At 44.0% G+C, this 58,613-nt stretch overlaps 1 protein-coding gene and 1 pseudogene across 2 annotated transcripts; one reads left to right on the forward strand and one right to left on the reverse strand.

Annotated features, from left to right (window-relative positions):
- Positions 1-34,764: 34,764 nt before the first annotated feature.
- Positions 34,765-35,069, forward strand: LOC308337201 (ribosomal biogenesis factor-like; annotated as a pseudogene). Its single transcript has 2 exons — positions 34,765-34,889; positions 35,007-35,069. The product of its transcript is annotated as a ribosomal biogenesis factor-like (transcript).
- A 7,132-nt stretch (positions 35,070-42,201) lies between these two features.
- On the reverse strand, positions 42,202-44,043 carry LOC308337240 (melanoma-associated antigen 8-like). The gene is made up of 2 exons (XM_080795366.1): positions 43,980-44,043; positions 42,202-43,808 (listed from the first exon to the last, which is right to left on the reverse strand). The coding sequence occupies exon 2, from the start codon at positions 43,785-43,787 to the stop codon at positions 42,786-42,788; it is 1,002 nt and encodes a 333-aa protein (XP_080651492.1). The 5' UTR covers positions 43,788-43,808; positions 43,980-44,043; the 3' UTR covers positions 42,202-42,785.
- Between the last annotated feature and the right edge of the window lie 14,570 nt (positions 44,044-58,613).

Below are 58,613 nucleotides of genomic sequence, written 5' to 3' on the forward strand. Positions count from 1 at the left end.
ATGGTGGCCATGTCAAACTTGTAAATCCTGTTACACTTCCCTACAATGACTTTGTAGAGGCGGAGCTGGTAAAACGTTGTTCTGTGTTGCTTCTCTGGGATTTGGGAATACAATTTCTTTTTTTTTAAGATTTATTAATTTATTTGAGAGAGGGAGAGAGAGCATGAGCAGGGGAAGGGGCAGAGGGAGAAGGGAGAGGGGAGAAAGAATCCCAAGCAGGCTCCATGCCAAGAGCAAACAGGCTCCACACCCAGCGTGGGAGCCTAATGCAGGGCTTGATCTCTTGACCCCAAGATCATGACCTAAGCCAAAACCCAAGAGTTAGACATTCAATCAACTGAGCCACCCAATCACTCCAGTAATGCAATTTCTTGCAGCATCACTGTTAAATCTTTAAACGTATGATTTACAAATGTTTCCTCTTGGGTAACTTTGAAACTTCAGTCAGTAAGTCATGGGATCTTAGCTCCAAACTTCTTCCCCCATCTCAAACCATCTTTTCATCCTACCTGCCTATCTCAAAGAAGGGGCTGCCCCTACCCTGTTGAGGCTAATCCTGGCCCTGTGGCCTAGTTCAAAGTTCTTCCAACCTCTCTAGAAACCTCCATGACAAATTTTTTTGATCTTGTATCTTGCATCTTCTTCAATTTCCACCCACCTTTCTGCCCAATCACATATTTTCCCCTCTACTCCATGCATATTTTATTTCTATCTTCTGCTTGTTCAGAGCTTCTGCTGCATCATTGTGCCTCAGTCCATTTAAAATTTAAAATTTCCACCACTCATATATAATATATGTAAATAACCTGAAAAAAATAGATAATAGTAAACTATAGTAAAAGAATAAGGAAGTGGTGAGTTTTGTGTATTCATTACCTTTGTTTTTGGTATATTTTATTTCATTATGACTGTCTCCACCAATTATCATGGGGTTTTGGTCCAATTACTGTTGGAGGAGGTCATCAAGAGTGCATGACTGCCAGCTGACTCATGAGCTTGAGCCAAGCAAGGAGGTTCCTCGCCTCCTTCCCTGTCCTTGGTCTGTGCATTCTGCTTACCTTCCCTGCTCCCAGAAACTGCCAAAGAATGTAGCCTTGAGATAGTATGTGGTGTTGAGACCATCTGGATGGTAGACATGACTGAACCCTGTTAAGGCCTCTATATAAATTCTTAGGATTCTGGTGGGTGGGTGTAGAGATCTACTTACCTTGCAGCCACCCAAGACAAACCTCATATGTAAGTTCCCTTGCTTATTAAACCTGCTACCTACCAATCTACAGTGGTTTGCCTCTTTCTTTGATCTTTCCCTACCTCCACATATGGAAGCCAATTTCAGATTATTACCCAGGAATCTCCTGGAAAGGTTACAAACCAACAATTACCTAAACTCATGATTCCTTAGTTGACTCATTTCTTAGATGGGTCTAGTGATATTCCCAGCCTCTTGGGTTTTCTGTGAGGATGCCTGCTTTTCAGCTCCTGTTGCCAAACTTGCTTCCCCCAAAGGCTGCTTTCTGGTCCATTGTGATTCCTGGTTTCCAGGCCCTTTCCCAGGGCTAACTACTATTTTCCTATCCTTTGGCTTCTCACCCCATCCTTCTGTCCTTTTATGTCCTAGTTCTTTGGATTCAGATCAGCGCTCTCAACACTGCCATGCCCCAGCCTCTTGTAATAATAGACAACACAAATATCTTTTGCCTCTAATCTTTTGCCTCTTTTGCCTCTAATCTTGTCACCCCATTAATTTTTTCAGCCATTTAGTCAACAGACGTTTCATAATTATAGCTAATACAAACCAAGCAGTCACTGTGTGCCAGGCACTGTTCTAAGTTATTTATATGTTATTCCTCACAGCATTCCCAAGAGGAGTTTTAAAAGTTTAAAAAGCAGAATTCACTTGTGAAGCCATCTGATCCTGATTTTTTTTTTTTGTAGGAAGGTTTTTTAAATTAGTAACTCAATTTCCTTCTTGTTATAGGTCTATTCTGACTTTCTATCTTCTTGAGTCAGTGTTGGTTCTTTGTGTCTTCTAGAAATCTCTACACTTTATTCATGTTACCTATTTTCTCAGCATACAGTTATTCCTAGTACTCCCGCATAATCCTTTTTTTCTAAGATTCTATGTATTTATTTGATGGAAAGAGACACAGCGAGAGAGGGAACATAAGCAGGGGGAATGGGAGAGGGAGAAGCAGGCTCCCCGCTGAGCAGGGAGCCCTATGTGGGACTCGATCCCAGGACCCTGGAATCGTGACCTGAGCCGAAGTCAGATGCTTAATGACTGAGCCACCCAGGCGCCCCCCTTTTTTATTAACATGTAATGTATTATTTGTTTCAGGGGTACAGGTCTGTGATTCATCAGTCTTACACAATTCACAGCACTCACCATAGGACATACCCTCACTAATATCCATCACCCAACCACTCCATCACTCCCACCCCCCTCTCCTCCAGTAACCCTCAGTTTGTTTCCTGAGATTGAGAGTTTCTTATGGTTTCTCTTCCTCTCTGGTTTCTTCTTGTTTCATTTTTTCACCTCTCTTCCCCTATGATCCTCTGCCTTGCTTCTCATATTCCACATATCACTGAGATCATATGATAATTGTCTTCCTCTGATTGGCTTGTTTTGCTTAGCATTAATACCATCTAGTTCCATCCATGTCGTTGCAAAGGGTAAGATTTCATTTTTTGATGGCTGCATAATATTGTCTCTTTCTCTCTCTCTTTCTCTCTCTCTCTATATATTTATCATATGTGTGTGTATGTGTGTATATATATATATATATATATGCCACATCTTCTTTATCCATTCATCTGTCAATGGACACCTGGACTCTTTCCATAGTTTGGCTATTGTGGACATTGCTGCTATAAACATTGGGGTGCAGGTGACCCTTTGGATTATTACATTTGTATCTTTGGGATAAATACCATACAAACCTTTTTATTTATATTTTTTCTCCTCTTTTGTTCTTGATTAAGGTAATTTGAAACTTTTTTTTCTTGAGTGATTCTAACTATAGGGTTGTCAGTTTCATACCCCTAGATTGTTCAGTCACTAGCTGGTGTCCTCTTTGAGAAGTGTGTGGCCCTGGCTATAACTGCATTGCTTAGTCATTGACCAATGGCTGTCCCCAGAAGATCATGACTTTGACTATACAGTAAAGGCATATCCCAAAGAAGCTAACAGAGGCTGTCAGCTAATCACAATATTTGAAGCAGGTCAGCAGGTCTTTTCTTGAAGGGGCAATCTTACAGTCAATGATTGGATTACCACGATGCCTTGGAGACCATGGCATATGTGGTATAGGATCTACTTTCTATGTCTACTTTCTATGTCTTTCTATGTCTGTGGATTTGCCTGTTTTGGATACTTTAACTTAGCACAATGTTTGAAAGGTTGATCCATGTTGAAGCAAGTATCAGTACTTCCTTCTTTTTTTTTCTAAGTGTTTAGTTCATTACTTTTTAATGCATGAATATGTCATTGTGTAGATTATACAACATTTTATCTATCCATCAATTGATGTACATTTAAGTTTTTCCACGTTTAAGGTATTATGAATAATACTGCTGTGAATATTCATACACACAATTTTGTGTGTATATGTGTTTCAATTCTCTTGAGTATATATGTAGGAATGGAATTGCTAGGTCACATGATAACTTTCTGAGGATCATCCTAAGTGTTTTCCAAAGTAGCTGCATCATTTTACACTCCCATCAGCAATGTACGTGGGTTCCAATTTCTTCATATCCTTCTAACAGTTGTCCTTTTAATTATATCCGTCCTATAGGTGTTGTATCAGTAAGAGTTCAACCAGAGAAAGAAAAAGAGTAGTATATAAATATATATATCAAGAATGAGCAGCAGAATAATCAAAGATCAGGTCAGAAAATTCATGGAGGGGCACCATAACTTAACCTTTCCTGGCTGATGTAGTCTCTAAGGCTCCTTCCAGGTCTAACATCATACACATCTAAAAGCCAAGGAGGCAGAGAGGGTGAAAGAAGCAGTTTACATTGTGTTATAAGTGATACAGAACGTAAGTTGTGGACAAATCTACCAGCATGTGTTTTGTTTTCTTTAGTTGTTCCATGAGCTGCCATCTCCCAGGACCTTGGGTCACAGTGTACTGGCCACACCTCCAATGTGTCAGGCAGTGTGGGAGCACTTGACTCAATTTAGGAATTAAACCTCATGGCAGGACCTGCAAGGTTTCTTAAGATGCTGGGCAATTTTGAGTAATAAGCAGTTTTAATTTATTCACAAATAATTTAAAAACAACTGGTTTGGGATCCCTAGATCAGAATTGGCATCACTTGCAACAGCTGTTTCTCTGGAAACCTCGCAGAAAGTTGCCTGTCTGGCTCCTCTCACTGGTACTTCTTCCCTGCAGGGAACTGCCTTTTCAGGTGCTGAGTTCTTTTGTCTCTCCTGGGCTACTAAGAGCCAATGCCAGAAAGCAGCGTGCATCCTTATGTACTAGAGTAGCAGATGTATGGGAAAACCCAGGGATGGGTTTAGAAGAGCAGGGAAGTGATGGGACTATTTAGAGAATGATGGCAAATATGAGCCCCTGTTGGCATTAATTTTCCAATTGGGCCAAGGCTCCCGATTACCTTTCAAGGAACAACAGAATGTGTTTGATGGTCAGCAAAACACATGCCTTGTCCTGACTGAATCATAACTCATGATAGGGTGGTGGAAAGATGTGAATGAATATTTGGGGGTGAGAAGCAAATATCAGGATATGGATCTATTTATTTACCTAAATGAGAAGAGGCTACAGAGTAGCCAGCATCCAGTTCTGGATTATTACTTGCAACCACTGTATTCTGGAATGGCAGCAGAAGTGAAGGGCAGGATGAAGTGCAAGTTAGACCCTGAGACTTAGCTACTAGGAGCCTAAGTCATGGATAAAGGGGACATCCGTGTATTTTGTCAGAAACTTTAGAAATAGAGCTCCCTGGGTGTTTGGCTTGGTCTCAATCAAAAGCCAGAATCTAAGCCTATTGTGTCTTGTTGCTTGTTTAAGCAAATGAAATAATTTCCATGACCTGTCATATAAATTGAAAACTTCTAGTAAGAGGTTGTTATTTTGATCATGACAGTAATATACGTAACCCACAGTAAGTCAGTGTAGTCATGGACAAGCACTGCATGCTGCTATCAAAATGCCTGGGTTACCTTGGGGCTCCAGTGGGAAAATGACTGTGACCCACACACAATGAACAGCACTGTATGATGATGACAGAAGCCATTCAAGATATTAAGCAATTTTATTAGAACTGCCCACTGGATGGTTGCAAATGAGAAAATTTGACAATTCATCACAGCTCTATGAAGAACAAGTTTTACCCTTGCTTTATGAAACTTCTGTGAGTTGACTGACCTAATCCTGTGATTACAGACGAGTGCGCAGTGAGGTCAGGATTTGCTGCTTTAATAAATACTCACTTGGCATTTACTATGTGCCAGGACTGTTGTATGTGCATTACATGTATTACTTGGCTTTGCCCTTTTGACCACCCTATTAGGTAGGTACTATTGCTATCCATGATTTACAGGTGAGGGAACTGATGCACAATGAGGTAGGAGTTTACTCAAGATCACACACCTAGGAAGTAGCAGTCAGTACAAATACAGGCTGGCTGGGTCCAGAGCCCCTGCTCTCAACCACATACTTTGCTGCCTCCTTTACATCGGAGTCTGACTACATAAACTATTCTCACTCAGAAACAAACACATTTGTAACCATAAATTGTTGTCCATGTGCTATAGCAATTCTGGACCCAGAGAGAAAGAACTTTATGTGCCCATACCACCCTATTAGAGTGTGAGCTACTCAAGGCAATGGTCACGTGTCATGGTCCACACTCCTTGCACCTACTGTGGGTTTTGTCACCCAATAGAAGATCAGGAAATAACATCTTATTCAAAATGCACACAATCTTGTTGGATCAACTTTATTTGGCCTCCAATACATATAACATGTCAACATGACCATAGACACAAACAAGGTAAGTATCACAAGGGACATATCTCAAAACATCTGTAGGAGAAGTGCCTAACTAATACACACTCAATGGGAAACAGAACCATCTTAGTCTATGTATAACTTTAAAAAACCACATTTTTCATGGAAATCAGTACAATCCTGTGAAAGAACAAAATGATGGTAAGAGAGAGCTCCTTACAAAGTGAGCAAGCTGAATCAGTGTCCTCCAAGTGCTGGAGGGACAGCTCTACCATTTAGGAAGAAATGACCAACCAAGTGCAATAGAAGCAAATTAAGCTTGGGGGGCAGGGGCAGAGTGTGCTACAGTATTCTGATGGCTCCAGAAGTGTGAAACCAAGACCTTTCCTAAAATATCCTCAAACAAACTCAAAATTTTACACATCCAATTGCTTTACATGTATTCCAAATAAGCGGATTTTTAGCCATTTAGAGCCTGCTTGCTTTACATACCTTAGAAAACCATACCCATCATCTGCTAGGCATAGATAAGTTAATTCTAGGGCTTTAAGACCCCAAGCCATGGCTGCCTTTCTGAGTTCTCTGACCCAGAGACTTTACATTGTGCTGATGGGTGATATCGCGCTGATTTCCCTACCCTTTGAGAGTTCCCTTGCCTTCTTGCCCTTCTAGGTGGTGAGCTTTTGTCAATCTCTATCCAACGTCTCCTGGTGTAAGGGACTTCCCATCACTTGCCATTCTGTCAAAGTACTGCCCAAATAGAGCTTTTTCCCTAATCAACCCCAAATCCTCAAACTCACAAACATTTGTGTATGAAAGAGACTAGAATAAGCTTTAAAATGATACACACCAGATTGTTAATTGTGGTTATTTCTGAAGATGGGACTGCATTTTGGAGAAACTTTGTAAAGGGAGAACTATGATTTGTCTGAATTTTTAGAATTTTTTGCAAGAAGAATATGTGCGCTATTACCATTGTAATTAAAATAATAACATAGTTCTAACAACAGAAATAATAGCTGTGGATTTGTCAGCTAAAGAAAATTCTAGTTGATGCAACAGACAAAACCTGAAATTTGAATGGCTTAACACAGCAGATGTTTGTTTTTTGGACACATAAATTTTGATTCTGTTTGTCAGGGTCTCACTGTTCTCAAGGGACCCAAGTTTCCAGGCTGTTTTGAAGCGCCACCATCTCAGCATAAGATTGCTCTGTTTGGGGTCACCTGGGGGGGTCATTTAGGTGGCTCACTTGGTTAGTCATCTGACTCTTGATTTTGGCTCAGGTCATGTTAGGGTTGTGAGATTGAGCTCCTGGTCAGGCTCTGTGCTCAGTGTGGAGTCTACTTCAGATTCTCTCTTTCTCTCCCTCTGTCCCCACCCCCTGCTCTCTCATGCTCTCATTCTCCCTCTTGAGATAAGTGGATAAAATCTTTTATTTATTTATCTGAGAGAGAGAGAGAGAGAGAGAGAGAGAGAGAGAGAGAGACGGTGTGAGAGAGCATGAGCAGGGATAGTGGGCAGAGGGAGAGGAACCAGCAGACTCTGTGCTGAGTAGGGAGCCCATGTAGGGTTTGATCCCAGACCCTGGGATTATGACCTGAGCCAAAGGCAGTTGCTTAACTGACTGAGACACCCAGGTGCCCCAATAGATAAAATCTTTTAAAAAATGCCATGTTAGCTGCTGAGTGAAAAAGAAAGCACAGAAATGGCATACTGGCTCCAGATGTGACAAGCAATGTTTCTGCTCAATGACAAGAGCTAGTCACATGACTCTTCCTAACTACAAGTGAACTGGAAATGTAGTGTCTCTGTGTCCAGGAGGGAGTGGAAAACAAGATATGGATGAGTACTTGTAGTCTATCCCACATACTATTACATAGTAGGTGCTGCTCAATTAAGAGTGACCATTGTAATTTGTTATGACCGAAAGCTTCTTCATTTCTTGGAAGAGTTTCTTAGAAGGCCAGATTTGCCTCGATACTCTCCAAAATTTCAGGCACCTACTATATGACAGATGCTTTCAAACACAATATCACATCTAATTTTAAGAGGATCGTGTAAATGTCAGCAGGGTGGATTTGTCCTTCTTTACTCAATAGCACCTTTTTACACTGCCCTTTGCAATGTCAACTAATGTCAGTAAGCTGAGAATTTTCTCCTTCCTTTTGATACATGAGTAAAATCTTAACCCCTGAGTCTCTGCTACCCTCCACATGACTGAACTTGCCTGAACACCAGCACAAGTGCCATTAGGCACACTGAAAACCAGGACTTTCCTATGGGGCTGGTATACAGACAAGAGACCATAGAAGGATGATCATTTTTTCCCTTTTAATCTGAGCTAGCATGTCCACTATGGAACCATTTTTCACCCACTAGGAGGGTTTTTAAGAATTCAACCTAGTAGATGTTTGTTCCACGTTGACTTCCATGATCTTTCCTCACTACAACTTACGAGGGAAACTTTGGGTTTTGATCTCCTAGGTAAGTTCATTCATCTGTGTATGTGTTTAGTGGCCGGTTCCAAATAGGACATCCCATTAAAATTTTACTGCAAATATCAGGGAGGTTCAAAAACCCTTTCTTTAACTTCAGGTTTGTATCCAAAGAATCAGCCAATTATGTGACAAATCAGACTACTCACAAACCCAGTTGGAAAGCATTTTGAGGAGGTGTTGAAGTTGCCCAGAAGGATCACCAGGTGTCTAATTGTCACTATCCAAAGTCAGAGACTATGGCTATCAGGGATATTCCAAGGTGAAGACAGATTTGCGAGGGTACTTTTGCTGCAGGTAGGCATACTCTGTGTCAGGGGAGGGCAGAAGACCCTGCTAAGCCTGTAGATGAGGTAGCAGTGTTAAATTGGCCAGCATGCCAGGTACCAGAAGTGGACAGGAGGGCACATGGGGGAAGACTGGGGAAGGATGTTGTCATGGGAGAAAGACAGAAATGGTGCTACCTGGCAGAGTGTGCTCTGAACAAAACTCAGACAATCCCCAAATTGTATTTGATTCTCATTGTCACCTTCCTTCCTTGGGACTGCTCTTACTACCTGGGCCTCAGGTTTCTATTTTTTGTCACCTGAGAAACATCATGCCATAGAAGAGAAATAAAGTATGAATTTGAAGGTTGGCCATAGGCTGGGGTGGGTGGGAACAGCATGGACCCTAGATGAATTCAAACCAGGGTTCTAGTCTCTGCCGTGCCACTCACTAGTCATGTGATTCTGGGAAAATGACAAAGCCCTGTGAGCCTCACGTTCTTTTTGAAGTGAGTGGGTTTGATAAGCCCTGTCTTATAGGGCTGCAAGAAGGTATGCAATTTATGGGAAGCAGCTTACACAGTGCCTGGCATATACTGGGACTTTGATGAATGGCAGTGATTTCGAATGCTGTTTTGATCCAGAGCCTTCCACTCTCTCCTCTGTGATTTTGTTGTTGTTATTCAGTTTGACACAATCTTCAGTCTACCTCAGAGTTTTCTCATGTTTCATTATTGAGTTTTTATTGTTGATATTGTGTTTTTTATTAGTTTCATTTTCCCTTCTCTAGTTTTCCAGGTTTGCTTTTGGAAGCAGAAGACAGCAACCTGCACTTCACTGCCATCTTGGCTGCTACAAGTAAGGGACTTAATCTTTAAAAAGAAAAATTAAGCAGAATTGACGTCTTTACAACATTTTGCTCCCCATCAATGGATATGGCATACTGCTCCATTTATTCAGGACTTTTTTTTTTAACCTGAATCTATCAGTAAAATTGTATAGTATCCCCCATAAAGATCTTATATATTTTTCTTAGGTTTCTTCTGTTGTGAATGGGATATTCTCTATAACATCTTGTAAATAATTATTAATTTTGTGTGTGTGTGACAACGCTCTTGATCTTGCTATAGTGATCTACCATACACTATTTTTCTGGTCTCTTATTAATTCAGATATCACAGGTACCTATTTCTCTGAATTCTCTACATAGATGATCCTATTGTTACACAACATTATCTTCCTTTTCAATAGTCATTTATTTTGATATGCATAGTTTGACTCTGTTCTAATGTACTTTTGAATGGTAGAGATGAAAGCATACATTTGTGTCTTGTCCCTGTCTTTGAAGGGAATGCACTTAACATTTCACATTTAAGTATGTGTGGGGTAGCTATTAAGAAAATTTGCTTAATTTTTTACCTTGTACTCATGTTGAATTTTTTCAAAGGCTTTTATCTTGCCATTAACATGATACAATGTTTCCCTTTAATTTGTCATTGTGGGAAATTGCAAGTGAAAGTATTTTCTAATTTAAACAATATTTTCATTTCTTAACCACATCCTGTTTGTTCACTCAATTCACTGCTGTATTGAATATGCTATTAGAGAGGAGTCAAGATGGCGGAGAAGTAGCAGGCTGAGACGACATCGGGTAGCAGGAGATCAGCTAGACAGCTTATCTAACCATTGTGAACACCTACAAATCCAACGGGAAATCGAAGAGAAGAAGAGCAACAATTCCAGAAACAGAAAATCGACCACTCTCTGAAAGGTAGGACCTGTGGAGAAGTGAATCCAAAGCAACGGGAAGACAGACCGCAGGGGGAGGGGCCGGCTCCCGGCAAGCGGTGGAGCACTGGAGCACAAAATCGGGACTTTTAAAAGTCTGCTCCACGGAGGGACATCACTCCAGAGGCTAAACCGGGGGGGAAGCCCACGCAGGGTCAGTGTAACCCCAGGTCCCGTGGGGTCACAGAAGGACCGGAGGTGTCTGAGTGCCGCAGAGCTCGCAGGTATTAGAGCGGGGAAGTCGGCTACAGCGACAAAGCCAAGGAGTGAGCTCTCAGCCCGGAGTTACCTTGTGCCGGTCACAGGCTGGGTGGGCTCGGAGCGCGGCCGGAGGCCACGGAGATGGAAGCAACCAGGCACTTTTCTCCAAGTGCCAGCAATTGCTTTCCTCCAGGGGCGACCGCAGGCCAGGGAGGCAGGGCGGTTGGGTGCTTTTCTCTGAGGGCACGCTGAGGAGCGGGACCCCAAGCTCTCTGCTCCTCCGGGCCGGAGACTGGGCGGCCGCCATCTTCATTCCCGTCCTCCGGACTCTATGGAAAGCACTCAGGGAACAAAAGCTCCCGAAAGCAAACCCCAGCGGATTACTTAGCCCAGCCCCTGGCAAGTGCGGTGCAATTCCGCCTGCGGCAAAGACACTTGAGAATCACTACAACAGGCCCCTCCCCCAGAAGATCAACAAGAAACCCAGCCAAGACCAACTTCACTCACCAAGAACAGCAGAATTCTATAGAAGGAGAAAGCAAATCTTATCTGGACAAAATGACAAGGCGGAAAAACTCACCACAGAAAAAAGAACAAGAGGCAGTACCAAAGGCTGGGGACCTAATCAATACGGACATTGGTAATATGACAGATCTAGAGTTCAGAATGACGATTCTCAAGGTTCTAGCCGGGCTCGAAAAAGGCATAGAAGATATTAGAGAAACCCTCTCCGGAGAGATAAAAGCCCTTTCTGGAGAAATAAAAGAACTAAAATCTAACCAAGTTGAAATCAATAAAGCTATTAATGAGGTGCAATCAAAAATGGAAGCTCTTACTGCTAAGATAAATGAGGCAGAAGAAAGAATTAGTGACATAGAAGACCAAATGACAGAGAATAAAGAAGCTGAGCGAAAGAGAGACAAACAAATACTGGACCACGAGGAGAGAATTCGAGAGATAAGTGACACCATAAGACGACACAACATTAGAATAATTGGGATTCCAGAAGAAGAAGAAAGAGAGAGGGGAGCAGAAGGTATATTGGAGACAATTATTGGAGAGAATTTCCCTAATATGGCAAAGGGAACAAACATCAAAATCCAGGCAATGCTAAGAACGCCCCTCAAAATCAATAAAAATAGGTCCACACCTCGTCACCTGATAGTAAAATTTACAAGTCTTAGCGACAAAGAGAAAATCCTGAAAGCAGCCCGGGAAAAGAAGTCTGTAACATACAAGGGTAAAAACATTAGATTGGCAGCAGACCTATCCACAGAGACCTGGCAGGCCAGAAAGAACTGGCATGATATATTCAGAGCACTAAACGAGAAAAACATGCAGCCAAGAATACTATATCCGGCTAGGCTATCATTGAAAATAGAAGGAGAGATAAAGAGCTTCCAGGACGAACAAAAGCTGAAAGAATTTGCAAACACCAAACCAGCTCTACAGGAAATATTGAAAGGGGTCCTCTAAGCAAATAGAGACCCTAAAAGTAGTAGATCAGAAAGAAACAGAGACAATATACAGTAACAGTCACCTTATAGGCAATACAATGGCACTAAATTCATATCTCTCAATAGTTACCCTGAATGTTAATGGGCTAAATGCCCCAATCAAAAGACACATGGTATCAGAAAGGATAAAAAAACAAAACCCATCAATATGCTGCCTACAAGAAACTCATTTTAGACCCGAAGACACCTCCAGATTTAAAGTGAGGGGATGGAAAACAATGTACCACGCTAATGGACATCAGAAGAAAGCTGGGGTGGCAATCCTTATATCAGATCAATTAGATTTTAAGCCAAAGACTATACTAAGAGATGAGGAAGGACACTATATCATACTCAAAGGGTCTGTCCAACAAGAAGATCTAACAGTTTTAAATATCTATGCCCCTAACGTGGGAGCAGCCAACTATATAAACCAATTAATAACAAAACCAAAGAAATACATCGACAGTAATACAATAATAGCAGGGGACTTTAACACTCCCCTCACTGAAATGGACAGATCATCTAAGCAAAAGATCAACAAGGAAATAAAGGCCTTAAATGACACACTGGACCAGGTGGACATCACAGATATATTCAGAACATTCCATCCCAAAGCAACAGAATATACATTCTTCTCTAGTGCACATGGAACATTCTCCAGAATAGACCACATCCTGGGTCATAAATCAGGTCTCAACCGGTATCAAAAGATTGAGATCATTCCCTGCATATTTACAGACCACAATGCTCTGAAGCTAGAACTCAATCACAAAAGGAAATTTGGAAAGAACGCAAATACATGGACACTAAACAGCATCTTTCTAAAGAATGAATGGGTCAACCAGGAAATTAAAGAAGAATTGAAAAAATTCATGGAAACAAATGATAATGAAAACACAACGGTTCAAAATCTGTGGGACACAACAAAGGCAGTCCTGAGAGGAAAATATATAGCGGTACAAGCCTTTCTCAAGAAACAAGAAAGGTCTCAAATACACAACCTAACCCTACACCTAAAGGAGCTGGAGAAAGAACAACAAAGAAAACCTAAACCCAGCAGGAGAAGAGAAACCATAAAGATCAGAGCAGAAACCAATGAAATAGAAACTAAAAAAAACAATAGAACAAATCAACGAAACTAGGAGCTGGTTCTTTGAAAGAATTAATAAGATTGACAAACCCCTGGCCAGACTTATCAAAAAGAAAAGAGAAAGGATGCAAATAAATAAAATCATAAATGAAAGAGGAGAGATCACAACCAACACCAAAGAAATACAAACAATTATAAGAACATACTACGAGCAACTCTACGCCAACAAATTTGACAACCTGGAAGAAATGGATGCATTCTTAGAGACATATAAACTACCACAACTGAATCAGGAAGAAATAGAAAACCTGAACAGACCTATAACCAGTAAGGAGATTGAAACAGTCATCAAAAATCTCCAAACAAACAAAACTCCAGGACCAGACGGCTTCCCAGGGGAATTCTACCAAACGTTTAAAGAAGAATTAATTCCTATTCTCCTGAAACTGTTCCAAAAAAATAGAAATGGAAGGAAAACTTCCAAACTCATTTTATGAGGCCAGCATCACCTTGATCCCAAAACCAGACAAGGATCCCACCAAAAAAGAGAATTACAGACCAATATCCTTGATGAACACAAATGTGAAAATTCTCACCAAAATACTGGCCAATAGGATCCAACAGTACATTAAAAGGATTATTCACCACGACCAAGTGGGATTTATTCCAGGGCTGCAAGGTTGGTTCAACATCCGCAAATCCATCAATGTGATACCATACATTAATAAGAGAAAGAATAAGAACCATATGATATTCTCAATAGATGCTGAAAAAGCATTTGACAAAGTGCAGCATCCCTTCCTGATTAAAACTCTTCAAAGTGTAGGGATAGAGGGCACATACCTCAATATTATCAAAGCCATCTATGAAAAACCCACTGCAAATATCATTCTCAATGGAGAAAAACTGAAAGCTTTTCCGCTAAGGTCAGGAACACGGCAAGGATGTCTGTTATCACGACTGCTGTTCATCATAGTACTAGAAGTCCTAGCCTCAGCAATCAGACAACAAAAAGAAATTAAAGGCATCCAAATTGGCAAAGAAGAAGTCAAACTATCACTCTTTGCAGATGATATGATACTATATGTGGAAAACCCAGAAGGCTCCACTCCAAAACTGCTAGAACTTGTACAGGAATTCAGTAAAGTGTCAGGATATAAAATCAATGCACAGAAATCAGTCGCACTTCTTTACACTAACAACAAGACAGAATAAAGAGAAATTGAGGAGTCAGTCCCATTTACAATCGCACCCAAAACCATAAGATACCTAGGAATAAATCTAACCAAAGAGGCAAAGAATCTGTACTCAGAAAACTATAAAGTACTCATGAAAGAAATTGAGGAAGACACAAAGAAATGGAAAAATATTCCATGCTCATGGATTGGAAGAACAAATACTGTGAAAATGTCGATTCTACCTAAAGCAATCTACACATTTAATGCAATCCCTATCAAAATCCCATCCATTTTTTTAAGAAATAGAACAAATAATCCTAAAATTTATATGGAACCAGGAAAGACCTCGAGTAGCCAAAGGAATATTGAAAAAGAAAGCCAAAGTCGGTGGCATCACAATTCCAGACTTCAAGCTCTATTACAAAGCTGTCATCATCAAGACAGCATGGTACTGGCACAAAAACAGACATATAGATCAATGGAACAGAATAGAGAGCCCAGAAATGGACCCTCAACTCTATGGTCAACTAATCTTTGACAAAGCAGGAAGGAATGTCCAATGGAAAAAAGACAGCCTCTTCAACAAATGGTGTTGGGAAAATTGGACAGCCACATGCAGAAAAATGAGAAGTGGGACTATTTCCTTACACCACACACAAAAATAGACTCAAAATGGATGAAGGACCTCAATGTGAGAAAGGAATCCATCAAAATCCTTGAGGAGAATGCAGGCAGCAACCTTTTTGACCTCATCCGCAGCAACTTCTTCCTAGGAACATCGCCAAAGGCAACAGAAGCAAGGGCAAAAATGAACTATTGGGGTTTCATCAAGATCAAAAGCTTTTGCACAGCAAAGGAAACAGTTAACAAAACCAAAAGACAACTGACAGAATGGGAGAAGATATTTGCAAATGACATATCAGATAAAGGGCTAGTATCCAAAATCTATAAAGAGCTTATCAAACTCAACACCCAACGAACAAATAATCCAATTAAGAAATGGGCAGAGGACATGAACAGACATTTCTGCAAAGAAGACATCCAGATGGCCAACAGACACGTGAAAAAATGCTCCACATCACTCGGCATCAGGGAAATACAAGTCAAAACCACAATGAGATACCACTTCACACCAGTCAGAATGGCGAAAATTAACAAGTCAAGAAATGACAGATGCTGGCGAGGATGCGGAGATAGGGGAACCCTCCTACACTGCTGGTGGGAATGCAAGCTGGTGCAACCACTCTGGAAAACAGTGTGGAGGTTCCTCAAAAAACTGAAAATAGAGCTACCCTATGACCCAGCAATTGCACTACTGGGTATATATCCTAAAGATACAAATGTGGTGCTCCGAAGGGGCACGTGCACCCTAATGTTTATAGCAGCAATGTCCACAATAGCCAAACTGTGGAAAGAACCTAGATGTCCATCAAAAGATGAATGAATAAAGAAGAAGTGGTTTATATATACAATGGAATACTATGCAACCATCAAAAGAAATGAAATCTTGCCATTTGCGACGACATGGATGGAACTAGAGGGTATTATGCTTAGCGAAATAAGTCAATCGGAGAAAGACAACTATCATATCATCTCTCTGATATGAGGAAGTGGAGATGCAATGTGGGGGGGTTGGGGGGAGGTAGGAAAATAAAAAATGAAAAGATGGGATTGGGAGGGAGACAAACCATAAAAGACTCAATCTCAAAAAACAGACTGAGGGTTGCTGAGGGGAGGGGGGACGGGAGAGGGTGGTGGGGATATGGACATTGGGGAGGGTATGTGCTATGATGAGTGCTGTGAAATGTGTAAACCTGGCAATTCACAGACCTGTACCCCTGGGGACAAATATACATTATATGTTTATTAAAATAAAAAAAAATTAAAAAAAAGAAAATGTTCCTTGAAATATTGCACTGAAAATCTTCTATCTTTTATCCTTTAACATAAACACTGTATATGTTATTAAAATATCAATAAAAATGGAAAAAAAAGAATATGCTATTAATTTACTTAGGATATTTGCTACTGTCAGACTGAACTTGGCTCAAGTGCTCTTTTCAGTGTGGCAGTGGGGTGCTTATCTGGTTGTAGAATTACTGAGAGCTAGCCTGGAAAAATGGGTTAAATAATTTCCCATATTTTTGTATGCTTTGGGAGAATTTACTAAAGATGGAGATTAGTTCTTCCTCATCATTGGCATACTTGACCACCCAAACTGTCTATCTGGGAACAGGGTAGTTTGGGTTTTGAGGATAGTTTGGGTGTTGAATATAGTTTCAGTTTGTATTATGTAATTAAAGTCTGCTATTTCTTTATGGACAGATTTTGTCCTTTTTAAAATATTGTGCATTTCACTCCAGATTTCAAATGTGACTGTATGATATTTATAATAAAGCCTTTATTACAGAAAGTCTGAAACACATATAACAGTGGAGAATAGTATAACAAATCCAATATACCTGATAACCAGCATTAATAATCTCTAGTACATGGTCAGTCTGGTTCCAACATACCCTCACTTCCCCTCATCTCTGCTAAAGGAATAATGTGAAGATAATCCAAGACATCATGCTATTTCATCTCATCTCATCTCATCAGTATTTCAGTATGCATTTCTAAAAGACAAGGAATCTTTTGTAAAACGTAAGTGCAATATAATTATCATTCCTACAAATTTAAATAAGTTATTAGTATCAAATATCCAGTTACTTTTAACTTATATGTAAAAAAAATTAAGTTTCTTTGAATCCCAAATATGGTCTATATTTTGTGATTTTTTTTTTGTTATATCCCTTAAGTCTTTTTTAATCAATAGATTCCTCCCACGTCACCTTTTCCCTCCTTGCAATTATTGTTCTTGGGAGGAAAAAAGCAGGTCAAGTATATGACATTTCTCATAATCTGACTTCTGTTGAACAAAACACTTTGGTGTCCTTTAACATGTATTTTGGTTTCCTACTTCTTTAAATTGATAGTCGCAGGTAGAAACTTGATCAAATTAAGTTTGCATGTTTGTTTGCTGTATTTTCTTTTTTAAACAAGACTGCTACCTAGGTGATGCTGTGTACTTCCACTATGAGGAACATAATGTTTATTGTCCTTTGTGCTGAAGTTGGCTGTCATTGGTGAACATCACCTTTATTTGTATATTGGGGGGTTTTGTAGTGATGATTTTCTAATTCTCTCATTCATTCTTTTTATTAGCTGAAAAACTTCTATATGTAGAAAATTTTCCTTGTCCACCATTTGGTTATCTTGAGGGAATCATATATTTGTTGTGTGTTTTTACATCATTTAAATATCTTCTGCATCAATACTTTGTACAGTTGTAACTTACACTGTTTACCTGTGATTTTTTTCCTTTAGTACTTGGTCATATTTGCAAAAAAAAAAAAAAGTCTCTTTTTTAAGTATTTTCAAAGAATTGGCATTTGTTAGTTGATCTTACTGTTTTCTAATTCATTATTTCTATGCTTTATTATTTCCAATGTTTCACTCCTTAGAGTTTAGTACAATGTTCATTCCTTAACTTCTTGAATTTCTTCTGTACTTTAGCTATTTCTTTTTCTGATACATCTATTTAAGACTATATATTTATTTTTTATTACCATTTGGGCTATACTACACATGTCATGTGTATTGCTTGAATTTTTTTAACGATTTATTTATTTATTTTAGAGAGTGGGGAGGAGCAGAGGGTGAGAGAGAATCTCCAGCAGACTCCCCACTGAATGTGGAACCCAACACAGGGCTCAGTTTCATGACCCTGAGATCATGACTTGAGCCAAAATCAAGAGTCAGATGCTCAACAGACTGAGCCACCCAGGTGCCCCTGTATTGCCTGAATTTTTAACAAGTTGCCTAGGTCATTCTATTATTATGCTATTAGAATATTTTCAGTGTATATCTCAAAATTAGAAAGTGTAAAAATTGTTTTGAGAAGGTTATGAAGATTATGAGAGATAGCATGTTATATGGAGGGAGTTTCAGGGTTTAGCAGTACTTTATTTAATTTTATTTTGTTATTAATTACAGAAGAGACTAAACATAATTAACTACTGGCGACAGAGTTGGGTTTAACACAGGGGAGCAAAGAAGTTTAACACTAGAAGATAAATCAATGTAATTTGCCACATGTAACAGTCAGGACTGTTCATGAAATTCAAAACTGCCGTAAATATTTAACACGGAAGGAATTTAATGCAAGGAATTTGTTATATAAGTGATAGAGAAGCCAAGCAGGGGAGAATAGTGAAACCCAGTAATTAACAATACAAGGAAGTCTCTCCTACCTCTAGGCTAGAAGAACAAGAAGAGGAAATAGTGTTATTAGATCCTGGGTTTGGAATTCAACAGCGTCTGGAGCCATGATGGGTCAATCTGATGGTAGCTGGAGCCATGAAGAGTATGTAGCCAGTGAAAGAAATGTCACTTGATGTAAAGGAAGGAGGAGAAAATCTCTTGAGTGCTCTGTTCTTCTGGGTTCTAATCTCATGATGGGTAGTGTCTCCAATTAGCTGAACCAGAATTGCAGTTAAATGTTGGTGAGTTTAGGAATTGTAGCCTGCAAGGGTCAGCCCCTGTATAATCTAGAGCAGAGCAGGGAGAGTGAGGGATGGATCTAGGGGTGAGTAGGACCAGGATTGCCTTATTATATAAACAGATTAAATGAGAAAAAAACAGATCTAAATTGATACAGAAAAGTATCTGATTAAAAAATAAACATCCATTCACCATAAAAAAAAGAGAGATGTTAGTTCAAAGTATTAGACTTGGATTATGGGTTTTGGTGAGGAAGACCAGAGAGATAAAGTGTCATTCTTATCACATCACATCACACCAAGGGTACATACTATCAAAGTGATTTGTCACTGTTGATGCTGATCTTGATCACCCAGTTGTGGTAGTGTTTGCCAGGTTTCTCCCTCCCTTGAGCTCAGGTGCAGAATAAGGAAGGGAGGGAAGGGAGGGGTCAGCACTTCGTTAACTCCCAAAATTACCAGCCCAGGCATCAGTACTAACCATGGCTAACTTGTCACACAGCTTAGAACCCAACAAAAAAACTCAGCCTCTACTTCCTATAGTGTAACAGAAATCTTCTAACATAAATAATAATGAACAGGATCATAGTGTGTATAAAGAAGATAAAGGAGTTTGGGTCCTGCTTAGAGGGACCCTGAATATCAGAGTACATCATGTAAACCTAACGTTATGGGTGGCGGGGAATTAAGCAGCAGAGTGCCATGATCACATCTGGGCCTCTCTCATCCTTCATTCTTCTTGGTAGTAGAGGTTGGAGTTATTTTCTCATGTACTGTCTGTTTGCTCATCTTCCTCACGCTGGGTGTTAGGAAGGTTAAAAGGTTTTAGTAAGAAATGTACTTATCAATACTTCAGAAGGGTGCCATTTAAACTCCCATATGAGAACAATCCTTTGCTCATTTTGAGACCAATGTATTTCAATAAAGAAAGACATCTGCTTTACATGTGTTTCCTTTTTACTCTTTCAGGTAAGCTCCATCCAGTGGCTGCTCTACATCATGGCCCCAAACCCAGGAAAGCATAAAGTCTTGATGAGGAACTGAAAACACCAGCTGAATTTCCTCATTGTATAGTATGAATTCTCTAACCCATGGTCATGTGCACAATTACAGTTTCCATCTGAATCTTGGTTGTAGGCTTATTTCTTTGCATAGGTATCACCTTAACTGGCTTGGATTCTCTGTCCCTAGAATGGTGGAATTGCGAACCAAATAAAAATTATTAGGTTTTGACTTAAGCAAAAGTGAACTAACTTACAAAATACTTGTTTCACACACTCACTTCCCAATAACAGTCATAGGAAAGTGAGGTCCAGCACTTGGGCTGTGCAGGCACTTGTTTCTTGTGTACTGGCATTGAACATGTACATTAGCAGGAGAAGGGCCAGAATGTTTCTCCTATTAGGAAGATAGTTAAAGGTCCCTCTCCCTTGAATGTGCTAAGGGATACTTTACGAAAAGACTTGGCTTTATACTTCTGGAGTCCATTTGAATATTGTACTCTCCCCAAACCTAATTTGACTTCCTATTGTGCCATATTTTCCTAAATTGGTCATTTCTTCCTGAACAGTAGAGCTGTCCCTACATGCAGGACATTGGCTCAGCTTGCTCACTCTGCAAGGAGCTCTCTCTTCCCATAATTTTATTCTTTAACAACATTGTATTAATTTTCATGAAAAATGTGACTTTTTAAAGTTACACGTAGACTAGAATGGTTCTGTCTACTGTTGGCTGTTTTAAGTATCAGGTACCTCTCCTACAGATGTTTATTTTTTTTAAAGATTTTACTTATTTATTTGACAGACAGAGATCACAAGTAGGCAGAGAAGCAGGCAGAGAGAGAAGAGGAAGCAGGCTTCCTGCTGAGCAGAGACCCTGATGCAGGGCTCAATCCCAAGACCCTGGGATCATAACCTGAGCTGAAGGCAGAGGCTTTAACCCACTGAGCCACCCGGTGCCCCTCCTATGGATCTTTAGAGACATGTACTTGTGTTACTGATCCTATCTATGTTTATGGTTGTGTTCCTATGGTGCATGTATTAGAGGCAAAATAAAGTTGATCCAACAAGACTGTGTGAGTTTTGAGTGAGATGATGTTATTTAGCAAACATTTCCTGATCTACTGAGTGCCAAGGCCCATGCTGGGCCCAGGAATACAGAGCACAACATGTGACCCTTGCTCCAAGGAGCTCACAATCTTGGTGGCATGGCTTTACAAACCTTTAACTGTTTTCCAGAGTCCTAACAAGATTGATTCTAACAGTTTCTGCTTGATTTTTTGATGTTCCTGTGGTTCTAAAGAAATCCTTTTTAGAAAATTTTAAACTATGGTATCAGTTCTTGAATAGTTGTAGTACTACTCAAGTTATGCATTTCATCTAGAATAAATCTGAGTAGTTTCTGATTTTTGAGGAATTGTACAATTTCATTTAGGTTCCTGAATTTATGTACATAGATTTGTTCTTAGTATTTCCCTTTTATCCTTCTAACATCTGTAGCATAGGGCTCGTGGGTTTGCAGTGATACTCAGTTTCATTTTTTATATTGGTAATGTACATCTTCTCTTCCTTTTATTTTGTCTGGCTAGAGTTGTATAATTTATAATTTATGAGAGAAAATTGTAGAATTTAATGCTAGATTAAGAACGATCTCAAATCAATAATGTTTCCACCTTAACTTAGAAAAAGAAGAAAAAACCCAAAACAATCAAAAGAAAAGAAAGAAAGAAGCAAAGAAACAAAACAAGAGAAGAGAAAGAAATAAAAATGAAATCAGTCTTTTCTTTGGTCTGGGGATGATTGTAGAGTATGCTGTTTAATTTTCAAGTGTTTTGAAGTATTTCTTGTCCTTCCACTATTTGTTTTCTAATTTGATTCCTTTATTGTCAAAAAATATACTCTGGATCATTTAAATTAAAACATTTTAATGACACAGGATATAGCCTACTTGGTGAGTGCTCCATATGTGCTTGAAATAAATGTGTATTTTTCTGTGTTGGTACAGTGATATTTGGATCCACAGTGTTTGTGACTAACCCAGGACCCCAGCTGAGCCCTGGCCAATGGTTTAGCTCTCCAAGCTTTTGGCATCCTCTTTATGGTGAGATTCCAGCATGAACAGATCAGGTATAATCGGAACTTCCTAGATAACTTCATGGGATCCCTTGCTCATATTAGTTCCTCTTCACCATTTCTCCCTCACTGTCTGGTTACCAGGAGATTCCTTTTCTGGTCCTCTAACTAGGAGGGAATCTATTATCTCCCTCTCTGTTGTGTATTTCCCTTGAATGGCTTTGCCTAGGTGGCCAAGTGGTGGAATAATAGAGAGAAAAAGAGCAAAGTAGTTACCTCTCACTTTTTTTGTACCAAAGGTTTTCTTTACCAGAGACACATATGACCCGCCCTCCAAGACTTAGATACCTAGCCTGCTGTTGCTGAGGCTCCACCAAAGGGGTTCAGCTTTGGGCCTGGGGCTTTACTTCCACCTACATAATAAATCCCTTACATTCATGCTGGTTTGCTCTAGACCTGTGATCAACAGGTATTTCCCAGAAACGGCTAGATTCTAAACATTTTTGGCTTTGAAGGTTATACTTTCTGTAAGATAGATTTTATATTTTAGTTTCATATTATATTCATATTAATATCAATTTAAATTTAATGGTATTTCTATTTAACATTTATAATTTATTTAATTATATAATGGTTAATTTATTTAATATTTATAATATTATTTATATTTTTGTATTTAGTTTTTACCTAGTATCCTTTTTTGGTTACAGGATCATGTCCGGTATACGACATTCCATGTCATGTCATGGAATGTAGCTGTCATGTTTCCTTAAGATTCTTTTCACGGTGACAATTTCTCAGACTTTCCATTCTTTTTGAAGATGACAATTTTGAGGAGTACTGGTTAGATAAACTGTAGAATGTCCCTCTATTCTACTTTTTCTGGTGTCTTTCTTATAAGTAGATTGTTGTTATGAGTTTGGGGAGTAAGACCAGAAAGGTAAAGTGCTCTTCTTATCACATCACATCAAGGGTACAGTCTATCAATATGACTCATCACTGGTGATGTTGATCTTGATTAATTGGCTGAGATGGTGTTGGTTAGGCTTCTCCCCCAAACGTTCTTTTCTCTCTCTTTCCACGCTCTATTATTTGGAAGGAAGTCACTATGTGCAGGCCACAGTTAAGGAGTGAGGATTGTGTTTCATCTCCTTAAGTGGGGGAGTATCTACATAAATGATTTGGTATACATAAATGATTTGAGGGTTGTGTTTCATCTCCTTAAGTGGGGGAGTATCTACATAAATGATTTGGAGTATCTACATAAATGATTTGTCTGTTCTCACTATGAGCTCATGGATATTTATTTTGTGCTTTGGGTTATAATGCAATTTTACTTATTTGCTCAAAATTTTTCCAGATTTGGCCATTGGGAGCTCTTTTCATTGACTCCTGTGGTCTTTTAACATACCCCCATCATTGTTTTGTTTGTTTGTTTTTGAGCATTTCCTTATATTCTGGTTTTTTTTAAAGATTTTATTTATTTATCTGACACAGAGAGAGATCACAAGTAGGCAGAGAGGCAGGCAGAGAGAGAGGGGGAAGCAGGCTCCCCGCCGAGCAGAGAGCCCGATGCGGGGCTCGATCCCAGGACCCTGAGATCATGACCTGGGCAAAAGGCAGAGGCTTAACCCACTGAGCCACCCAGGTGCCCCATTTCCTTATATTCTGACATGACAAGATGTCCCAGGTTTATCTTGTATATTTCCTGCACCAGCCTCAGAATCATTTAATCAGATAAGTAAATCAATTTATTTCTTTTAGGATCCCTGGTTTTCTTTGTTGGGAAATAGGATCAGAAATTGATACTGCCTGTGTCCATTGCCACTGGTATGTCCTTGCTTCTAGGCTCTCTCAACTGATAGAACAAGAAGATATATATGTGTATATAACACTTAGTGTCTGTAGTTCTCAGGTAGCTGCTCCATACTTTTCCCCCTAAGATTTGTAGTTGCTTTCAATAGAACAGACAAGGAAGAGTATGCTTAATCCATCTTGACCCTGGACCATCTATATTTAATGTAATTATTGAGATGGTTGGTTTAAATATATACCATTTGCTTGTTGCCTTCTATTCGTCTATCTTGTCTTTTTTCCTCCTTTCTTTTTTACAAACTTTTCTGATAAATTGACTATTTTTATGATTCCATTTTATGTATACTATTGGCTGATAGTTATATATCTTTTGGATTTTTGTGGTTGCTCTATGTTTGCAGTATTAAGTTTTACTTATTAGACTACCTTCAAATAATATTATACCAATTCAGGCATAATATAATACCCTTAAAACAGTAAACTTCCATTTCCCCCCTTCAAAATATTGTTGCTATTCCTGATTTATACCAGAAGTCAGCACACTTTTCTTTTTTTTTCTTTAAGATTTCATTTATTCATTTGGCAGAGAGGGTGAGAGAGCACAAGCACCAGGAGCAGCAGAGCGAGAGGGACAAGCAGGCTCTCTGCTGAGCAGGGAACCCGAGGCGGGGCTCCATCCCAGGACCCTGGGATTAAGACCTGAACTGAAGTCAGATGCTTAATCATCTGAATCACCCAGGCATCTACTTCTTTTAGATATATTTTTAAAGATTTCATTTATTCATTTGAGAGAGAGAGAGAATAAGAAACACAAGCAGGGGGAGAAGCAGAGGGAGAGGGAGAACACACTTTTCCCATAAAAAGAAAGATGGCAAATATTGTAGATTTTGCAGACTGCAAAGTCCATTAAATATATAAGCCTTTAAAACTATTCTTAGTTTAAAGGCTGAGCACAAACATATCACAGTCTGGATTTGGCCTACAGGTAGCAGTTCGCCAACCTTTGTTTTAGGCAGTCAATTATCTTTAAGGTGTCTAAATATGAGAAAAATTGTCTTTTATTTTTACCTTCATTTTTACAATTTGTGATGCTGGTCACTTCTTTGTATATATCCACATTTACACATATTAGTATACTCCATCTGCATGAAGAATTTTCTTTAAAATTTCTTACAGTATATTGCTGGCAATGAATTTTCTTAGCTTTTATTTGTCTGTAAAATTATTTCCCATTCAGTTTTTAAAGAGACATTTCATCTTTTTTAAAAGATGTATTTATTTATTTGAGAGAGAGAGAGCACACCTGCATAATCAGGGGCAGGGGCAGAGGAAGAGAGTCTTTCAAGCAGACTCCTTGCTAAGTGAGGAGACTGCCGTGGTGCTGGATCCCAGCATCCATGAGATCATGACCTGAACCGAAATCAAGAGTCAGATGCTCAACTGGCTAAGCCACCCAGGGGCCCTCCATTCATTTTTAATAAACATTTTCACGAGATACAGGATTTTTGGTTGAGAAGGTGTTTTCCCCTCTTTTTAACACTTTAAAGATCACTATTTTTTTTAACCTTCTGGATGAAAATCTGTAATTCTCATTTTTCTTTGTACATAATATTTCTCTTCCTTCTTGCTGCCCTTGTTTTATTCATGTAAACTTCTCTTTCATTTTCAATAGTTTGGGTATTATGTGCCCTTTTTATCCTTGTTAGTGTTTCATGAATTAATTGGCTCTGTGTGTGTGTGTGTGTCTTTTGCTGATTTTAGAAAATTCTTGTCTATCATCTCTTCAAATATATCTTCTACCCTGTTCTTTACCTCTTTCTTATTCTGGAATTTCAGAATAACACACAAACGACACCATTTTATATTATCTCACCACTTTTGGATGCTCTATTCTATTTTTCAGTTCTCTTTTCCTCTTTGTATTTCATTTGAATAATTTCTAGTTACTTATCTCCAATTAATTCTGTCTCTCCTCTACTATGTTCAGTCTGTTTATAATCCTTTTAGCAGATACTGTTTTTTTTAATTCTAGCATTTCCATTTGATTTTCTTGCTGTTTAAATCTGTGTTAAAATTACCAGTCTCTTTATGCACATTATTCATCTTTTCTTCTAGATTTTTAACATGTTAATAGGTGATTTAAAGTTTCTTCCTAATACAACTAGCATATACATCACCTTGAATTACAGTTCTATTTATTGTTTTTTCTATTGGCTTGACTGTTCTTAATTTTAAAGTGTAATGTGTGGGTGTGTGGTTTTGTTTTTGTTTTTGTTTTTACTGAATGCCAGCCAGGCATCATTTGTAGGAGAACAGCAGAGACTGAGGTAAATAGCATTTATGGCTGGAAATTGGCATGCCTCTTCTTCCACTAGGCTGTTAGTGTGTGGGAAGTAGTACATATAGTCAGTAGTTTAGCTGGGTCCAGGTTTCGTTGTTGCTAAGAGCTTCAAAATCTTCCAGTGGTGACATGCCTTTCGCTGTGCTTCCTGTAGGGCCTGTGATGCCAGGGTTTTCCCAGAGTCCTTGCTGTCTCCGCTGCCAGCAGTCTCAGCAGGTTGCACCACAGAGGGCCTCTCCATCTGTGCACTTTCCTTCTCCTAGTCCTGTTTTTACTTTCTTGTTCTTTATTGAGATGTAATTCACATACCATATAATTTATCATTTTAAAGTGTACAATTCAGTGCTTTTTACTATATTCATTAGATTGTGGACCATCACCACTAACTCCAGAACATTTCCATCACCTCAAAAAGAAGTTATTACTCATTTGCAGTGACTTCCCATTACCCCTTTCCCTAGCCCTAGGCAAACACTAATCTATTTGTCTCTATTGATTGGCCTATTCTGAATATTTCATATAAACACAGTAGTAAAATATGTGGTTATTTCTGTCTGGTTTCTCTGACTAATCATGCAGTATTCAAAGTTCATCCATAGTGTACCATATATCAGCATTTCATCTATTTGTACTGGCAAATAATATTATATTATATGGATAGACCATATTTTAATGCATTCATCAATTGATGGACATTTGGATTGTTTCCCAATTTTGGTTATTATGTAAAAGGAATGGTGCTATGAACATTTGTGTATAGGTTTTTGTGTGGATATATGTTTCCATTTCTCTTAGGTATATACTTGGGAGTAGTTTTAGTGGGTCATATGGTTACACTCTATGATTAACTTTTTGTGGAACAGCTAACTGGTTTGCACAGTGACTGCACCATTTTACATTCCCACTAGCAATATATGAAGATTTCAGTTTCTCCATATCATCTCCAACAGTTGCTATTTTCTATCTTTTTATTTTAACCAGCAAGTCTGAAGTCTTTACTCATTGTGGTTTTGACTTGTATTTCCCAAATAATCCTGTTGAGCATCTCTTCATGTGCTTATTGGTTATTTACATATCTTATTTGGAGAAATGTCTATTGAAATCTTTTGCTCCTTTTAAAATTGGTTGATTTTTTTTATGGAGACACCTGGGTGGCTCAGATGGTTAAGCATCTGCCTTCAGCTTAGATTCTGATCCCAGGGTCTTGGGATCAAGCCCCACTGCAGGCTCCTTGCTCAGCAGGGAACCTGTTTCTTCCTCTGCCTGCCACTCCCCATGCTTGTTTAAAATTGGTTTATTTTTCTTTTCTTTGTTGAGTTGTAATAATTCTTTATATATTCTGGATACTACACATTTATCATATATATAATTAACAATTATTTTCTCTTAATCTGTGGGTAGTCTTCTATTTTTTTAAATGCTGTCCTTTGAAGCACGAGCATTTTTAATTTTAACGAAATCCAACTTATCTTTTTTTTTGGTCATTTGTGTATTGATATCTGCTATGGACTGAATGTGTCACTACCCCCAAATTCACATTAAAGCCCTACCTCCCATGTGATGGTATTTAGAGATAGGCTTTTGAGAGATAGAGTTAGATGAGTTTAAGATGGTGGGATTCTCATGATGAGATTAGTGCCCTTATACTATCTTTTTGCATGTGAGCATAAAGGAAAGGTCATATGAGGATGCAGAAAGTGCCCAGCTACAAGCCAAGAAAAGATTCTTACCAGAAATTGAACCCTGCCAGAACTTGCTCCAGGACTACCACTATCCAGAACTGGGAGAAATAAATTTCTATTGTTTAAACCACCCAGTCTATAGTGTTTTGTTATGGTAGCCCAAACAGACTAAGACTGTGTCATATTTAAGAAATTATATATGCCTAACATAACTTCATGAAGATTTATTCCCATGCTTTTCAGTAGCTATTTTTCATAACCATCTATCATATTTAGTTTCAGTAACACTAATGAAACTGTCCTATGGAAGAGACATGCAGAAAGGGAAGAATGAAGCATTCCCCAAGAGAGCACTTCCCTGGGTAAGTGAAGAGAGTATTCACGCCATGAAATTCTCACTGAACCCAGCAGGAGATGGCAGGAACAGTCTTCACATGTCTGTGGCTGGCTGGCTGAATGTGGGATGTGTCTGGCAGTCTGTGGGTGCAGTTGACAACCAAAGCTGAAAGGGAGCACAAGAATATTATCATTTGTTTGTTTGTTTTTTTTTAAAATAGAAGATGCCTCCATTGTTTCCAGAATCCAATCAGATGTTCAAGCTCCCTACAATACACAGACATTTACAGTGCCATAGAGTTTCAAAATCCAACTACACTGCAGCAACCGTGAGTCCTATATCTCTTGCTACTTTTACTCTTGAGTTCACATACTCAAGACATTCTTGACTATCCACAGGGGTGGGGGTGTGAAGGTGTAAACATTTTGGGTACCATAGTCCTTTTCTCACATTTAAAGACAATTCCATGGACCCCTAAAGAAAGCAATGGGAGCTCGAGATTACAGACACTCTGGATTTAGCACAGCTTCTGTGGGCATTGGTGTTTTACTCATCTTAACAGCAACTGCAAACAGTTGGTGGGAAACACGATAGTTCCCATTTTAGATAGTTTCCCAAGTTCTCAGAGAGGTAAGGCTATTTCCTCACAATTTCACCGTAGAGAGCTTGCTCTGGGTGAACTTCCCACAGTTGTCAGTGGTTGGCAAAAGAGTTTTTTGGAAGAAGAGTGAGAAGGACCCATAGTCCTGTCGGTGAAGGGAGTAGGGATGAGGGTAGTCCTTTTCCTGATTTCTGTGAACTTGGGCTTTGGATTCAACCCTCTAACTAGAGAAATGGCCTTAGAATCCCAGGGTTGGGACAATGTAACCTACAATAGAGGACTCATCCACATCGAGAATGAAGGTCTCTTTTTAGTCTCTTTACAGATGTTGGAACATAGCAGGTCATCTCTTTGGGGAAGATTCTGGCTCCTGGTGGATCCCTGAAGAGCTTCATTCACACAATTGAAACCAAGAATAATTCCTCACTTTGTAAAGGATGAATCAAGTGTGTTTCAAGCTCATTTCAAAGAGAGTTTAATTGCTGAAAATATATAAGACACATTACACTTGAGGGCTGTAGACAAGTGCAGAATTTATAATATGACTCTAGGAGAGCAGAGTGCTGTAGAGATGCTGTCAGCTTTCACCTGTGTGTTCTGCTGTGCTATGTCTTGCCTTATCACACAGGCCTTATTAAATTTGACTATTTGGTGGTAACTGTGGAAACTGGGAGATGTATTCACATTCATCTCTATGTGCATGTGTGAGAAAGATGACACTTTCTGAGTAATAAAGCTTTGAACCCAAAAAGCAATTATTACCAGTAAGAGTACTCTGGTTCCATGTTTCCTGCTGTTTATTCAGAGATGGCAAGGGATTTTGAAGGCAGAAAAAGTTTGCCAATTTAAATATTCCAGTTTAAAAAATGTAAACAACCTGAAAAGGATTATAACTTGCAGACTAGTTTCCAGTGTGTCATCTGAGATGCTGTATTGGAGATATAAGACACAATAACTCTTTAGGGATGTTTTAAAATTTTGCTCACAACTGTGAACTCCTTCTTGCTGAAATCTAAGAGTGCCATGTGAGTGAATGAAACCAAAACTGCTGTTAGGTTTACTCAACTAAAGGAGAGGTCTCACTGGCAAGGAAGGATGGAGTTCAAGCAAAAATCTAGTCTCCAATCAGTTTACGTGGCTCCAGAGGTGAAGAGAAAGTGAAGTTTGTGGGCAGCAAGTCACTGTTGGAAAGTGTCCTCTCTGAGGAAGGCAATAAAGGCTCATGAGTGCATTTTATATCGCTCTCCTCTCCACTCCCAGTCCTTATGTTAGTCATGCTCTCAGCATCTCACTTCTGGACAGATAGGATATGTTCTTTTTCTACTGGTCAGTCTCTTTGCCTCAAGCTATTCCCTGACCTCTGCCCTGCAGCAGGAACAGTGTCTTGGAATGCCTGTCTAGTCAAGACTCAACCATGCTTGAAAATCTTCACTGGCCCCCAAGTAAGTATGTACTACAAGCCTGTGTCCAAGTGTCCATCTTTCCCTTGCCTATAACCAACAGCCTGAATTAGACCCTTGTCACTGCTCATCCTCTCACCAGTGCCCTGGGATCTAGTTCCTCACCCCTTAAATTCACCTGCTACTCAGTTAACAGAAGGTCCAGTGTGAATGCCAATCTCCCTGTTATATGGATAGACTCATCTGTTACTGTGTATATTCTTTCTAGGAATTGCAACACCACACTGAAGGGTACACAAGTTCTGTACCCCAATTAGTATATCTGGTTCTCACAGGACTATGAGTTAGCAATTCTATAATTGGTTATATGTTTACTAGGTGGGAATGAATAGTGAACATATTTGAGATAATGAGAGCCAGGTTGCTCGATGTCAGAGAAAAAAGAATTCATTACATGTAATGAAAGAAAAAGGCTACAGTATGGTGCATGGCAGGTGAGGTAGGCACAGAGGCAGAAGCTAGATCTCTAACCCAGCATGTTAGGCTGCGGAGCTTGACTTTATGTTGAGGGCAAAGGACGAGAGAAGGGGAAGGGGAGAGAGAGTTTTAAGGGGTTTTTAAGAAGGGTTTTAAGCAGATTAGTGCTTTATTTTTTATAGTATTTATTTATTTTTCATTCATATTTATTTCACTTGAGGTAAAATTCTCATAATATGAATTCATTTTATTTAAGTGTCCAATTCAGTGCTATTTAGTACATTTGCAGTGTTGTATGACTATCACCTCTATCCGATTCCAAAATACTTTCATCACCCCAACAGCAAACCTCATATCCATTAAGTAGTCACACTCTCCACTCCCTCCTACCCTGACCCCTGTCAACCACTCATCTGCTTTCTCTATGAATTTACCTATTCTGTAGATCTCATATAAATGGAATTTGCAATATGTTATCTTTATGTCTGGCTTCTTCTACTCAGCAAAGTTTTCAAAGTTCATCCACGCTGTAACATGTATCAGGACTTCATTATTTTTCGTGGCTGAATATTTCTTTATAAGCCTATACATTTTGCTTATTCATTCACAAATTGACGGACATTTGGGTTGTTTCTACATTTTGCTATTGTGAATTGTGCTTTGATGAACAAGTATTTGAATACCTGTTTTCAATTACTTTGAGCATATATATATAGGAGTGGAATTAATAAGTCATATAGTAAGTCTATGTTTAACTTTTTGACAAATTGACAACCTTTACCACTGGCAAACATTTTTCACAACAGCTGCATCATTTTTCATTCCTACCATCAAGGTACAAGGGTTTCAATTTATTCACATCCTCACAAAACTTGTTATTTTTCAGATTATTGTTGTTGTTGTTATTGTTATTATTGCCATCCTAGCAGGTATGAAGTAGTATCTTCTTTTGGTTTTGATTTGATTTTCCCTAATGACTAATGATGTTGAATATCTTTTCATGTGCTTTTTAGTCCTTTGCATATCGTATTGTAAAAAATGGCTATTCAAGACTTTTTGCCCATTTTTAAATTGGTTTTTGTGTGTGTGTGTGTTGAGCTGAAAGAGTTTTTTTATAAATTGTGAATAATAGACTATTATCAGATATATGATTTATTCACATTTTTGCCCATTCTCCAAGCTATACCTTATCTTTTAAAATTTTCTTTCCGGCTCTATTGAGATATAAATGACACTTAACATCTGTAAGTTTAAGATGTACAACATGTTGACTTGATGTATCTATAAACTGCAAAATGATTACCAGCACAGTATTAGCTGCCACCTCTCATCACATAATTATCATTTCTATTTTGTGGACAGAACATTTAAGATCTACTCTCAGCAACACTCAAGGATATGATACAGTATTATTAGCTATAATCGTCATGCTTTACATTAATGTACTCTGATCTCTGTTTCTCTAAGTTTGTCCTTTTTGGATTCCACATGTGTGACATCATACAGTATTTTTCTGTCTGGCTTATTTCACTTAGCATAATGCCCTCAAGCTCCATCTAAGCTACTACAAATGGCAGGATTCCCTACTTTCTCATGACCAAATAATATTCCATTGTGTATATATTCCACATTTTCTTTATTCATTCATCCATTGAAGGACACTTAGGTTGTTTCTATGTGTTGGCTATTGTGAATAATGCCAACATGGGAGTGCAGATAACTTCAATAATCTGTTTTCATTTCCTTTGGATATGTATCTAGAAGTGGGATTGCTGCATCATATGGTATCTGTCTTGATTGTGTCTATTGATGCACAGAAGTTTTTACTTTTGATGAAGTCTAATTTATCTATTTTTTCTTTTATTGCCTGTGTTTTTGGTCATATCCATGAAATTATTGCCAGATCCAATGCCATGAATCCTTTTCTTTATGTTTTCTTCTGAGAGTTATATACTTTTAGCTATTAAGCTAAGGTCTTTGATCCATTTTGAGTTAATTTTTGCATATGGTGTAAGGTAAATGTCCAATTTCACTTTTTTGCATGTGGATATCCAGTTTCTCCAACATCATCTGTTGGAAAGACTGTCCTTACCCATTGCATATTCTTGATACCCATGTCAAAAATCATTTGACCTTATATGAAAGAGTTTATTTCTGGGATCCCCATTCTATTCCACTGTTCTGCATTTCTATCTTCATACCAATACCATGTCATTTTGTTATTATAGCTTTGTAGTAAGTTTTGAAATTAGGAAATGTGAGTCCCCCAAATTTGTTCTTTTTCAAGATTGTTTTGCCTATTCTGGGTCCTTTGAGATTCCATATATACTTTATTTTTTAATTTTATGTAAATTCAAGTGATTAATATATAGTGTATTATTAGTTTCAGAGGTAGAATTCAGGGATTCTGAACACCCAATGCTCATTACATCACATATCATCCTTATAATGCCCAGTGCTGATTACATCACATGCCGTTACATCACATCACCCAGTTACCCCATCCCTTCCCACCTCCCTTCCAGCAACCCTTGATTTGTTTCCTATAGTTAAGAGTTTCTCCATCAGAAAGGACGAATACCCAACTTTTGTAGCAACATGGACAGGACTGGAAGAGATTATGCTGAGTGAAATAAGTCAAACAGAGAGAGTCAAGTATCATATGGTTTCACTTATTTGTGGAGCATAACAAATAACATGGAGGACATGGGGAAATGGAGAGGAGAAGGGAGTTGAGGGAAATTGGAAGGGGAGGTGAACCATGAGAGACTATAGACTCTGAAAAACAACCTGAGGGTTTTGAAGGGGCGGGGGGTGGGAGGTTGGGGGAACCAGGTGGTGGGTATTAGGGAGGGCACAGATTGCATGGAGCACTGGGTGTGGTGAAAAAACAATGAATACTGTTACGCTGAAAAGAAATAAAAAATTTAATTAAAAAAAGAGTTTCTTAGTTTTTCTCCCTCTCCGATTTGTCTTATTTTTCCCTCTCCTCCCCTATGATCCTCTGTTTTGTTTCTTTTATTCCACATATGAGTGAAATCATATGATAATTGTCTTTCTCTAATTGACTTATTTCGCTTCACATAATAACCTTTAGTTCCATCCACATCATTACAAATGGTAAGATTTCATCTTTTGATGGCTGAGTAATATTCCATTATATATGGAATGTATATGCCACATCTTTTTTATCCATTCATCTGTTGATGGCCATCTGGGCTCTTTATTACTAGGTATTTACCCAAGGGATACAAATGTATTGATCGAAAGGGACACTGTACTCCATACACACTTTAGAATCAACTTTTCCATTTCTTCAAAAAGAGTTCTTGGGATTTCTTATAGGGATTGTACTGAATCTGTAAGTTGCCCTGGCAGGATTGTTACCTTAACAAATTAAGTCTTCGAATCCATGAATGGATTCTTTCCATATGGAAAGAATACGGTATCTTTCCATATGCTGAAGTCTTCTTTAATTTCTTTGAGCAATGTTTTGTAGTTTTTATTATTGCTTTTTAAAATTTTTTATTAATTTATTTGAGAGAGAGCGGGGGAGTCAGAGAGCACCCAGGCTGGGGGAGGAGCAGAGGGAGAGGGAGAAGCAGACTCCCCACTGAGCAGGGAGCCCGACAAGGGCTCAATCCCAGAACCCAGGATCATGACCTGAGCCAAAGGCAGTCGATTAAACAACTGAGATAACCAGGCAACCCTGTTTTGTAGTTTTTAGCATACAAGTCTTATACTTCCTTGGATAAACTTATTTTTAAATACTTTTTTCTTCTTTTCTTTCCACTTTGTATGTCTTTTCTTTTGCCTAATCACTCTGGTTAGCACTTCCAGTACAATAAAATAAAAGTGGCAAAAGCAGGAATTCTTGGCTTTATTTATTTATTTATTTATTTATTTTTACAAAAGATTTATTTACCCTGAAAATCCTGTGGATGTAGATGGCATCACCTGGAGCATGAGTTGCTGCAACGAGGATATTGAAGACAATGGCTAAGAACAAACTAAGAGGGCAGAAGTCTAGGAATGTATTTCATATAGCCAGCCAAAAAAAATCTTAAAGCCTAAAAACAAAGGAAAACCAGTTACCACTAACCTTAAGAAGATAAACATTGTGAATAAAGAAAAAGTTAACAGAGTGAATAAAGCTTTTGTAGATATACAAAAGGAGCTTGCATATTTCTCAAAAGGCCTTTCCCTTGAACCTCTGCAGAAATAGCTGATTGCTCAGCAGTGTCATGAAAACGAACCAGTTAATATTGATGAAGCGACAAGATTAATGGCTCAGTTGTAATACACTGGAGATACATCAAATACCCCAAAAAGACCAATAAATTAAATGTTTTATACAAAAAAGAGATTATTAATTTTAGAGAGAGGAAGGAGGGGCAAAGGGAGAGGGAGAGAGAGACTCTCAAGCAGACTCCTCCCCACTGAGCATGGAGCCCAGCTTGGGGCTTGATCTCACAACCCTGAGATCATGACCTGAGTAGAAATCAAGAGCCAGATGCTTAACTGACTGAGCCACCCCCAAGCACCCCTTGGCTTATTTCTTATTTCTTGGCTTAATGGGAAAATCTCAGTCTTTGACCATTCAGTATGTTACATGTGGGTTTTGCATGAATTTCTTTTATCATGTTAAGAAAGTTTTCTTCTATTTCTAGTTTGTTGGAAGTTCTTTATATCATGAAAGAATGTTGGATAGTTTGCTTTTCTTTTGATGTCTTTGTCTAGCTTTACTACCGGGGTAATGGTGACCTCACAGAATGAGATAGGAAGTATTCCCTCCTCTTCTATATTTTGGGAAGAAATTGAAGATTTGTATAAGTTCTTCTTTCAAGTATTGGTAGAATTCACCAGTGAAGTTACCTGGTCTTGGCAGGTTCTTTCTTATTAGATTTTTGGTCACTGATTCATTCTCCTTACCTGTTAGGTCTATTTGAATTTTCTTTTTTTCTTGAGTCAATTTTGGTTGTTTATGTTTTTAGAAATTTATCCATTTCATTTAGGTTATATAATTTCTTGGAGTATAATTGTTCAGAGTATTCTCTAACAATCCTTTTTTATTTCTTTAACATCTGTAATACTATTCCCATTTCTATTTTTTTATTTTAGTAATTGACTCTTATTTTTTCTCTTGGTCTTACTAAACATTTATCAATATTATTGATCTTTTCAAAGAAACAGCTTTACTTAGTGATCACCTAGTGATATGACAGAAATTTCCTTAAATGTATGGAACCAAAATTAAAATCCTAGTCTTCACAGGTATTCCTTTTTGTATGTGTTGGACCACACTACACCACACCCCAGAAGGTGACCTAGTATACTGTCCTCATTTACAGCCAATTTGAGAGTTCTTGTGAATACAGCAATACCTTAAACATTCATCTAGTATTATTAAGGAAAAGAGTCATTCTTTGCACAATAGTAGAGTTTCACAATAGGCAATTTTATGCGGTTTATTTTAGGAACAGCTTGAGAGTATCATTATTAATTGACTGATCATAATTGATCAAAGTATCAACTCATGATTTCCCATGATGTCTCACCTTTTTAATCTGAGAACTTGAAAACATTTCACATTTCTAATTAAGCTTTCCAACACTCACTGGAGAATGTATATTATTATATAAATTAGTTTTAAGGGTGAGAAAATATATCAAGTTTATCATCTGTTGAATCTGAGGGGTTCTGTTTTTCATACAGCTATCCTGACCACCCTCTGGGTAGAGTCTAATTACCAGCCCTGAGGAACTCCCCAGTGAATATTCAAACACAGAATTGAGAAAGAGAACTGAAGCACAAAAAAGCTCATATAACATGCCCTGAGCCACACAGCTAATGAAAGGTGAGGAAATAAAAACTCATCTTGGGGTCTTACTTACTCTGTATCTCATGCTCTAGTAAGAAAGAAGTACTTTCCAGACAAATAAGAATGACCAAACTTAGTTATAGGTGGTCTCAACCCCCAAAAGCATCAAGAGTTGGATTGTTTGTCAGTTTGGACACTCAGATAACAGATACTCTTGACCTTCCAAGAGCTTCACAGAAAGGGGCCAGGTAGGCTTCTCAGAGTCCAGAGCCTAGAAGGAAAGCATAACTTTGGTGAAGTTCTATGGGGTTCTGGAGCTGAACTGCTGCTTTGCTGGCCCACAAATTCTATTTTAGCTGCCCCACCAGAGATAACCAGGCCTTGGGGGCTACCCAGCAGAGACAACAGGACGCTGACACATAACTAACTTGTAAAGCTCCAGGTTTTTCACTGTAGAGGAGGAGGCTATAATGATCTATTTGGTGGAGGATTAGAGCCATAGATATCAGTAAAAACCCTTATTTAACTTAATACAGATATAGATAATTACATATAAAAATATTTATAGAATTATGAATACACACAGGGTAGTGAACACACATGTAATTCCTTCCTCTGTCAATCAAGGAACCCTAGAAGCAATGACACCTCAGTCACAATGAGCATACTTAGTACACAGATCTAGATTTCTCATACTGTTTTACAGTAAAAGGAACAAGGGGTCCGCGGAGAAATTGCTGATTCTAGAACTGGGGCAGGAAATACACAAGATGAGCCTGAAGCATCTTGTAATGCCTGAAAATAAAGACGTGCTTAAAAAACAAATAAAAACAAACACAAACATTTCCAGGGATATGGCAAAGGTAATATACAGAGGGAGGTAACAGAAAGAGCTCCCAGTGGCCAAATGTGGAACAATTTAAACAACAGAAATATATGAAGCTGTGTTGGATTTTAACCCAAAGTGTACTACAAATACCCATGTGTCTATATTGAAAAAAAACATTTGACTGATTAATACATAAACATGGGAGAATAGGCAAATCTCCAATGGAGAAAAATTCCAGTTTATGCAGATACTTCCACTTCAAGATAGAGCCTAATTCTCTAGCCCTGAAGTATGGGCCACACATGGTGACTTTCTTCTGAGGACGACAATATGAACAGGGGGCCAGAAACAGTAACGTTACAGTGGAGACACCTAACAGGCATTAACTCAGCCAGGTGATCGAGGTAAACATCCTTAGTGATAAATCATGCTAATAGTATGTGCTATTGATATGATGTCCTGACTTTACCGCCATGGTCTCTTTTCCTAACACACAACTCTAGACTAATCATGAGCAAAACATCATAAAAAATCCCGACTGAGGGACAATGTATGAAATATCTAATCATTCCTCCCCAAAACAGTCAGGCTCATCAAAAACAAAGAAACCACCACAGCCAAGGAAATATTACAAATAATATAACCTAGTACGTTGGCTGGGATCCTTGAACAGAAAACAGACACTAGGTAAACATGGTAGACCTCTGAGTAAAGTATGACTTCAGTTAATAATAAATAATGCATCAATATTAGCTCATTAATTGTAATAAACATACCATATAAATGGAAGCTGTTCATAGTGGGAAACTGGGGGAGGGGCATGTACAAACTCTGTCATACCTTTGCAAATTGTTTACAAATCTAAAATAAAATAGTTTAAAATAAATAGTTTATTGAAAATTTTAAATAAAAAGGACAAAAAGAGGGGCGCCTGGGTGGCTCAGTGGTTTAAGCCTCTGCCTTTGGCTCAGGTCATGGTCTCAGGGTCCTGGGATCGAGCCCTGCATTGGGCTCTCTGCTCAGCAGGAGCCTGCTTCCCCCTCTCTCTGTCTGCCTCTCTGCCTAGCTCTGATTTCTCTCTGTCAAATAAATAAAATCTTTTTAAAAAAAAAGGACAAAAAGAAACTGAACAAAACATAATGGGTAGAAAGAAAAAGAAAGAAAAAAGAAAAGTAAACACAAGCACACAAAACCGGTGTGGAAAAAAACCCTGAATATTCTTTCTTTTCTCTCCTTTAACTCCCAAGCACATTATCATACACAAGTCTGGATTCTTCCATCTCATAAACATCTCCAGAATCCACTCCTTTTCTCAAGCCCTGCACCACTGCCTGAACCCGGCCTCACACATGTCTTCCCTGGATTAGAGCAGGAGGCTCCCAATGAGGCCAGATGTAGGCCTGCAAACACTATTTGCCCAAGAAGGGCTTTAAGACATCTGCAGTGGTGTCTGCCACAGGGAAGGTCTGGCAAGAGTCAGGAGGAACTCAACTCCTTGCAAAGAAGACTAGCATGCAGAGCAAGTTTAGCTACACCTGGAGGAAAACATCAGCTCCTCAGAGCAGAAACACAATGACGGAGAGTCCTCAGGCTGGGGAGCTTCTCTCTGATTTGCCTTGCCTGGTTAGGACAGCTGAGGACCTGGGTGGCATGTGCCCGCATAGCAGGCCATGGCTAAAGAGCTGCATTCTAGGAATGACTCCAAGGAAATGGGTTGAAGGACTGGGGCATGTCCTAGCTGCTACACTACTCTACCCCTTAGAGCTGGACCCATCAGTTCCCCACAACAGGGAACATGGGAAGGTCCTGTTGGCAAAGGAAGGTCCCTGCTTCCATCTTGGAGTGCCCCAAGGGCTCCAGTCCTGGGACTTGGGCCATAGAGCACCCAGTTCACGAGACTGCCCAGGCTCCAGCTCACCTGAACCTCCTCTGTGCTCCCCTGACCCTCCCCTGCTCAGCCCAGGGCAGTCCAGATGGGATCCGGTGGGGGTGCTCCTCCTTCCACCTCTCCGGGGGCGGCCAAACTTCTGTACAGCCCGCCGCCTGGGAACCCAAACCCCCTCCTCCATGGCTGCTTTCTAAGTCCTCATTTGAGACTGGGGGTGTCTGGGGCGAGTGGGGGAGCGTCCCGGTGACCACGCCGTCACCTGCAAGTCTCTCCTCTGTTCCAGAGGCCCGACTGCAGACACCAGGGTCCCAGCAGGCTCTGGGGATGGCTGACAGGGACACACGCCCTCTCTGGCTCAGCCTCAGGAAGCAAAGCGTCAGAGTCACCTGCACAAGGCCACCAGCTTCACGAAGCAGTTGGGGTTACACAGGAGATCTCCGAAAATAACACATCATTGTACACGGTCTCACACAGTCACGGGGCGATGACTGTCATTCACAGGCCCCGGGCACACTCGCCACGAGGGTGTCGAGTGAGCTCTAGCGGAAGCACGGGCACCCTGAGCGGGATTCGCGGCCGGGGCCTCCCGAGGAAAGATGAGTGTGAGGGGACTGCGGAGTGAGGGCTCGGCGGCGGGGAGACAGGAGGATGAGACCCCAGACATTGCAGACCGAGGCCAGGGTCAGGACAGGCTGGGCAGTGCATGAGTTATGGGGACTGTGGACCAGGCCCCAGGAGGAGGACCCCCCAATTCCAACAAGGCCCACATGCAGCTGGCTGCCCCACTCCCAAAAGAGACTCATGATGGCCCTGAGGGGACTGACAGGGTAGCTCAGGGACCTGGCGGTGTAGGGGGCAGGAAGCATCCCCTACAGCCCATTTCCCAAGCGGGGGCTCCTGTGGGGAAGGCCGCCCGCCCTGCACAGAGCAGTAAGGCCCACACGTCGGGCATGACACACACACATAAGGGTCCGGGGGTCTGACACGAGTGTCTGGCTGAGGACGCAGCGTGCTCTCTGTTCTGTGCTGTCATGGCAAAAGAACCGATCCAGGGTCGCTGGGGCGCCTTCGACAGGAGTGCCTGTGACAAACAGGATTCTGCCACGGGAGCCTTCCTAAGCGCAAGAGGACTGGCCGCGAAGATTCCCCCTCAGCCTGGGGACAGGAGGAACACAAGAGGGGCCTGAGCACTGGACGTCGCTCTGATTCACTCTTGCGGACTACGTTCTCAGCCCAAAGCAGCTTTTGTACTTTGCTGGGGCAAAACCCCCTCGTTTCTGGGAGGGGCTCCTGAGAAAGTCAAATTTGCCTTGAAAGTCTCCGCCTTTGGATGTGCCCAAAGACCACGGGGCAGGGGTTTCAAGTGCGGGATCGCACCTAACGTTCACGAGTTGGCACACTCACGGACGTGCCTATGGTGGTTCACGACATCTCAGCAGGGCTGATCGCCCTACTCACTCCCGAGCCCCTTTCGGCACTTCCCACGGCCATAACCTCCACAACCTCAGTGGGCTGAGAACGTTCGCTTTCCTCGGATGCACAGTCTGAATCCTCTTTAACCCGTGAGTGTCTGCTCCTGTCCCGCTTTGGGCGAGGCCGGAGCATGCTGGCGTCTGAGGGTCTGCGGTGCTTGGGACAGCTGTCCCGTGCTACCGTGACCTCCGCCCACCACTCTCCCCCTCTACAAATTCTCCGTTGCCCTGACAGATCACAGACGTGGGGTTCGAGTGGAACGTCAGAGAAGCGAAGCACACCGCGCTCTCTGCCTGTGCACCTCCGGGAGGACAGATCGTGCCCAAATGGGTGAGGGTGGGGCAGGGGGTCCAGACCAGCTCCGTGCAAGTAACCCAAAGGTCCCCAGGAACAGGAAGAGACCACCTCGATGCCTCTTTTCAGGTTCCTTCCATTCAGACCTCTGAGCTTCCTTCATTTCTTCCCACCACACCCAGCCACTCTTCAGGACTGGCCACGGACAACTCCGGGGAACCCCGATAATTTCTCCTGGCCGAGGAGGCAGCGAGGGCTCCCTCGGTCCAGGGGGAACAGGGCTGTCCAGACTTGCGCATTCCCCGCTGTCGTCCACAGGACGTTCGTGGAGATGGTAGGAATAAAGCCGCTGAACCTTCACTGTGTTCAAACACCCTGTGACAGGGCCCGGCACGCTGGACCTTCAGGCCACAGGACACTCGGCATTCTCCACAGCCCGATGCAAACTGCTCGCAGCATTTATCCATTTAAGACATCTCTCCCGCCCCCAAAGCACCCGATTCCCAAAGAGGGCCGCTGTCGCCACCCAGCTTCCCCGTGACCAGCAGTCCAGACGCAATCATGGGGCCCCTCTAGTCACAGCCCTGCCACCCGGGCTGGGTCGGGGGCATTTCCAGGGCAGTGCTCGCCGCGGGAGCCGCACCCCCTCACTCTGCTTCCGCTTCATCTGCAGCTCTCAGGGCACGCCTGCCCACCTTCGTGCCAGGACTGGGACTGCTACACGCAGTCCCGTACGGCTGGGATGCGTCCTGTTTCTAGCGTCCTCCCCACTCACCCGCAGGGCCTTCCGGACAGGAGAACTCAGCCCATGTCTAGGAATCAAGGAGCCAGTGAGCAGAGCTCCCTCTGTGCTGAGAGGACGCTTCTCCTCCTTCCTTGAAGAACCAAGCCAGGGCAGGAGCCCCGTGTGTGTGCCTCTGGCATTTACACCATGACAGCCAGCGGGGCATCAGAGGCAAGAACCCACACGCTCATCTTTCCCCATTCCTGACCCCCTTCCCCTTCCTATTCCATTCTTTCGCCTTCCCAACCCATCCCGAGGCCAAGCCCTGTGGTTCTGGTCCAGAGCCCAAAAAAGGAGGCAAGGTGTCTAGGCTGGTTTCTAGGACATGGCAAACATCCTTTTTGCTTAAAGATATTTTATTGATTTATTCGAGAAACAGCACGCAGAGAGGGAGAGGGAGAAACAGGCCCCAGTGAGCAGGGAGCCTGATCTGGGGTTAGATCGCAAGATCCTGAGATCCTGACCTGCGCTAAAGCCAGATGCTTAACCAAGGGAGCCCCCCTGACGGCCCCGGGACGTGACAAAACTCGTAACTCTTGAACTGGGTAAGGACAAACGCTCTGGGGGGATGTCACTCACACACTCAGCCGCTGAAGCAAATGACACCTCCTACGCCAAGGAACCCCACTGGAGAGCTCACCAGGGACACCGAGCTCTGCGGGTGGGAGGCATCGCAGGGAACCGCCCTCCACACCCCCAAAGGAGGCTCTTTGCCCTGCGTTTTCCTCCAACGCTCCCTGGCCCGGCACTGCTTAGAAGGCCCTGGGCTCTCTCTTCACTGGCATGCAGACACACACACACACACACACACACACACACACACAAACAGGGAAGAACCAAGAAATGGCCTCACTCATGCCGCGCACCCCACAGGACAAGGGGCCGACCCCGCCAGAGCCGGGACCGCACCACAGCCGACCCTGGGGCTCAGGCCCCCTCTTCCTCATCGCTCACAGCCTCTTCAGAGGGGACCAGGAAGGAAACCGGCAGCCCGGGATAGGCTCGCTGCAAATACTCCAGCACTTTCAACCTGCTGGTTTCCTCGTGGGCCCGGGGACCCCACAGGAACTCGTAGCGGGCAGGGTCACTGCCGGGCACCTGCCGGTACTCCAGGTACCCTTCCTGCACCCAGATTTTGGTCAGGAGCTCCCGGGGATCCCCACAGATGACGTGCTCCTTGCCGGCATACACCCCCATGACCCCCAGCGCTTCCCACACCACCTCCTCGGGGGCACGGTCGCCCTCCAGGAGGATCACCACCAGGAGCACCACCAGGAGGCCGTTCTTGGGCGGGCCCTGCTCACCGCTCAGCATCGCATCGCAGGTGAGGCCCAGGACGGCGACCAGGACGTAGGAGTGCTCGCTGGGGTCCACTTCCTTCACCTCCACGCCGAACACCAGCCGCATGCACTCGGACGCCCAGCCCAGGATCCCGGGGTAGGCGTCCCGCTCATCCTCGCCGACGACCTCCAGCATCTCCGCCTGGCTGATCGGCTGCTTGGTGAGATACTTGAGGAGCAGGAACCCCACCAGGTCAGCTATCTTCTCCCGGAGTAGGTCTGAGAGACAGGGCTTGGCTTCTTCGGACTCCTCCCAGGTGCTGGACCCCTCCTCATCTGAGCTGCTGGAGCCCTGGTCGGGCCGGCTCCGGCCAGTGGCTGCGATGGCCACGGGCTGGGAGCAGGCCCTCTGAGGGCTCTGGGGAGGACCTGGGGTCCCAGCAGCAGACCCCTCCTCCAGGGGGCCCAGAGACAGGGCAGAGCAGGAGAGGGAAGGGACGGTGGACTGGGAGGAGGCAGAGGCGGAAGGGGGAGGGAGGGCCTCCACCCCCCCAGCCCCGCACTGCTGTGCCTCCTCCAGGCCCTGGCCTGGTCCTGGTCCTGGGTCTTCCTCCAGCTTCCGGAGCTCACTCCTCTGACCCAGGGGCATGGCGTTGGCGTCGGGCTGACCCTGAAGACACACGTGGGCGGCTCCTCAGGGTGCAGCCCAGCCAGCAGAGGCCCGGAAGTCCCAGAGCTGACAAGGGGCCGCGGGTGCCCAGGGCTCCCCTCTGGCTTGGGATGGGCGAGCCCCTGCCTCCAGGCTCAGGGCAAGTACCTCACCTTGACCACGGGCACTCACCTGCACCGTGATCCCAGGGTCTCCTGCCTCACACCTAGGGCTCAACAGCCCCTTCTAGACGCTCCTGGGGGATAAAAGGAGGAGGCACCTCAGGGTACAGACTTAGAGCACAGCCCCGGGGACCAGGGCACACAGGAGGGCTGGGTTGGACTCCCTGAGTGTGCCACCCGTCCAGGCTGGGCGGTCCCCTCCTTGGCCTCTCAGGGGACTTCTTCCCCCTGCCAGGACCTAAGCCCCACCCCCCTTGGCCCAGAGGCCAAAGGGTCCCAGCAAGACCACGCAGCCCTGAGCCTCCACGGAAGGAAAGCGAGGGGGCCCACATCTGGACCGGCCTGCATTAGGTCTACAGGGCTCGTCACGGATCTCCAGGGCTGGCCAAACGTGGGGTTCCGTCTATACTGGATGGGTACGACCCTCTGTCTATACCTTGACCCCTCGGAAGGCCTGGGAAAACTCCCTGTGTTGACTGGAGGCCACCCTCCTGGTGTCGAGGCCTCATCTCACGGAGAAGCCAGAAGGAAAAGCGAGGAGAAATCAGCCTGCCCACCGATCCCCCGTCTCCCCGCCGATCCCCCATCTCCCCACCGACCCCCGTCTCCCCGTGGCTGACAGAGTGTGAGGGCAGGCCTGGGCCCAAGGGACCTGCTGTGGGAGGCATCTCCTCATTACCCAACTTCACCCCTGCTAGGGCCAGGGCCAGGGCCAGGGCCAGGGCCAGGGCCCCTGCCTCCTCCACTGACCAGAGTCCAGACCCTCAGACACAGGCCCTCCCGTCCCAGAGCCCAGGGATCTGGGGACGAAGAAGGGCTCAGCCTGACAGACCCGGCCAGGGTTCTCAGGGCTGTCAGGTAGAGCTGGCCAGATGTCTGGGCCAGCCCCTCCTTGTCCCAAGGGGTGGGTTGGGAGCCCTCGCTCCTGCCTCGGGGGTCCCCACATTGACTCTTGGCAGGACCAGGGCCTCCTGTGTGTCTCCCAGGTGGGCTTCCTCAGATGACCTGACTCTGACCTCTCCCAGCATGGCCCTCGCCTCCCTGAGAGCTCCCAGAGGAGGGTGAGGAGCCACCACGTCCACGCCCGCGGGTCCATCCCCCACCCTCAGCTTCCGGCAAGATCCCAAAGGGCTGGCCGTGGGGACCGACCCCTCTGTCCTGGGATGGGGATGCCCTCCGGCTCCCGGGAGGCTAATCCTCCTTCCTGCCGGGGCCTGCCCTTCCACCCCGCCCCCAACCCGAGATAGAGGCCATGTGCCCCTCAGCCCGAGACCTCACTCCCTGACGTCTCTCCACCTTCCAGCCCATGAGTCATGTGAGCATGCATGCCCCTGTGGGCCACCGCTGACCGGTCCTCCCTGGCCTGCCCACGGGGCAAGGCCGGACTCCGGGGCACTGGCTTCTTTGCTGAGATGGGAGGACCGGGTATGGCCAGTCCTCCCCCAGGGCCCTCATCCTCACTCCCAGAAGGACCTGGGACCCTCCTCCCCCTACCCGAGCTCCACACTCTCACACACACACACAAGCCCTCCACACCCCAGGCCCCGTTGCTTCTCACCACAGCCCGCGGTCTCTCACACCCAGATGTGGACATCGGGACAGGCATGTGCTCCTCCCACACTGGGGCCTCCTCTCCGAATTGAGCGTGCTGGGGACCGGGATGCCTCAGTCCTCCCTCTGGCCCTCACCTTCCACCACAGCAGGCCCGCGGTCCGCCCGGGAGGTCTTGAAGCCTGACGCTTGCACCCAGACCCCCGTCTCTGGGAGACGTGGTGCGAAGTCAGGGCTCGCCCTATGTGCTCATCTGTCCCTGGGGCCTCCTGGGACCAAACCGGGTCTCTGGCCCCAATCCTGCAGTCCTCCTTGCAGTCCTCGCCTTTCCCCCCAGCCACGCACGGCCCATCTCCCCCCTTACGCGTTCTTGAGGTGGTGCTCCCTCCTTGGGACCACCGGTTCTCAGAGGCCCTGAGGCTGAGGTGGCCATGCACGGCGTGCGATCGTCCACCCCAGGAGCCTCCCGTGGCTGAACCAAGCCGCGGTCCAGTGGGCTCCCCGGGGACTCCCTCAGGTCTCCTCGCCTCGAGCCCTAGCAGGTCCCGGGCCTCTCCTGTCTGCTGTCCCGGGGCCGGTGCACCCACACCCAGGCTATCGCTCCCCTGAGCCCACTGGCTCAAGTCTGGGACCACAGTGTGTGCTGCGGCAAAGCCCAAGACTTCCCAGGGCTGACCGCGGGGGCTGAGATGGGGCGTCCAGGTCTCTCGGGCCTTCTTCCCCTTTCCAACAGGGCTCCCTGGGGCCTAGGCCTTTGTCTGCTGTACTGCCTGTGGATCGGCTCCCGGACAACGGGGCATCCAGCCTCTGGGAGACCCAGGTGGGCCAGTGGGGGACACATAGGCACGCACATACGAACATGAATTGGGGGGGGGTCCGTGTCCTACCCTCAGATTTCTAGGGACTGACTCTGGTTTGGGGTCAAGGGGTCCTCAGTCCTCCCTCTGCGTCCTCACCGTGAAGCCCAGCAGGACCCGTGCCGTCCCCCTGCCCCTCTGAGCATCAGCGCCTACTGCCAAGGTCCCCAGTGTCTCTGAGTGGACAATGCAAAGTCTGGACTCACGACCTGCTCCCGTCTCCCCCGCTCCGTCCCCCCCACCCCCGGCAGACCTTCCCTTACAGACTCTGGGCTGGGGTCCAGGGTCCCTCAGTCCTCCCTCTGCATCCTCACCGTGAAGCCCAGCACCACCTGCCCCCACGTCTTTGCCCACCAGAGGGAGGCCCTTTAACTTCTGCCAAGGTCCCCAGTCACCAGAGAAACCCGGATGCCCGAGTCCCACCCTAGTGGATACGAGACCTCATCCCGCCCAGATGCCTTTCTAAACCGACCCTGGGAACCGAATGCTGTGAGGTCCCCTCTGTCCTCCCTCAGGGTTCATACCGGGACTCCCATACGCTCCTGAGCCCTCCCCTCTGACGACCTGAGATCGGCTCCTTATACCAGGCCCTACGTCACTGAGAGACCCGGATGCGGAAGTCCGGACTCGCCACGTGCTCCCAGCCGCCACCACGGACCTTCCCTGACTGACTCTGCGCTGGGGTCCTGCGTCCCACAATCCTCCTTCATCCTCACCATGAAGCCCAGCAGGACCTTCGCCCGCCCCTCTGCCCACCTGAGGGAGGCCCTGCTCCTTCCGCGGAGGCCCCCAGGGTCTCTGAGACCCGGACGTGCCAGTCCCGACACACTAGCCACGTGTCCCCATCCCGCCCGGGGCTTGCCCGGACTGATCCTGGGGCCCGACCCCGGTGACGTCGCCTCTGTCCTGGGCTCCCGACTCCCTCGGTCCTGCCCCCGCTCGGGCCCGACCCCGTCCCCGTCCCCCCTGGACTCCCTAGGCCGCGGCCTTCCTGACCCGGCATCCTTGCCCTCCGACCAAGGTCCTCAGCCCCCTCGGACCCCCGAGGCACCTTTCAGCCGACGCCCCCTGTGGCCACCCTCCCCAGGGGCCCCCAAGGCGGTCCGCGGCAGGGCCCGAGGGACCTGCGCCCGTCCCTCTGGGGACCCGTGTGCCCTGCCCTGGCCCCGGCGGGAAGGGCTCACCAGGACCGCGCTGCCCTGGCCCGGGATCTCTCGGGGCTGCCGCCAGGGGCCCCCTGGCTCCCGGGAGTCCCCCCACGTCCCCCGCTCGGGACACCCTCAGGGGAGGGTCTACCTGCTCGCCTCGCTGCCGGGCTCCTGCCCTCGGCCAACCTGAATCCGGCTTCCCACACACAGGGCCGCGCCTCTCTCAGGCCTCGGAGGCGGAAGTCGGCACTCGTCACATCCGGACCCCAGAGGAAGGGGTCCTCTAGGGCTGACAGCACCTCGGGCGGCGATGGGTCCCGGGTGGGCGAGGTGGGAGCAGGGGAGCGGGGAGGAGGGTCCCTCGGTCCCCCCCGGGCTCCTCGCCTGCCCTCTGGCAGCACTGGGCCCCCGCTGACCGCAGACCTGAGCCCCAGCGGGACGGTTTGCAGGGCTTGGGCCGCACCTGCTCACGGGGCCCGGGGTGTCTCAGGTCTGCCGGCAGGGACCCAGTGCGCTGGGACATGGGACCCCCTCACCCAGGAGGCCCTCCTCTACCCTTGTGCGACACACGCAGTCACGGGACAGATGCCTGATGTGGACCTGCAGCGCCGTGACCCTGGGGCAGGGTCGGAGGAGAAGCGCTCCTTCCGAGGGGTCCCTTCGCCAGCGGCCAGAGTTCAGGAACAGTCTGAAGATCTTATAAAAACATTTAATTTACTGACGAGGCTGAGCTGCTGCAGGAGGTTTGGGGTTCGGTCCCTGGGTTTTAGGGTTATCCGCTGTTGCAGGGTCCGCTGCAGTGAGTTTTCCTTTGTCGTGCTCGTTAATGGTAAGAAACACACTGTCAGTCAGTAGTTAGTTTTTGTACTATATATGATATGGTATATAAGTATCTACAACCCGGGACGCCTGGGTGGCTCAGTTGGTTAAGCGGCTGCCTTCGGCTCAGGTCCTGATCCCAGCGTCCTGGGATCGAGTCCCACATAGGGCTCCTTGCTCAGCAGGGAGCCTGCTTCTCCCATTGCCTCTGCCTGCCACTCTGCCTGCCTGTGCTCGTTCGCTGTCTCTCCCTCTCTCTCTCTGACAAATAAATAAATAAAATCTTTAAAAAAAATAAGTATATACAACGTGTAGATTATATGTGTTTAAATACACATGTATGTACATATCACATAGATTGGACATGGACGTATATATGCATGTGTGGTACTTTATGCATTTATAAATTAAGTATTTATGTATCTGTGGAGTTTATATACTTTATGAAAAATATCTTCTCTTACTATATCATTTGCTTTGATATTCGCTAATGTATTTCAGGCTGATTATTTGTATTATATTTAAATCATTTTAGATAGAGCATTCCTTACCACTAAGTTGATTTCAGGTGGTTATTAGCACAGAGTCTGGAGTGAAATGCCTTATTCATCCCATCTTTCCTGTGTCCGGTTGTTACACCAGAGCTACTGTCATGTGTGCTTTGAGATCCTGCCTCAGGTTTGGGCAGGGAAGCAGAAGCAGAAATTGAAAATTGGTCCCCCTGTCAATCCTGGCGTCTGCGTTTACAAAGCCTACGTTACCTCCCTGCATCCCTGATGTTTCTGAGTCTCCAACCCAAACAGAAGTACCAGTTCCTCAGTCTTCAGTTTTCCCCAGGGCTTTCTCCTATTTTATTGTTCAGACATTGTTACTCATTCTCTGTGTCTTTTTCAAGACTTCAGTTTTTAAGAGTAGTTTTAGTTGCACAGAGGGGCGCCTGGGTGGCTCAGTGGGTTAAGCCTCTGCCTTCGGCTGGGGTCATGATCCCAGGGTCCTGGGATCGAGCCCCGCACCGCGCGCTCTGCTCGGCAGGAAGCCTGTTTTCCTCCCTCTCTCTCTCTGCCTGCCTCTCTGCCTACTTGTGATCTCTGTCTGTCAAATAAATAAAATCTAAGAAAAAAAATTTTAGTTGCACAGAAATGAAAAAGAAAATTGCTTTCTCATCTTATTCTAATCAAAGTTTTTTCCATTAACTAGTGTTGAATTTCTTTGAGAGGACTTTTCTGAACCCATTTGTGATCCGATATTTTTAGTTTCATTATTTTGTTAATGTAGGTAAATATATTTGAAATACTTTTCTTACGTTAAGACATATATTTCTGTTCACTGGGCACAGCCTATTGTCTATTTAATTCACTACTCTGTTGAATATGCATACATTTACTTAGGATATTTGCTGCTATGTGTGTGATTTTTGCTTAAGTGTTCTTTCAAGGTGGGTTTCTCCTCTAGCATTTACATCCAGGAGCACTAGCTTGGGGAAATGAATAGAAAAAAATTTCCCATATTTTTCTCCACTTTGAGTTTACCTAACATGATAAATTCTCCCCAACCATTTGGTAGAACTAGCCTTGAAAACTGCCTTGCCCTGAAATATATGATGGTTGCTTGAGCTCATAATATGCTTTCAATTTAAAATGTTCAATTAAGGTTTTCTATTTCTTTATGGAAAATTTGTCGATTTTTTTTTCTAAAAAACACAATCCATTTTACTTAGGTTTTCAAACTTAATGACATGATATTTACAAATAAAAAATTTTATTACAGAAAGTCTCAAGTGTGTAAACAGTAGGGAATAGAATAATGAACCCCATATACCTGACACCCAGGGTCAACAGTCTTCTATACATGAGCAATCAGGCTCCAAATATACCCCCACCTACCTGGTATCTCAGATGCTGGGATATTGTAAAGTATATCCAAAATGTACCTTTTCATTACTCAGTACTTTAGTATGAATTTCACAAAGATAAGTACTCTTGTATAAAACATAAAGCCACCATGATTATCACTAAACAACTCTTTAATACAGTGAAATGGGTTTGTTTTTCACATTTTTCAGGCAAGCATATGCTCCTTTTTAAATGCAGTTTCTTTGAATCAGTATCAAAATATGTTCTATACATTTTGATTATTCACATCCCTGAGTCTTTTCAAATATACAGGCTATCCCTCATCACCTCTAGCTTGGCAAATATTTTGATCAAAATAAAACACCCCATGTCTTTTGTCCAGTTTCCCATTGTGTGCATTTCACTGAATGCAACTTTTCTCTCTTTGACATTATTCATTTGTCTTTCCATGTTTTCCACTTTTTTTTCCCCAGTAGAGCCTCTTGGCATCTTAAACATAGTTATTTTATATCCTCTGTTAGTTCCAAAGTTGTTGTCATATTTGAGTCTGTTAATTCCAACATATGTGTCATATTTGAATCTAGTTCTGATATTTGTATTGTCTGTTCAAATCATGTATTTCCTCGCCTTTTGGTCTTGTAAATTTTGGTTTAGAGTTGAATGTGTTGTGTGGGGTAATAGTAACAGAGATCATTATGTCTCATGTGTCATTTATGTTGATCTGGCTGGGAGTTGGGTGTTATTTCTTGTAGCTATAGGTGCCAGAAGCTTTGATTCCTCCAGTGTCCTTGTTTTTGTCTTCCCTCTCGGATTATGACAGGTGTACAATAATAACATAAGATGATGACAATAGGGGAAACTGGATGCAAGGTATATGAGAATTCTCTTTACTATCTGTATGATAATTTTGTAAATTGAAAACTTTTTTAAGATAAAAAAATGTAATAAAAGTCACTCATTGGACTCCATTGGAAGTAACAAATGCAAACACTTCTTCCTCTAAGAATTGACCCTCTGAGGGAAAGAATTAAGCTTTTATCTTGCTTTTTTCCTACTAACTGTATTACTACATAATGCAATACTTGTAGTAAATGCAGGGGAGTTATTACTGGAGGATTCCAGGTGAGGAAAGTGCAAGGCATGATAGGAAAAAGGAAATGACCATTTGCAAGCCCAGGAATGTAACTGATGTAGTTCATGATAACTGATGGCTGCAATCACTGGTTGAAAGTTTGATGGTGTACTCTACAATTCAGGCATGAGGTGTCACCGCCTGAATCCTCTGTTCAGTGACCTTCTGATCAACAGTAGAAGAACCTGAAGTGATATGCCTTCTGTTAGAATGCCCTAGGAAGCACACAGTACTACCTAGGAGTACTTTCCTCCCAAAAAACTTGAACTTGCTTCTGGCCTCCCACTGGGGTGAGTTACAGTGACAGGAAATACAGCTCTCTGTTAAAGTGACTATGCCCCTCAGTGAAGGCACAGGGTCTTTTCTGCGATAATAGCTCTAGACATCAGCAGAAAGGTGTTTACTTTGTTCTGCACCCAGTCTGCTTAAGAAAGGCACCATTTTCCTGTATACCGCAGTGATGCCACAACAAGACAACAGCCTTGCCTATTCCAAGTCAATGGTGTCTGTCTTTTCCTTTATCCTTAAACCTGCATTTGCTCCCTATCCACTAGGTCAAGTCAGAAACCTAGGATAAAGACCTCAATGCAACAAGTCAGTTCACGGTACCATTGCCACTGATCTTGCTGCAAGGCTATCCTTGGGTCAGAGGATCAAGCCCTCCAAACTAGCCTCTCAAGAGCTCTGCCTCCTACTCTCTGTTGCAGAGCCCTGAGCTACTGCATGTTTTGTTCTCCCCTGGGCATTTGCTTTTGTCAGGCTGCTAGTATTCCTCTTGAGACATCTTCAAGTCTCTCCTTCAATGTCACCTTTTCTGAGAGTCCTTCTATGTATACTTGATCCTAAATTGCAATCCCTCCTTCCACCCCATCCCCAACACTCCTTATTCAGTTCTGTGGATTCAATTTGTTTCCATAGCATTGATCACTATTCAACCTACTTCACCTTTTACTTTGTTCCATGGTTCATTTCAACTCTACAGCCTTACACACACTAGATTATAAGCACTCCAGAGGCAACGAATTTGTTCAGTGCTGTATCCTTAGAGCCTTGAGCAGTGCCTGGCACATAGTACATGCTCACCACTTATTTTGAGAATGAATAAAGAACATCCAGCTCTAGGGTCCTAGTATTTGGAGCCCCTCTTCCCTAAACCCTATTGGCATTTCTAACCCCCACAACTACCCAAATGGGCAAAGTTTGAATGCTTTCCACCATCCTCTAATTATTGGATCATGGACAAGGTAAGCAACTGAGCTTTCTGGGGACTCTGGAGACCCCTTGTCCCAGTCCCTGGTTGGTGCTCCTGGTATTCTGGTGAAGTCAGCATGGCAGGATTCCAAACTATGGCTGACTGCACACTCTCTCCTGCCAGCAGGCAGCTATGGCCTTCATGCCTATGCTCTTCTCCTCTTTCCTGTTGGCTTGGATCTTTAAGTTGCTACAGTCAAGGACTCATGTATCCTTGGGTTTGGGTTGGGCCACAGAAGGTTTTACAAATAGCCAGTTCACACAGCACATGACTATTGATTCCTGGGTATTGTCTGGAGAGCACACCCATATTCACCAATGATTTTGATGAGATTTCCCTAGACAGAGTAGGAAGGGGAGTAGCCAACATGGTTTGCAAGGTTACTTTCAAACCAAAATACTCCAACCCCTAGGATTTCTCCCCATCGCCAAATACAGGTGCCCTCCTTGCCTTTGCACATACTGTTCCTTGCATCTGAAGGTGTTGGAGATACAGTACTTGCAACAAGAAAGGCTTTTTCTCATTGTGCTGTCCTCCATGATAATGCCAAAGGACATCCTCATCATGAGAAGACATCAGACACACTCAGACTGAGGGACATCCTAACAAAACCGGACGAGTAGTCCTCAGAAGTGTCAATGCCATTGATATAAGCAGAACACCGGCCTCCCAGAGATGTCCACATCCTAATACCCGGAGCTGGAATATGTTAAGTTACACATCAAAGTGGAATTAAAGTTGAAGATGCAATTAAAATTACTAATCAGTTGACCTTAATATAGGGACATTGTTCAAGATAATCCAGGGAGACCCAATGTTAATTCAATGGTCCAAATGTGGAAGAGGGAGGCCATGTGAGAAAGACTCAACCTCCCATTGCTGGCTTTGAAGATGGAGGAAGTGTGTATGAGCCAAAGATCATGGTCACCCTCTGGAAACACATATCACCCTAGAGAATTCCAAAAGTATCACAACCCTGCTTATTTTAGCCCAGTGAGACTATTTTAGGGCTTCTGACTTCCAGAAATGTTACAGAATACATTTGTGTTGTTCCACTAATAAATTTGTGTTGTACCACTAAGTTTATGGTGATTTGTTACATCAGCATTAGGGAAATAATACAGTTTCAATGAAACTGGAATTACTAAGAAACTATCACAGATTGGAGGACATTAAGGGGATGTAACAACTGCATGTAATGTGGCATCCTGGGTTGGAAAGAAAAAGCACACATCCCTGCCCCTTTGCTCCCAGGGGTCTTGGCCACTCTATGGTCCGTCCGACTGTACCACCACTCAGGAAAATTGCAGGGGCCCAAATGGAACATACACAGGGGTCTGTAGCTGAGCTGCAAAGACAAGACCACCCATGAGGACAATGTACTCCTCTCCCCACTTTCCTTCTTATAGGATCAAGCATCCTCTTCACCCCAGTGAGAGAAAATGAGTGACAAGGTTGGGGAACTGGGTCCTGACAGTTGGAGAATGTTGACTATGAAGCTGGGGGGCATAGGAAGCTGCATGAGGCTGTTTCTATTAAAAAAAAGCATCAGGAGCCATGGGTTTCATTACCACACCATAAGATCACAAAGCACAGTCCACCTGTTCTCATACTCAGGGACTTAAGTCATGCACATATTCTTTTTAGGTGTGAGACTCCAGATTCTGCACCCTTAAAGTGCAAGGCAGGGGTGGAGGTGTTCAAAAATGGAGCTGCCCCACAGGAAGCTGTTTGCAGAAATTGATGGGGTACTATCCATACTCTCTAGGGACAAGAGCTGCACCCATCAGTCTCCTGAGAACCATAACGTCCAGGGAAGCTTAGGATAGGCATCCAAGTGGCCATGCTAGAAAGGGTTATCCTCCTCCCAGGCCCCAGCTGGCAGCCCCTGTCTCCCTGGCTGCCCACACTACCCAGTCTCTCCTGAACCTTGCTTCAGTCTGGAGAGCTTGGGGGCTTTTTCCTCCTGTCTCCCCACTGATAACCTCTCAGTCCCCAGTGCTGATGTTCATAAGCAGTTACCTCCACTTGACAGTGAATGGGAGAAAATGCTCTTTCGCAATTGCTGTGGTTCAGGAAGAGACAGCATGAGTTGATATAGCATCTTGGTGAGTCTCCTAGAAGTTGGTAAATAATAATCATTGCCATGTGATTGTGTGACAAATCGTTATGATTATGAGTTATTTTCTAATAATTCCCTATGTAACACCAAATGTTTGATTAAACTGATGGCCTTGTGAGGGTGACTCTGAGATTTTGCTTCCTGAGGCTGAGCTAGAGAGGGTGTGTTTACTGGCCAGTCATCCCCAGAGCCTGCTGGGACCCTGGTGTCTGCAATCAGGCCTTTGGAGCAGAGGGAAGACTAGCAGATGATGGCGGTGGTCACTGGGACGCTCTCCCACACACCCCAGACACCGTCAGAGTGAAATGAGGACTTAGAAAGCAGCTATGCTGAAGGGGGCTTCGAGTTCCCAGGCAGCAGGTTGTGCAGAGGCTCAGCCACCCCAGGAGAGGTGGAAGGAGGAGCATCCCCAGCAGATCCCATCTGGACTGCCCTGGGCTGAGCAGGGGAGGATCATGGGAGCACAGATGAGGCTGAGTTGAGCTAGAGCCTGCATGATATCATGAATTGGATGCTGTTGGCCCAAGTCCCAGGACCAGAGCCTGTGGGGCACTCCAGGATGGAAGCAGGGACATTGCATGCTGTCCTTGGAGGGAATGGACTTGAAGGGTGTGAGAAAGGTTTGATCCAGGCCATCATGGACTGCTGGAATGTAGCATTCACGATGCCCCACACACCACCATGGGGGTCCCTCAGGGAGGCATTTCCAGAGTGCAAGGTTCTCTCCAGCATTGTCTGTACTGACACACATCACCCAGGTCCCTGGCAGTTGTGGTCAGGGTGGGGCATACCAGACAGGAGATCCTCTGACCATTAGCAGGAAGATCTGATGTTCTGTAGTTGTCCTGAGCCTGCCCCTGATAGGTTGGTGTGAAGCATCTCAGCCATGGTCCTGCTGCTCTGAGAAGCTCCCATCCCCCAGCCATGACAAAGCTTGCTCTAAACTCCAGTCTCCTTGGCAAGGGGCACTTCCTGCCTGGCTCTCACCTGCCCTCGTCTGTGGCAGATGTCACTGGCAGCTGCCCTAGGGCTCTTCATGAGCAAGCATAGAGTGTGACACCAAGGGACATCCACAAGACAGCATCCGGGCAAAGTCACATTTAGCTAGCACTTGGATGAAGGGTCTGCCCAAAGACCCCTCTCCCTGTGGGCAGGCAGTGAGAGTCCTTAGACCTAGCGGGTGGGTGTTTTGAACTGCTGGCCTGCTGTGTGCCTGACGTCCAGCCTTCCCGGGGGAGTGAGCCTGCGGCAGAACTTTGGGTCACCTAGCCAGCTAGGAGAGAAAGAGACCAAACTGGACAGGTGAATGGGAGAGCAAGGGCCATGCCTTAACCCCAGAGGCTTGCTTTCTGGAGCAAACTTCCCAACGAAGGAAGCGGGGACTATTTCCTTATGGAAGGTGGAGTGGGCAGACTGTGTCTGGGCCCACAGAGCCATAGTGGTGTCCTGTGCTATCCCCCCTGGACCTGTCCTGTCACCAGGGGCTCCAGGAAGGCTTCCCAGGTGGGGAAGGAGACACCTGGGATCCTGTCCTCTAATGAGATGTGCCTGGAAAGCCCAGGTCAGGTACATGGGCCAGGCCTTTTGGGCAGGCAGGAAGAAACGTAGAGGTCACCAACCACTTGCCCACACAAGTCCCTTCTCTCCTCCCCACTGTCCTGTTCTCATTCCTGTGTCTCCACTTCCTGCTTGCCTTTTGCCCTTTGTGCTTGCACATTGGCTTTCTGTCACCTTTCTCTGGGACCCTCTGCCTTCACTAATAAGATGCCCCCTTCTTCCCCATGTCTTCTCTTGATGTATCCTTCCGGCCGGGGCAGTCTGCAAACGTCACTCCCCTGTCAGCCTCAGCTAATGTCGGGCACTGTGGAAAGCACTGCTAACACTTAGTGTTGTATGTGATAAGCTTCCAGAGCAGGAGAACTGCTGAGCTGAATCTGAAAGGCCACAGAAGATTTCCAGTCAGGGGGAGAAGAAAGGGGATTGCAAGCAAAGGGAACAACCCTTTCAAAGGTGCAGAAGTCAGCAAGTGGAGGCAGTTGGACTTTTCAGGAGAAAAATGTCCTCTATGTTCATTCTCTGTGGAGTTTCTGGAACACCCTTCCCTCAGGTAGGCCCTCTAGTTTGGGGTCTGAGTGCTCATCGCAAAAATGTTTTACCCAGAATGACCCCTGGACCAGAACAGGACTAAGTCGAGGCTGTGCTAGAGTCTGTGTGTAAATGCAGCATACAGAACCAGGCAACATGCAACACTTCAGTGAGGTTGTTCCATACATTTTGAATACAGGAAGATTGCTTTGTCTCAGTCTCCAGTCTATCCTGGGATCCTGTGGCCTCCTACGATGATTGTTTTCTCTGGCTTGACGTTTGCTCCAGAAAGGATGCTGACCCATTTGTCCTCAGGGACACATCTATGGTGAAGAGGGACTCCTTCTGGGCTCTTGAAGAAGACCAGAGGCAGCTATAAATCCGAGGAGAACCATACATATTACCTTCTTGGTCTCTTCCATTGCTCCCAGCCTCCACCCCAAGCTCCTTGAGCCCCCAAATCCATCTATGTGTTCTACTGTACCCTCATCCAGACTCCAACCACCTCCCAGGGAGATCTCACGAACAGAAACACTACACACTTACTCAGGTCAACTTAAAGTAGCTAGAAACAAAGGGCCCTCTCAGGAAGCAAGGGGTCCATTTCGAGTCCCCAGTGATTTCTAATTGGTAGAATTCGGGGTGTGGACTTTGGGGAACTTAGAGCGGAGAATTTCAGGTTGAGAGAGGGTTAGCCTTCAGCCAGCACCTTGCATCTCCCGGCTGAATATGTTGCCAAGCTGGTCCCCCAGGAAGTTTAGTAGGCCTGCCAGCCTTCCCCAGGATTGGATCCCAGCTGTTCCTCCTTCCACGAGAGCAGTGATGAAGCTGGTCTGAGTCTTCTAATTCCATGCTGTCCCCATCCTGCTGCGGCCCAGGGGAGGAGCCCCAGTGGTGTGAAAGTTGGGCCACAGCCACTTCTATCCCCCAATCCAGGCCCTCAATGACCAAAGTGTCTGTAGGTACCAGGATTCTCTCCTTCACATCCCTGTTCCTGAGAAGCCTGACCTCCACCCCATCATTTTGGAGACAATGTGAATGTTTAATCGGACAAGCCACCAACTTAACAGAAGGGTGTTACAAATCCAAGGTAGTCTTCAAAACCATGGTCCAGATATACAGTGATGCTTCTGGGACATTATAACATGTACCCACTCCAAAGCCACATGAGTGTGCTTTCTGGCTTATTTGGGGTCATGCTTTTTCAATCCTGAGCCATTTCATGCCTTTATATAAGGAATGTTGATGGTCTGTAGTAAGAGGGTCCTGAAATTTGGTGGCAAGTCAAAGTCGGCTAGGGGAGATGATGAGGGCATCAACCTGTGTATGGCCCAGAGTCTTTCCTCAATGTCTGGGTCACTCACGCGTCTGTACACGCAGGCCAGTGAAGTTCTGGGCCCTTGCTCAGGGCGGGACACTGAGTGAGGGGTCTGAGATTGGCAGGAGATTGGCAGCAGTGTCTTTTGCACTTGCTAGAGAGAGTATAAGAGGGACACCCAGATATTCTGAAGTTTTTTACAGAATTTATTTATTTATTCGACAGAGAGAGAGTGAGCACAAGAAGGGGGGAGGGGCAGAGGGACAGGGAGAGCAGGCTCCCCTGTGAGCAGGGAGCCCAAGGCGGGCTCAATCCCAGGATCCCAGGATCATGACCTGAGCCGAAGGCAGTCGCTCAACTGACTGAGCCATCCAAGTACCCATGGATTTTCTGATTTTTATTTCCATGAGAGCACTGGTAGAGTACAGGGCTGGACCTCCAGTGAGGCTGAAGCAGACCAGGTACATCCACTTCATGAAGATTAGTGATAAGAGGCCTTCTCTTCTA

The sequence above is a fragment of the Martes martes genome (assembly GCF_963455335.1).
Source record: "Martes martes genome assembly, chromosome: X".
Lineage (NCBI taxonomy): Eukaryota > Metazoa > Chordata > Mammalia > Carnivora > Mustelidae > Martes > Martes martes.

Bases quoted from the DNA above. Each gene is read 5' to 3' on its own strand.
- LOC308337240 (XM_080795366.1), bottom strand. From the start codon at position 43,787: ATGCCCCTGGGTCAGAGGAGTGAGCTCCGGAAGCTGGAGGAAGACCCA.